The 72,089-nt window shown below is 38.4% G+C and overlaps 1 long non-coding RNA gene across 2 annotated transcripts; it reads left to right on the forward strand.

Annotated features, from left to right (window-relative positions):
* Positions 1 to 985: 985 nt before the first annotated feature.
* On the forward strand, positions 986 to 38,289 carry LOC134484057 (uncharacterized). 2 transcript variants are annotated; one of them, XR_010061382.1, is made up of 3 exons: positions 986 to 1,087; positions 37,121 to 37,294; positions 37,839 to 38,289. It is a non-coding gene; the product is annotated as an uncharacterized LOC134484057 (long non-coding RNA). The 2 variants fall into 2 exon arrangements; XR_010061383.1 differs by lacking the exons at positions 37,121 to 37,294; positions 37,839 to 38,289 and adding an exon at positions 25,866 to 29,218.
* The last annotated feature ends 33,800 nt before the right edge of the window (positions 38,290 to 72,089 follow it).

The raw sequence follows: 72,089 nt of genomic DNA on the forward strand, positions 1-72,089 counted from the left end.
ATCCCTTGAGGCTAAAAAAGTGGATGTCTCATATCAAGTAGGATGAATTACATAGTTCCTTTCAAAGGGCAGGGCCTGTAGGACTCTTGGAAATCTACTATTTTATGTATACTTTCAGAGGCTACAGAAAGAGCTGGAGCAGTCTCAGGTCTAAAACAGGATAGATGGAAAAGTATGAATGGGCATGGGAAGAAAAGAAAGAATCAAGCGGAAAAGTGCCCCTTATTCCTCTCCATCTAGTTCATGTCTCTGACTGGCTGAGAGTCACAGATTCTGACGAAGCTATTCAAACTACTGTCTAGACCACGTTGGTAGATTATACTTCATTTTATTTATTGGGATTACTAGTGAACCTTTCCTAGGCCCAAGGCAAGTGTATTGACCTCCTTCTATGGCCTATGTATAGGGAGAATTCCTTTGATTTTTCTAAATCTATTTTTTAATCATAAAGATTCTTTTTCCATATATAAGCCTCAATGTGTCCCTCAACTACCTTACAATTTCATTAACAAGAATAGTTTTATTAAAATTGTTTACTTTTCACTTTATTTGTACAGGTATGTTGTTGTCTTTACTGCTTGTTTGTCTGGTGCCTGTGGAGGTCAGAAGAGAGCATTGCATTTTCTGGAACTCGGGGTTGGGGACAAATTTTGAGCTGCCATATGGATGGTGGGAATTGAAACTGAATCGTTTGGAAGAACTGCCAGTGCTCTTAGCTGCTGAGCAATCTCTGCAGCCCCAAGAGTAACTTCTATTGATGAGAAACTAAGTGTGCCAATGTATTAAAAATAATCTTTAGCTTCAGATTAACCCATTGAACGAGAAAACCTCTAAAAGCCTCTAAACCACCTATTAAACTACTGCCAGAGCAGATAAAGCATACTCCTCTTACATCTGCACTTGATTCTCTGAGTGTGTGTACACCTTTTATTTAATAAAAGCAAACTTGGTTTCATACTGCCTTAACCATCTTTTATTCCCTTGCAGCGCAAGTGTCAATCACAGCAACACCTGAATAGAGACCTCTAGGAGGAATTTCTCAGGCTACACAACCAGCACCTTTGGGCTTTATATCCCGCTGACATAGGTAATGTTCTTCAGCAACAACACCAACCCAAAACTGTTCATACTCATGAAGCATTAACATTTGCACATGTCCTCACACATGTATGCATGATTTTCTCCTTCATTCGCTTTTTTTCTTTCATGGTGATTTAATTTTTTTTATTGGATACATTTCTTTATTTACATTTCAAATGTTATTCCCTTTCCTGGTTTCCTGTCCATAAGCCCCCTATCCCTTCCCCCTCCCCCATACACCCCCCACAACATTTCCCTACACTGGGGGAGTGGTTTAATTTTTATTTATCCAGTGACTAATGATGTGAATACCTTTTAGCTTGCAAATATTATCATTTGTTATCTTGTTTGGATAAATGTCTGTTAGTTCTTTGCTCCCATTCATTTTTGTATTATGAGCCATTTTGTTGTTAATATAACTTTTTGTAGCTTTTTCCTATGTACAATTTGTAAATGTTTCCCCCATTCTGGGAGTTAACTTTCTGCTCTTTTGACACGCTTTTGAAGAAAAATATTTATTTTTCATAGTGTTTACTTTTTGTCTTGGTTAGTAATATTTAATACTATTTTTACTCAGTTTTATAGGTTCATGTCTTATGTGTTTATGTTTGATAGATTTTGGATTGTATTTACATATATCATGAAGTAAGAGTTCAATTTAAATTTTTGCACTATGCCTATGTGATTGTTCCCATACCATTTGTTGAAGAGACTATTATCTCTTTCTGCTTGAATAGTTGTAGTATGTGAGTGGATTTTTTATTATTTCTACGAGAATTTCATATGAAGGATTTTGATCATATTCACCCACTGCCTCCCAGATGCATTCTTCTGTACCCTTATTTTTGCAGTAGATGATAATTAACACAGAGACCCATAACTCTCAACATGAAGAGAATAATAGATTTCAAAATGATCATCTCTAAATAAGATTCCTCTATCACACTCTTTCTATCCGACCCCGCACCCCCATCACACCCTTAAGACCCAGAAGTTACTAAGAGAACATTTTAAGAGCCAAGGTGGTAGATAACTGCAAGGAAACAATGTTCCTGGACACAACAGAGCAGTTGTTCCTATTTTTGTCACAGTGATTGTGACAGTGTGCACAAGACCTTCAGTAACTCAAGTATCTGTGGTTTTAAGTGGCTGATTTTCAAACCATATATCTTAAAGTATTAAAATACAATCAAATAAGTACTGTGTTTCTCTAAATAAGACTTTAATTAGTAATATAGAAGGAGCCATGTTTGGAAACTAGTAATTCACATGCTATGTGAACGTAATTATACCTAGGATTTTGTAAGCCTGAAATTACTTATCAATAATGAATTACATATACACAACTCATTCTATCTATAAGCAAACCATTTGTAATCAACATGGGCATTCCAATAGTTCATTTGCTGTTTCTTGATCTACATCCTGCTATAAAATGCTATTCTTCTGCCCCATGATGTTTGTCTCATGATGACTCTGTTGAGTATTGCAGCTGAATTGCCTACCCTGTCTTAAACGTTGCGTCTTTTGGTTTCAATGCCTTCTGCAAAGGAGCTTGTGGAGTTCTATGGGCATTTCTGCCTGCCCTTTTCTTCTAATTTCTCCTCCTTGTGTCCTCATTTTTCTTTTCTTTCTTTTTTAATTTATTCTGTGATAACTTTGTCTATGGGTATCATATATTGTGGGTCTGTTCATCTCCCACTTTTGTCCTCATCTCTCACCCCCGGTCTCCCTCCTCCAAAAAAGTTTCCCTCCCACTATCAGATTTTCTGTTTTGGTTTTTATTTTTGTGGCCCACTAAGTTTAACCAAGGCTGAGGAAGAGTTAACTACTGGAACATGAGCAATTCTCCAGGGCAACCCTTCTGAAGACAGTGATTCTCAACCTCACCCCAGGCATCAACTGCCAATATCTGCAGAGTCCAGGCCCCAATGTTGACTCTCAGTTCATAATGGAACGTTGACAGGTCCACAGTTATACAGGTCTTGCAGTAGGTTCATGAGTACAAAGGCTACACCAGGTTCATAGACTTCCACGGCTCCCTCCTCTCGTCCAGCTCTTGCATTCTGTTTGCATACTCTTCAGTGATTTTCCCCAAATCCAGAAGAGGTGGCACAGTGTATCATTTAATTCTGAGCACTCAATGGTCACTTGTTCTCAACACTTTCTTTTTCTTTTTTCAGCCATATGGCTCTACACTGACTTCTATTCACTGCAAAAAGAATCTTCTCTGAGCAAGGCTAAAGACAGTATTAAACATTGGGTATAAACATAAATATTCAGGAGGCATTTTGAAAACACGTTCGTTTAGCAGAACAGATGCAATAGATCGACTTCTGGGGCTTATGACCTCCCTACTCTGACTAGTATTTGACCAAGTCCACAGTACCCTCTGGCAGAGTGAGCGTCAGACACAATCAGAATGCAATTGGTTACTGCATAAAAGTCTTACCACCATTAAATCAATGGGAAGGTTGGCATTGTAGCGTCCAAGGTCAACATATTGTTAAGACAATTGATGAGTTTTTCTCCCAGATGCCTTCAGAGAAACTGCTGTCATTATGAAAGTTAGCCAACAGGAAGGAAGCTTATAGCTCAGATCCTACATAATTACTTTATGACCTCCATTCATATTTGTGGTATCTTCAGCTATAGAGTCTTACCATAAAGTTCTAGGGAACAACAAATAATCTATTTCAATGTCAGTATTCTATATTTTTCTAGAGTTTTGTGAGATTTTCCTAGGCAATGACTCATAAGGTGGTATCTGATACTGGTATTGATAGGTTCATTTAATAACCAATGGTTTCTGGGATCAGCATTGTCTTACCACACAGAATAATCTTGCTTAAACTTTTGTTAATTGCATGTTTGGGTTAGCTTACAGGGTAACAGGATTCCATGTGACTTCTTGATATATGCGTATTTTTGTTAAGTCTCCACCCACTCTCTCCTGTACTCCCACCCAATTTTCATTTAAATCTTCTTGCTCCAGCAATACCTCTCTACTTTATTATCTCATTCTCTTTTTCCCTGTCTTTCCTTTGTTGTTCTTTATGTATATTACTTATAATGAGCAAACTGATTCATTATTCCATACTTTGTACTATAGGTCATAAATACTTTTCTCAGGAAAATTGTGTACAGCATCTAGCGTTTTCTTTTTCTTGGGTATTCTGTCCTATTTGATTTCAGATGGCCTCAGCTGCAATAAATTCCCACCTTCCAGTTTATAAAAAACAACTAACTTAGAATGTAAGCACCAAGTTTGATGTGGGTACTTTTGTGGCCCTGAGATTGTGATCTTTTGTGTAAATACTTCTTAGATTTATTCCTAGTTATCTGTCTTATATGTGGATTATAATGACTGATTTATAATATTGGGATTTTGTGCCTAAATCATAGCCTTGATACTTTTCCTTATACTTTATAGTCTTCTGTCCACTCTTACTTGGAGCTCCCATCACTAAACTCCATGCCAATATTTATACCTTAGTTTCATTATGAGTAATTATATCTCCATTGCGTAAAGCATGTTTATCTGTAACTTTGCTCCACTTCCTCTTCTAATCAGTGGATGAAAAAGTGGTTCGGCTGAGGCAGACTGAGTATTATCTTCCCTGAAATTTGAAATTGGAAGGGATTAAGGCATCCAGTAGCCCTCTCAAACCTGATTTGGTTCTTGACCCATTCCTAAACACAATTTGTGACCTATCCTATGAGTTCTCACACAGAAGCAATACTTTCCTCCATTGATTTCACTGACCTAAATTTGGCATATTTGGTTCTACTGTTTATTATGAAATGACACCTACAGGCATATCCAGAAGTATCCAGAAGTAAGGTAAACCAGACTGGGACTTATGAGTCAGAAACTATATATCTAGAGTGGAAAAAGAATGTTCAATATAAGATTAGCAGTTTGGAATATCTATTTGAACTTAGTTCTTTGGTCTAGGAACAGAAACTTGAGAGCTTAAAATGCTATCTAAATTTCTCAGCCACAGATATCAAAACAGTTCTGTAGTACTTTAGACTACATATATATCAGACTACATCAATTTCCTCTTCTCTGTCTCGCTTTCTGTCTTTTTGTTTGTTCTTGTCATAATGACTCTTAAATCTCCTCCTCTTCCTCTTCTTCCTCCTCCTCCTCCTCCCCTATATTCCAGAAAACAAATTGATGTTTCAAAACTCTTGAGCATTTTTCCCTTCTAGAATGTATCAGGAGATAGTTATCATTTTTCTACTACTGAAATGAAGTGTTTTTTTTTTCCTTGAACAAAAGCAAGGAAAAAGAAAATGTTATTTAAGGTAAATGGGAAAAAAGTGTTCTAAATGAATAAGAAGAAAGAAGGGCGTGGGGGTGGAGCAACAGAGGAGAAACAAGGTGAAAATGGAAGGGTGTCAACAAAGAAAATAAAACAAAAGGATTAGAAAATAAGAGAAAATGGAAAAATGTTTTCTTTTTTTTATTAACTTGAATATTATTTATATACATTTCGAGTGTTATTCCCTTTCCCAGTTTCCAGGCAAACATCCCCCTCCCCCCTCCCCTTCCTTATGGGTGTTCCCCTCCCCACCCTCCCCTCATTGCTGCCCTCCCCGCAACAGTCTAGTTCACTGGGGTTCAGTCTTAGCAGGACCCAGGGCTTCCCCTTCCACTGGTGCTCTTACTAGGATATTCATTGCTACCTATGAGGTCAGAGTCCAGGGTCAGTCCATGTATAGTCTTTAGGTAGTGGCTTAGTCCCTGGAAGCTCTGGTTGCTTGGCATTGTTGTACATTTGGGGTCTCGAGCCCCTTCAAGCTCTTCCAGTTCTTTCTCTGATTCCTTCAATGGGGGTCCTATTCTAAGTTCAGTGGTTTGCTGCTGGCATTCGCCTCTGTATTTGCTGTATTCTGGCTGTGTCTCTCAGGAGCGATCTACATCCGGCTCCAGTCGGTCTGCACTTCTTTGCTTCATCCATCTTGTCTAATTGGGTGGCTGTATATGTATGGGCTACATGGGGGGAAGGCTCTGAATGGGTGTTCCTTCAGTCTCTGTTTTAATCTTTGCCTCTTTATTCCCTGCCAAGGGTATTCTTGTTCCCCTTTTAAAGAAGGAGTGAAGCATTCACATTTTGATCATCCGTCTTGAGTTTCATTTGTTCTAGGCATCTAGGGTAATTCAAGCATTTGGGCTAATAGCCACTTATCAATGAGTCTATACCATGTATGTCTTTCTGTGATTGGGTTAGCTCACTCAGGATGATATTTTCCAGTTCCAACCATTTGCCTACGAATTTCATAAAGTCGTTGTTTTTGATAGCTGAGTAATATTCCATTGTGTAGATGTACCACATTTTCTGTATCCATTCCTCTGTTGAAGGGCATCTGGGTTCTTTCCAGCTTCTGGCTATTATAAATAAGGCTGTGATGAACATAGTGGAGCACGTGTCTTTTTTATATGTTGGGGCATCTTTTGGGTATATGCCCAAGAGAGGTATAGCTGGATTCTCAGGCAGTTCAATGTCCAATTTTCTGAGGAACCTCCAGACTGATTTCCAGAATGGTTGTACCAGTCTGCAATCCCACCAACAATGGAGGAGTGTTCCTCTTTCTCCGCATCCTCGCCAGCATTTGCTGTCACCTGAGTTTTTGATCTTAGCCATTCTCACTGGTGTGAGGTGAAATCTCAGGGTTGTTTTGATTTGCATTTCCCTTATGACTAAAGATTTTGAACATTTCTTTAGGTGTTTCTCAGCCATTCGGCATTCCTCAGCTGTGAATTCTTTGTTTAGCTCTGAACCCCATTTTTAAATAGGGTTATTTGTCTCCCTGCGGTCTAACTTCTTGAGTTCTTTGTATATTTTGGATATAAGGCCTCTATCTGTTGTAGGATTGGTAAAGATCTTTTCCCAATCTGTTGGTTGCCGTTTTGTCCTAACCACAGTGTCCTTTGCCTTACAGAAGCTTTGCAGTTTTATGAGATCCCATTTGTTGATTCTTGATCTTAGAGCATAAGCCATTGGTGTTCTGTTCAGGAAATTTTTTCCAGTGCCCATGTGTTCCAAATGCTTCCCTAGTTTTTCTTCTATTAGTTTGAGTGTGTCTTGTTTGATGTGGAGGTCCTTGATCCACTTGGACTTAAGCTTTGTACAGGGTGATAAGCATGGATCGATCTGCATTCTTCTACATGTTGACCTCCAGTTGAACCAGCACCATTTGCTGAAAATGCTATCTTTTTTCCATTGGATGGTTTTGGCTCCTTTGTCAAAAATCAAGTGACCATAGGTGTGTGGGTTCATTTCTGGGTCTTCAATTCTATTCCATTGGTCTATCTGTCTGTCTCTGTACCAATACCATGCAGTTTTTATCACTATTGCTCTGTAATACTGCTTGAGTTCAGGGATAGTGATTCCTCCTGAAGTCCTTTTATTGTTGAGGATAGTTTTAGCTATCCTGGGTTTTTTGTTATTCCAGATGAATTTGCAAATTGTTCTGTCTAACTCTTTGAAGAATTGGATTGGTATTTTGATGGGGATTGCATTGAATCTGTAGATCGCTTTTGGTAAAATGGCCATTTTTACTATATTAATCCTGCCAATCCATGAGCATGGGAGATCTTTCCATCTTCTGAGGTCTTCTTCAATTTTTTTCTTCAGTGTCTTGAAGTTCTTATTGTACAAATCTTTTACTTGCTTGGTTAAAGTCACACCGAGGTACTTTATATTATTTGGGTCTATTATGAAGGGTGTCGTTTCCCTAATTTCTTTCTCGGCTTGTTTCTCTTTTGTGTAGAGGAAGGCTAGTAAAATGTTTTCTAATAATCAGAAATGTGCATTATTAGTTAATTTTCAAAGGAAAATAAAAATAAAACCCTAAAATATATTTTAAAAGAAAAAGTTAAAATACTACTAAGACTATATACTACAAAGAAAGGGGAGTGGCAAAAAAGAAGAAACAAAGTGTAAAGGAAAGGCCATCTAATAATATAATGTATAGGCAATGTTAATCAAACATATGAAGGTGTAGAAAAATAGAGCATCTTATTTTAAAGAAAAGTTATGATGATGTCAACATAATCTTAAATGTAGTAGGAAATCAATAAAAAGAACACTAGGGGTAAAAAGAATAATTAAAGATAAACCATGGGAGTGGCTTCTAGGTCCTTAAAATTCCTGTGTGTATGTGGATAGGGTAGTTGAACCTGTGGACTCTTTCACATTTTTTTGTTCATTGTGACCCTGTATTAGATAAGTGTCCCATAACCCATAGCTGTCTAGACTTTAATAATTTCCCTTCCTTGTATACCAGGGGCCCCTGCTGGCTGCTCTGATTTTTGCAGTTTATTGTCTTGGCAGGTTCTCTCATCTTCCTGAGACTCATATGCCCTGAGATAACTAATGCTGTAGCTGGAAGGTATCTCCCTAGAGTTTTGGTGGTTAAGGGAGCATCCTAAAGACTGAGGTCTGCGTTTATACTTTTAAAGCTGCTAAGCATTCATCACCCCACTAGAGGATTGTCCAGTCAACATGAACATCAGGTTTCTTTGAGTCTCCACGGTCAAATCTCACATCATGTAGGTGACTCTACAGAATGATCCACCCACAGATCTCAGGCTCAGAACATCGGAGTTCTATATTTTTTCAGTTGATGACATTATCTACTCCCTACCAACAAGGCATGGCTACATTCTCCTGTAATCTAAGGACTGATCTTGCCACCAGCACTATTTGGATTTTTCCCCATTAAGCTTTCCCTCTTTTTTTCTAAAACTGCCTCTAGGGCTGCTGTCTCATCCTGGAGTTGTGGTATGTTGAAATCTCCCCCTCTAAGTCCTCTCATTCCCTCTCAAATCCATGACCTCTTCGTCTATAATTATTGTTTTATACACACACACACACACACACACACACACACACACACACGGGGGTGGGGAGAGAGAGAGAGAGAGAGAGAGAGAGAGAGAGAGAGAGAGAGAGAGAGCCTATGCAGTCCATATTTTGGGGGGACAGGGTCTCTATATACCTCAAAGCCTGAAACTGGCTTTGCAGACCACACCAGGCATCCTCAGAGTCCATTTTAAACAATAGCTTCCTATTAAGATACTGTCTCATCACAGCCCTTCTGAGATGGGGAACTCCTTTTTACCACTGAGACCTCTTGTTGGAAAAGATACTCTTATCAACAAGACCCCCAATGCACTTGAGGTTTATGAATGCTGTGAGATTTTTTTTTTGTAAGTCAGACTAGAAGTCTTTTTATTAAAGCTTCCAGGCTAACCTTTTAATATGAAATGCGTCCTTTCCCCGCCATGGGAGGAAATGACTGAATGGAAAGTGTTCAGCTTGTCTGGCTTCTTGCTGATTCTCCTTTCTCGTTTCTGTTTCTTCAGGTTTTTTTTTTTTTATTCTGCCCTATTTTTTGTACATTTCTGAAGCTCCTCTTCTCCTCTTTGGAATAAAGTGTGTGTGTGTGTGTGTGTGTGTGTGTGTGTGTGTGTGTGTGTGTCTGTCTGTCTGTCTGTCTGTCTGTCTGTGTGTCTGTCTGTCTCTGTGTCTGTATGTGTGTATTTTCTTCTCACACTTCTCCAGCAGGTCACAGGTAACTTCTACTCTCCCAGCTTACCAAGAAGTTAACTGAAATGCATGAGATTTGGAGTTAAAAAAAACCTTTGTGCTAGACTTAAATTTTTATCTTGCAAGATATGAGAAGAAATTAATATATCATAATTGGAAGCCTGTATATATTTTAAACAGCTTTCCATTTTGTTTCTTATACATGGAAAAACATACAATAATATCTAGTCCTCATTTTTAAAAATTGACATTGGGAGTTAAACTCAGACCTTCCCCATGCCAAATAAGTACTCTTTCAATAGGCTATGTCCACAGCTTAGTCCTCTGTATCTTACATTCTAGTCCTTAATGTCTTATGAAATTTCTTTGGGCCTTCTGATATTTTTGTTTTATTCAGTGTGATAAGAAAAATACTTTCTGCTGGGCAGTGGGGGTGCATGCCTTTAATCCCAGTATTTGGAAGGCAGAGGTAGGTGGATCTGAGTTGGAGACCAGCCTGGTCTTAAGAGCAGGTCCCAGGAGAGCCAAAGCTATATAGAGAAACCCTGTCTTGACAAAAAAGAAAAAAATACTTTCTAAACTTTTTGATAGAGAAAGTCTCATTGCATTAGCTTTTGGAATTATCATAGAAATATGGTACCCTAGGGTAAGCTTATATATGTTTTGATTCAGATAATATATATTAGGTAATTTAATTATACTTTATTTTCATTTAAGGCAATGCATATAGACTCTATCTCAAAAGTAATCAACAAATAAATGAACATAGCTTTGTTTATATCAGTGGTTATCAACCTTCCTAGTGCAGCAGTCCTTTAATGCAGTTCTGCATGTTGTGGTGACCCCAACCATAAAACTATTTTGTATGCTAGTTCATAACTAATTTTGCTACTGTTATGAATCATAGTGTAGAATCTTTTAGAGATAGAGGTTTGCCACAGGGGTCACAACCCACAGATTGAAACCACAGATCTTTATATTCCTCTTAGAAATCTGACATTTGGAGAAAAATAATTGATATCTTATTTAGTTTAAACCATAAGCTTATTCACTTACAATTTATATATCTACAAAATTGTGTTAGTCATATATAATAAATACATAGTCTGTCTTCTTGTAATTATAAGTTAATAAAAGATGGTCTTGACTCAGGCCAGCAATATATCGTACCCCTATTTGTTATAGTCTAGAAAGTATAATCATCTGTATAGGTCAAGCTCTGACAGAGCCTCTTAGGGGACACCTATCCCAGGCTCCTGTCCACAAGTGCTTGTTGGCATTAGCAATAGTGTCTGGGTTTGGTGGCTGCAGATGAGATGAATCCCTAGGTTGGGCAGTATCTGGATGGCCTTTCCTTCAGAAACAACAATCCAAGAGTACACAAGGAGGGGCCCAATGGCTCCAGCTGCATATGTAGCAAAGGATGGCCTTATCTGGCATCACTGGGAGGGGAGCCCCTAGTTCCTGTGAAGGTATAAGGGAATGCTGAGAGAGGAGGTGGGAGTGTGTGGGTGGGTAGAGGAGCACCCTCAGAAGCAGGGGAAAGGGGGTGGGATACAGGGTTTTCAGAGGAGAAAACTGGAAGGGGGATGTAGCACTTGAAATGTAAATAAATAAAATAGCCAATAAAATAAAATTTAAAAATGAAAGGAAATCATGTTCCAATTTTTTTAAAACAAGGAAAGTGCAATCATTTATGTTATATCATATGATTATCACTGTAGGCAATTATCCAACTTTAGGCTCTTCATCTGACAACTGGAGAGAGACCTTTAAAAAAACATAGCCCCCTTGTTCACCTGCTTAAAAGTATTAAGGATACAATTCAAATTCTATACTATAATCCATCAGGAAACAAAAGCCATTTTCTGAATACCTAAAACATAATTTTCACCTTTTAAGTTTCATGTTTCGAGCAATAAAGTTTATAAAACAGGGACTTTACCTATTATTCATTTCAGATAAGGACTCAGTAAGTGCTTTAGAAATGAAGGAATAAATACCTGTAATCTAGGAGTATTAAAAACATATGACCACTTCTTCCATTTTTGACAAGAAACTTAGTTCTCTAAAGAAATTAGAGATTACTTAACTTTACTTTCCTTGTATAATCTTTTTTGAAAATGTATACTTACCAGATTAATAATGAATATGATTTTTGAGAAATCATTCTGTGCTGGAAACTGATTTATATGACTGACAGCATTTGATCCTCACAAAATGTTACAAGATGAAGCAAGCCAACATTTTATCAGGAATGGGGGCGGGCTCAAGAGATTCACAAGACAGTAGCTGAGAGCCTATTGACAATAGATCACTTCTGCAGGAAAGAACGTTCTTTTTCATTCCTAGTGACCACTAGGAGGTTGTTAATGCTCAGGTGGATTGCTCCACACTTGCACACATACAGATAATATCAACTGTACTTGGTGGGCTATTAAAAATGGAAGAAGACTTAAATGTACGAAAAGAGTGTGTTGGGATAAAAGGAGCTATGTTAGCGTGAGCATGTGGAGTAGGAGGGAGAAGTTGTGAGTGATATGATCAAGGTACATTGAATACACATGCATTTCTTTTTTTATTACTCATTCTATTCGTTTGCATCTCAAATGATATCCCCTTTCCAGGTTTCCCCTCCATAAACCGTCATCCCACATCCCTCTGCCCCCTCCCTTTGCCTGTATGAGGGTGCTCCTCCACCCACTCACCCACTCCTGCCTCACTGCCCTAGCATCCCCTTATACTGGGGCATCAACCCTCCACAGGACCAAAGGCCTCCCCTCCCATTGATGCCAGATAAGGCCATCCTCTGCTACACAAGTAGCTGGAACCATGTGTCTGTCCATGTGTACTCTTTGGATGGTGGTTTAGTCCCTGGGAGCTCTGGGAGTTCTGGTTGGTTGATATTGTTGTTCTTCCTATGTAGTTGCAAACCCCTTTGGTTCCTTCAGTTTTTCCCCTAGCTCTTCCATTGGGGTCCCAGGCTCAGTCCAATGGTTGGCTGTGAGTATCTGCATCTATATTAGTCAAGTGCTGATAGAACTTCTCAGGGAACAGCCATACCAGGCTCCTGTCAGCCAGAGCTTCTTGGCAGTCAGTAATAGTGTAGGGGATTGGTTTTTGCAGATGGAATAGATCCCTTTGTGGGGCGGTCTCTGGATGGCCTTTCCGTTAGCCTTTGTTCAATTTTTTTGTCCCTGTCTTTCCTTTGGATAGGAACAATTCTGGATTAAATATTTTGAAATGGGTGGGTGGCCCCATCCCTCAGCTGGGGACTATGTCTATCTACTGGAGGGGGTCTCTACAGGTTCTATCTCCTCTTTGTTGGGCATTTCTGCTAAAGTCATCCCCATTGGGTCCTTGGAGCCTCTCTCTTCCCTGATGTCTGGAACTTTCTAGAGGCTAAAGCCAGTACCCCCATCCTCCACTGCCATATATTTCTATTCGATTTCCTAACCCTCCTGTCCAAAAAATAGTCTTTAAAAAACCCCACTATGGATTGCAGACTGGTAAAACCATTCTGGAAATCAGTCTGGAGGTTCCTCAGAAAATTGGACATTGAACTGCCTGAGGATCCAGCTATACCTCTCTTGGGCATATACCCAAAAGATGCCTCAACATATAAAAGAGACACGTGCTCCACTATGTTCATCGCAGCCTTATTTATAATAGCCAGAAGCTGGAAAGAACCCAGATGCTCTTCAACAGAGGAATGGATACAGAAAATGTGGTACATCTACACAATGGAATATTACTCAGCTATCAAAAACAACGACTTTATGAAATTCGTAGGCAAATGGTTGGAACTGGAAAATATCATCCTGAGTGAGCTAACCCAATCACAGAAAGACATACATGGTATGCACTCATTGATAAGTGGCTATTAGCCCAAATGCTTGAATTACCCTAGATCCCTAGAACAAACGAAACTCAAGACGGATGATCAAAATGTGAATGCTTCACTCCTTCTTTAAATGAGGAAAAAGAATACCCTTGGCAGGGAAGGGAGAGGCAAAGATTAAAACAGAGACTGAAGGAACACCCATTCAGAGCCTGCCCCACATGTGGCCCATACATATACAGCCACCCAATTAGACAAGATGGATGAAGCAAAGAAGTGCAGACTGACAGGAGCCGGATGTAGATCGCTCCTGAGAGACACAGCCAGAATACAGCAAATACAGAGGCGAATGCCAGCAGCAAACCACTGAACTGAGAATAGGTCTCCTGTTGAAGGAATCAGAGATAGAACTGGAAGAGCTTGAAGGGGCTCGAGACCCCAAAAGTACAACAATGCCAAGCAACCAGAGCTTCCAGGGACTAAGCCACTACCTAAAGACTATATATACATGGACTGACCCTGGACTCTGACCCCATAGGTAGCAATGAATATCCTAGTAAGAGCACCAGTGGAAGGGGAAGCCCTGGGTCCTGCTAAGACTGAACCCCCAGTGAACTAATCTATGGGGGGAGGGCGGCAATGGGGGGAGGGTTGGGAGGGGAACACCCATAAGGAAGGGGAGGGGGGAGGGGGATGTTTGCCCGGAAACCGGGAAAGGGAATAACACTCGAAATGTATATAAGAAATACTCAAGTTAATAAAAAAAAAAAAAACCCACTATGGATGAAGCAAGATACTCTGACTCTAATCCTATTCTCATAATTACTCACTCCTGCCTCCAGTCGTGGATGTGATAATGGGTCCAAGTAGACCCAGCTTGAGATTTCAGGTATGGTACTTATCAGTGGCCTCAGGTAATCTGAATTCAACTTTGCAACTCAAATCTTTATATGGATAATAACATGTTTTGTAAGGTTGATTTGAAGATCGCATCTGTGAAATATCTGAATAAAAATAGTGAAAAAATAAAATCTTTTGCTTCCCACTAAATGAGGTAATCATTGATTATGTCTCTTGATTTGTGGAAAATTTATAGAGAAAAAAGCACGGTCCAGACTTGTCTGGCAAAGCACCTAAAAATGACTGAGACGTGTGACAGATAAGTGGCTTTGCTTCATATCTATTCCTAATGTTGCTCCTGGATGCATATGACTTTGTATTTGTTGCTTTCAAAGCTAAGAAAGATTTTGGTTAGACAAACGTCTTTTGGATATGGTATCAAAAATGCAAATGATAGAAGAAAAAAATTAGACATAACCAGAAATGAAATTTTTGTGATTCAAGGAGCACCACATAAATAATGAAAATAGCCCAGTGGACAGAAGAAAATATTTTAAGTTGTATATCTGCTAAGAGATTCGTATCTAAAATTAGTAAAAAATTACTATGACTCACCAATTTAAAGATATTAACCTAATTTAAAGCTGGCATATAATTTGGATGAACGCTTTTTTAAAGAATATATACAAATGGTTAAATAAATATATAAAAGTATTCATCATTACTAATTAGATGGTTAAATCCAAGTCTCAATGAAATATTTCTTCACACTTACTTGCACTGTTATAATTATTTTTCAGTGTTAAATAGAATTTCCATATAACATAATCCCATGTGTACATCTATACACAGAATACATATATACACTGTGTTAATGGAATTATTATTTTATTTTATTATTTTTTATATTTATTTTTCTTTTATGCATATGCCTAGCATATATCTTTTATCTTTTCTTCTTTTCTTATTTTTCATTGAATATTTTCTTTATTTACATTTCACATGTTATCCTCTTTCAAGTTGTCCCCTCTGAAAAACCCCTGTCCAATTCCCGCTACCACTAATTCTATGAGGGTGCTACCCCACCTCACCCACTCCTTCCTGCTTCCCTAGTATTCCCTTACACTGGAGCTTCCAGCCTTCACAAGACCAAGGGCCTCTCTACCCATTGATGTCTGACAAAGCCATCCTCTGCTACATATGTGGCTGGAGCCATGGGTCCCTCCATCATATTGTTTGGATGGTGGTTTAGTCCCTGATAGCTCTGGATGGTCCAGTTGATATTGTTCTTCCTATGGGGTTGCAATTTCCTTCAGTTCTTTCACTCCTTTCTCTAACTCCTCCATTGGGGACCCAGTACATACTCCAATGGCTGATCACTAACATCCTCCTTTATATCTGTCAGGCTTTGGCAGAGCCTATCAGGAGACAACTGTATCAGGCTCCTGTCAGCATGCACCTCTTGGCATTCGTAATAGTATCTGGGTTTGGTGACTATATATGGGATGGAATCCCTAGGTGGAGAAGACTCTGGGTGGCCTTTCCTACAGTCTCTACTCCATACTTTATCTCGATATTTCCTCCAGTGAATATTTTGTTACCCCTTCTAAGAAGGACTGAATTGTCCACACTCTGATCTTCCTTCTTCTTGAACCATATGTAGTCTGTAAATTGTATCTTGGATATAACGAGCTTTTGGGCTAATAACAATTTATCAGTGAGTGCATACCATATGTGTTCTTTTGTGATTGGGTTACCTCACTTAGGAAGATATTTTCTAGTTCTATCCATTTACCTATGAATTTCAGGAAGTCGTTGTTTTTGATAGCTGAGTAATATTCCATTGTGTAGATGTACCACATTTTCTGTATCCATTCTTCTGTTGAAGGGCATCTGGGTTCTTTCCAGCGTCTGGCTCTTATAAATAAGGCTGCTTTGAACATAGTAGAGCATGTGTCTTTGTTGTATGTTGGAGCATCTTTTGGGTATATGCCCAAGGACGTATAGCTGGGTCCTCAGGTAGTGCAATGACCAATTTTCTGAGGAACCTCCAGTCTGATTTCCAGAATGGTTATACCAGTTTGCAATCCCACCAACAATGGAGGAGTGTTCCTCTTTCTTCACATCCTTTCTCTCATCTACTGTCACCTGACTTTTTGAACTTAGCCATTCTGACTGGTGTGAGGTGGAATCTCAGGGTTGTTTTGATTTATTTTTCCCTGATGACTAAGGATGTTGAACATTTCTTTAGGTGCTTCACAGCCATTCAATATTACTCTGTTGAGAATTCTTTGTTTAGCTCTATACCACATTTTTAATAGTGTTATTTGATTCTCTGAAGTCTAATTTCTTATTTAAAAGATTTATTTATTTATTCAATATAAGTACACTATAGCTGTCTTCAGACTCACCAGAAGAGGGCATCAGATCTCATTACAGATCATTGTGAGCCACCATGTGGTTGTTGGATTGAACTCAAGTCAGTGCTCTTAACCACTGGAGTCTAACTTCTTGAGTTCTTTGTATATAATGAATATTAGCCCTGTATCAGATATAGGATTAGTAAAGATCTTTTCCCAATCTGTTGGTTGCCATTTTGTCCTATTGACAGTGTCCTTTGCCTTACAGAAGCTTTGCAATTTTATGAGTCACATTTGTCTATTGTTGATCTTAGACCATAAGCTATTGGTGTTTAGGAAATTTTCCCATATTCCCATGCATTTGAGGCTCTTCCCCACTTTTTCTTATATTAGTTTCAGTGTATCTGGTTTTATGTGGAGGTCCTTGATCCATGTGGACACGAGCTTTGTAGATGGAGATAAGAATGGATCAATTAGCATTAATAGGGCTGGGGAGATGGCTCAGCGGTTAAGAATACTGACTGCTCTTCCAGAGGTCCTGAGTTCAAATCCCAGCAACCACATGGTGGCTCACAACCTTCTGTAATGGGGTCCAATGCCCTCTCCTGGTGCATCTGGAAACAGCTACAGTGTACTTATATATAATAAATAAATAAATCTTAAAAAAAAATAGGGGTTGGGGATTTAGCTCAGTGGTAGAGCGCTTGCCTAGCAAGTGCAAGGCCCTAGGTTCGGTCCCCAGCTCCGAAAAAAAATTTGCATTAATATACATGGTGACCACCAGTTGAACCAGCACCATTTGTTGAAAATGCTGTCTTTTTTCCACTGGATGGTTAGCATTTGACAAAAGTCAACACAACTTCATGGTAAAAGTGTTGGAAATATCAGGCACTCAAGGCACATACCTAAACATAATAAATGCAATATGCAACAAATCAGTAGCCAACATCAAACTAAATGGAGGTAATCTTGAAGCAATCCCACTAAAATCAAGGACTAGACAAGGCTGCCAATTCTCTCCATATCTATTCAATATAGTCCTTGAAGTTCTAGCCAGAGCAATTAGACAACAAAATGAGATCAAAGGGATGCAGATTGATTGGGAGGGAGTAATTCAGGATATCAATATTTGTAGATGATATTATAGTATAAATAAAAGACCCCAAAAATTCTACTAGAGAACTTTTAAACCTGATAAACAACTTCAGCAAAGTGGCTGGATAGAAAATTAACTCAAACAAATCAGTAGCCTTCCTCTACTCAAAGGATAAACAGGGTGAGAAAGAAATTAGGGTGACACCCTTCACAATAGTAACAAATAATATAAAATATGTTAATGCGGCTCTAACCAAGCAAGTAAAATATCTGTTTGAGAGAAAATTTCAAGTCTCTGAAGAAAAAAAGAGAAGATCTCAGAAGATGGAAAGACTTCCCATGCTCATGGATTGGCAGGATTAATATTGTAAAAATGGCCATCTTTCCACAAGCAATCTACAAAATCAATGCAATCCCCATCAAAATTATAATCCAATTCTTCATAGAGTTAGAAAGAGCAATTTGCAAATTCATTTGGAATAATGAAAAACGCAGGGTAGCAAAAACCATACTCAACAACAAAAGAACTTCTGGGGGAATCACCATCCCTGACCTCAAGCAGTATTACAGAGCAACAGTCATAAAAACTGTATGGTATTGGTACAGAGACAGGCAGGTAGATCAGTGCAATAGGATTGAAGACCCAGAAATGAACCCACACACCTATGGTCACTTGATCTTTGACAAATCAAATTCTCACCTCTTAATATCACCCAATGGTTTCAATAGGAATTTGTAGGGGTTCACGGTCAAACTAGAGTGTAGCCTTTAGAAAAATAGTTCAGTTGATACAGTGGAGAGCCCTGCCCTTTTCTGAAGGGAAATAGAGTAGACATGGATCTGGGAGAAAGGGGAGGTTTGGGGATGGCAGAGGAACTTGGAAGAGTGGAAGAATGGGAAAAGTGATCAAGATGTATTAAAAAAAATAAACTGCTTCCTAAAAAAGAGTCAAAGAGAAAAAGAGATACCGAAACAAATTTCTATGTTTTTTTAACTTATGGGTATACAAAGGCAATGGGTAAGATTTATTCCTAATTTGAGTAAGTATGGAAATTATCAGAGAAAGACATTGGTATCAGTTCTAAAAGGTGATTAATAATAAATGAATATTAGAAATAATATTGATGAGTAAGGCAAATATGCAGCATGAGATTGTGTAATCAAAAAAAGGGAGTACTGCCATGTAATTTTGGAAAACTATTAAAAAAGGCTTTGGTAATCTCAACTAAAACAAGAAAACTGACTGTTAATGCTATATGTAATTAAGGGTTAGGTATATATCTTATATTTTATTGAGATTCTGTGAACTGTGAAAATGTTACCCATCTGTCTCATTTCTTTAATTTATTTGTATTGTTTTTATATTACTTTTATGTTTTTACAGTCTAGTCATTACCCCCTCCCAGACCACCCTCTCACAGTTCCTCATTACATTTCCTCCTACCCCCTGTCTCCAAGAGGATGTCCTTCCTTTCCCCCTCAGGCTTCCTCATTCCCTCTGGCCTTAGGTCTCTTCAGGGTTCTGCTGTATATGTGTCGAGGCCTCACAGCAGCTCCAGTATGCTGCCTGGTTGGTGGCTCAGTGTCTGAGAGATCTCAGGGGTCTGGGTTAGTTGAGACTTCTGGTCTTCCTATGGGGTTGCTCTCTGCCTCAGCTTCTTCCAGTATTTCCCTAATTTATTTGTAGAGACAGGGTCTCCCATTGTAGCACTGCCTGTCCTGGAATTTGCTATGTAGACCAGTCTGGCCTTAAATTCGTAGAGATATGCTTCAGATGCTGGAATTAAAGGCAGGAATCGCCACACATGGCTTTAAAAAAGTTTTATTTTTATTTATTTATGTCCATTATTTTACGTAATTTTTGAGATTTAAATGAAATTCCATTTGAATACAGAAAACCTGAGGACATTTGCACACACACACACACACACACACACACACACATACACACACACACTGGAATTTTTATATATATATAATATGTATGTATATATAATTATATATATGTATATATATATATATATATATATATATATATATAACTGAGATAGTTTAGCCACAGTATGAAGTAGAAGTACTTCTGCAATTCCATCATTCAAAAAGAAAGTTTGTGATTGTATTAGTTTTAAAAGGTAAAGTATGTATTTGGCAACATGAAATTTGTGACATTTTAACTAATTGGAACATAAAAGGTAACTTGCTCATAAGAATGAATTACTTTATGAAAAGTTTTGCCACTCATATTCAGTGGCCAATTTTCCTCTAGGAAAATGACTGAATCATTTGGCATTTAGCCTTAAATTCAGATTCCAAAGGTAGTCCAATATGGAAAGCACTGGCTGACCAGAGATTTAGAGCATATTTGGCTCCATTTCAGTTCATGAAGAATGTTTTTTTTTTCTTAACTGTTTGCACAAGGCCTTTAAAGCAAAGTACAGCCATTCAGCATCATGTAACAGTGACAAATATCCAAAGTTAAAAATTATTTTCTCGTAAGTCATAAATAAAAACTGACATAAGTTACCAAAATGGAGGAGATAGCACAGAAATGTAGCTCCACTCTTATGAGAGTCCTTTCAGCCATTTACTTAATTTATCAGTTAAGCAGGAGAGATGGCTCAGCAGTTAAGAGCGTTGCTGCTCTTGTAGAAGACCTGAGTTTGATTTCCAGTACCCACATGGCAGCTCACAACCATCTATGACTGTTTGCAGAAGACATTCTCTTCTGGATTCAGGGGGTACCAGACGTGCACTTTGTGAACAGACATACATACAGGCAAAGCAATTATATACATGGATACAATTTTTAAATATTTTGACTAGGATTATTGTCTTGATTTATTTTTCTGATAGGTTGTTATAGATACACTATTAATTTTGCATGTAGATTTTTTTTATCCTTTGAGTTCCTTGAATTTGTTTTTGGCTTCTCCAATGTTTTGTTTCCTTGTAGTCTCATGCCATCTGAGAACAATTTGACTTCTTTCTGTATAATTTTTGATGGACTTTTGGTTTGGTTTTGTATTTGAGGTTTTTTTTCCTATTTCCTTTATACTGATTTCTCTGGGGATCACTTAATTTGGTTGTCCAAAAGTGGTAAAAGTTGCCATCCTGTCTTATTCTAAATCTTAGTGGAAGAAAATTGTTAAACTTTTCCCCATCATCATGAGTTTGACTGTTGGTTTATCACATATGACATTTATTGAGTTGAGATATATTACTTCTCTACCTAATTTTTGAGGTTGTGTTGGTTTCAAACATCTGTTCAGGAACTGTTGAAGGTAGGAATGTTTTTACATTGTGTTTATTCGTTGGTATAAGTTTAATCAATTTTACATCCCTTTGATGAAACCAAATTGGCCATAATGTATACTATCTTTTGACATACTGTTCAACTCAGTTTCCTAATATTTTATTGAAGAATTTTTCATCTGTTGACTTACAGATTTCTTTTCCTTTCTTTCATTTTTTAATAAAAATAATACAATATTTCTTTCATCATTTTTTGTTGTGTCCTTGTCTGCATTTGTTCTGAGATAATGCTGACCTTCTAGATTAAGTCTGGAAAGATTCCCTGTCCTTCAAATTTTTGGAACAGTTTGAAAAAAATTGTATTACTTCCTCTTCATATTTTTCATTGAATTCATTAATTAACCCCTTCAATATAGTATGTTTAGTAATAAACTCTATTTCTCATTAATTTTACTGGTGTTGTCCTGGTCAAATTTTTTATGTCTTTAGAATTCAATATTCATAGGTTATATGTGTTCAGGAATGTATGCATTTTCAATGTTTTCTAATCTGATTGCATATAATTATCTAAATCACCTTTAATAGCCAGATCTTTGTAGTGTGAGCTCTAATGTATCCTTTATTCATCTCTGATTTTATTGGTTTAGTTCTTCAGTCTTTTTCTTCACTTAGTTTCACTCAATTTATTAAATTTATTTATATTTTCAAAATTATTACTTTTATTTTGTTTGATGTGTATTTTAGTCATACTTTTATTTATTTCTGCTTTTCTTATCCCTTCCTACTATTTTCGTGTATAGTTTCTTAATGATCATCTAATTCAGTGGTGCTCAACTTGTGGGACAATGTTCCTTTGGGCTATAACAATCCTTTCTCAGGGGTTGCCTAAGACCATTGGAAAGCACAGATATTTACATTACAGTCTATAACAGTAGCAAAATTATGTTATGAAATAGCAATGGAAATAATTTTATGTGTAGGGGTTCTCTACAATAAGATAAATTGTATTTAAGGGTTTCATCATTAGGAATGTTGAACCTTTATATCTAATTCCTTTATATCATTAGGTTTTTTTAAATGTGAAGTTGTCTACTTTTTATAGTAGGCATTTAATGTTAGAAATTTTCTTCTTAGACTTTTTTTTACTGTTATTTATATTTTGACATCTTTTTTATCCCATTTTTATTTTTCAAGAAATGTTTTAATTTCAACATTAACCCTATTGTGATTTGCATCTTAATTAGTCCCAGATTTCCTATGGTAGAGCATTGGTTAGCAGCCTTTTGTACTTTTGGGAGATGGTGATATTTTCTTTTTTTTACTCAAATCTCTTTTCACATACAGTTACTTAGTTTCTTCTGGTTTCCATTTGCACGGAATATGTTTTTCTATGCCCTTATTTTTTTTTTCATTCTATGTACTTAAAGATGAGGTGAGTCTCCTCTAGCTGGCATGTTTAGCTTTGATTTTTATAGTCTCTGTCTATTGCTGTGATAAGACAACATGCCAAAGACAACTCATAGGGGAAAAAAGTTTACTTGGGCCTTACAATTCAGAAGGTAAATGCATGACCACCATTTCTGAGAGCAATGTGTATGTATTTTAAGAAGCTTCTACAGTAGTAGTTTTCTATATAGCTTTTTCTTTTTTATTTTTTTTTGAAATTTTATTTTTTGTTAGATATATTTCTTTATTTACAATTCAAATATTATTCCTTTTCCCGGTTTCCTGTCCATAAGCCCCCCATCTCCTCCCCCTCCCCGATACGGGTGTTCCTCCATACACCCCCTTCAATGCCCCCCAACATTCCCCTGCACTGGGGGTCCAACCTTGGCAGGACCAAAGGCTTCCCCTTCCACTGATGCCTAACAAGGACATCCTCTGCTACATAAGCAGTTGGAGCCCTGGGTCAGTCCATATATAGTCTTTCAGTAGTGGTTTAGTCCCTGGAAGCTCTGGTTCATTGGTGTTATTGTTCTTAGGGGGTTGCAAGCCCCTTCAGCTCTTTTAATCCTTCCTCTAATTCCCCCCAAGGGGTCCTGTTCTCAGTTCAGTTGTTTGCTGCCAGCATTGACCTCTGTATTGGACAAGCTCTGGATGTGTCTCTCAGGGGAGATCTATATCCGGTCCCTTTCAGCATGCACTTTTTAGCTTCATCAATCTTATCAGGTTTTGATACACACACACACACACACACACACACACACACACACACACACACACACACATATGGACCACATATGGGGCAGGCTCTGAATGGTCATTCCTTCAGTCACTGCTCTAAACTTTGCTTCCATATCCCCTCCTTTGGATATTTTTTCCCCTTTTAAGAAGGAGTGGGAGCATCCACTCTTTGGTCATCCTTCTTGAGCTTCCTGTGGTATGTGGATTGCAGCATGGGTAATTTGAGCTTTTGGGCTAATATCCACTTATGATAGCTTTTTCAAAAAGGCTTTTAGTGATACTTATCTCACCACATATTCTCTCTTGTACCATGACTTCCCAGCTGTCACTCAATTTAATATATCATGTTCCATTTTCCCCAGTTATTCTTCATATTGCTATATTATTTTTCTCTATATTCAAAGGAGCTAAACTTTTTCATGGCCCTTACCTAACCTTTGTAAATATTCCAAATAAAACACATACCCAAAAGATTAAAAGCTTACTCCACATATGAGATAAAACATGAAATGTTTGACTTTCTGGGTATGGTTTACTTCACCCAGGATGATTATTTTCTATTCCATCCATTTATCTGCAAACTTCATAATTCATCTTCCTTCCTTCTTTTTTGAAGTCTCCTGCTGAAGGAAGGTAAGTCTGGATAGAGACAAAAGTCAAAGTAACATTTGGGCCAACTCATATAATTTCCTGGGCTACCAATAATATATAAATAACACTGCATTTGATATCATGAAATAATACTTGTTGAAAACTATATAATTCATTATTCTTAACAAGTAGATAACATTCCATTTTATAAATGTACCATACTTTAATTAATAAGGTGATAGACATCTACTGATTTCCATTTCTTGACTATTGTGAATAGAGCAACAATGAAACATAAATGAACAGATATCTTTGTAATAAGATACAGAGACTTCTAGATATATACCTAAGAGCAGTATAGTAGTATCTTGTGGTAGATATATTTTCAACTTTTTTAAGGGCTTCCACACTGATTTTTCACAGTGACTATACACGATTTTGCTCTTATTAGCAATAGATTATTGTTCCCTGTTCCCCATATCCTCTCTTGTATCTGCTGTTATTTGTTTATGAGCTTTGGCCATTTTGACTGAGGTATGACAAAATTTCAAAGTGGTTTTAATTTGCACTTCCTTAATGGCTAAAGATGTAGAATATTTTAAAGTGTTTCTTAGACAGTTATATGTCATCTTTTAAGAACTCTGTGTTTAGTTCCACGGCACATTTTTAGTTGGGTTATTTGTATTCTTGATGTTTAATTTGAAGAGTGGTTATTAGCATGGCCTATATATTAACGCCCAGAACCACTACCATGAGCCGCCCCAGTGAGCTGCTCTACACACCATTCTAAACTGGGACCAAGGAGAGATCTACCTGAAACCCATGGGTGACCCCAGACTGAAAACCAAGCATCACTCAGCTAGTCCCCACATGAGGAGCAAAGATTGCAAGAACCCACCAACAAATCAAGTTGACATAAGAGACAGGAGGGAGAGAGACGGGGAGAAGCCATGGCAGGACAATGGAGGCTGATGTAAAGATCTCGCTCTGTGTATTTACAGGTTGTTATCAATGTTCCTAAGGGATGGTTGGTAGCGGGCTTTGTATGTTTAAGTGGGCAATTATAGCTTATCAATTGGATCTAAAAAAAATCAAGTTGACATAGCCATACCAAGAAGCACCACAAACGCCCTTATTTGAGAGGCCTAGATTCCATTGCAAAAAAAAAAAAAAAATACAATCCTCATGAAGACCTAAGACAATTTGTCTCTTTCAGGAAACTAGAATGACACTATAGTAGCTACTTAGAAAAACAACCTAGTTAATGCACAAGACATAGATTTGTGTGTGTGTGTGTGTGTGTGTGCGTGCGTGTGTGTGTGTGTGTGTGTGTATTTATATATGTTCAAGGAGCTCAATTATATGAATAAAGTCTTGAATGAATACCAGAAAAACACAAAACAGTTGAGTGACATAATGAAAACAACTAAAAATCGGAATATAGAATTTAATAAAGGAATAGTATCTCTGAAGAAAAGCCAAACTGCAATAGAGTGCAAAATAAAAAACTTCAGAGGAGAGCCTCACCAACAGATCAGAAGGTGTAGTACTCAGAGCATAACCATATTTTGTACAAGCCAAGAAGTAATATCACAAAAGTGTGGGTCTGTGATTCCAATAAGAAGACGGTTGTGTGTTGTTTCCTTTGTTATTTTCTTCAAATTCATTAGAAATCAACTTACTTAGCCATCGGAAGTATTGCTGTAATCCTCTTCTGGAGACAAATAAAAGAGGGGTCTGTATAATTTTTCCATTCTTACACAATTCCAAAGGCAGCCTCAAAAAATGGCTTCTTTTTCAGCTTCTTTTTCAAAACCACCTCTTCATTCTATGATCAAGAGAAAGCTCTCTTCTGTCTAGTTTCTTTGTTCAAAGGATGCTGGATATGGGATCAAGTATAAGACAAAATGGTTTAAAAATGTTGGACTGATAATGTGTGGTCAAAATCACTTATAGAGATAATGAATTGAGTCTTAAATACTAGGACTTCTACAAGGAGACTTAGTTTGAGTGTGTTTAAAATGCCTATATAAAGATACTGTATCTTGATCCTCACAGGCAACCATTGGCCTGAGCCCAAGGATCCAATGGAAGAGTTAGGGGAAGGACTGAAGAAGCCGAAGGAGTTTGCAACCTGATAGAAAGAACATTATCAACTAAGCAAACCCACCAGAGCTCCTAGGGACTAAACCACCAACCAAAGAGTGTATACATGGAGGGACCCATGGCTCCAGCTGCATATGTCGCAGAGGGTTGCCTTATCTGGCATCAGTGGGAGGGGAGGCCCTTGGTCCTGTAGGAGATTGATGCTTCAGTGTAAGAGGATGCTAGAGAGATGAGATGGGAGTGGGTGAGTGTGTGGGGAACACTTTCTTAGAGGCAAAGGGGAGGGAGGGAGGATTGGATGAGGTTTTCACAGAGGGGAGACCAGGAAGGGAGAAAACATTTGAAATGTAAATAAATAAAATAACTAGTAAAAATTACTGCATCTTTATTTATTGTTAGATAGTAAAGAAAGTTTCCATATTTCTTATGTCATTATTATTATTATTATCATTATTATTATTATTATTTCCAAGATTTCTATTTGTTTCTACTGATCTAGTATGTTTGTTTCTGTTCTGATTTGAATATAAAATAACCTGAACAGATCATTTATTAGTGGGTTTTGTTCCCAGCTCTTGGCACTATTGATATGCAATTGAAATATGAAGTACTAGCCTCATCGATAGGTCAAGCAGTTCATGGTTGAGTGGACTGTCTAGGCTGTCAGAATGAAAGAAAATTTTCTCAATCATACTGTGTCCAATAATGTCCTGACTTATTTTGTAATTGTGCCATGGAATGAAACCTCTGAAACTGTGAGCCACAACACATTTCTCTTTCCTTCAGTAATTCATTCCCTCAATTTTTCACAGGAGTAGAACATGGAGGTATAGTCTACCCAATCTGTATTGTCATGTGTTATGACCATATATTAATTTCTTAAAATCATGTGATTTGCTCTCAAATTTTTTCAAAATTATAACTAATCTACTGTCCTTGTATTTCTGAAAACTCTGGGAATCAGTTTGTTACATATGTATACTTCTTTCTTGGATTTTTATGGAATTCATGTTAAACTTGTGCCTTGATCTGAAGTGAAACTGACTCTTCCTTTCTATGAGTACTGTACACATGTTTATTTATTAAGGGTCCATGCTTACTTACGTTATCAGTTCTTGATGCTTAGTACATGCTTTATTTTTACTGCTTATTAGATTAATATGTAACTGTTTAAGTGTTATAAATAACATTTCATGCTGAAATTGAGTTCCAGTTTTTCACTGCTACCTCATAGAGGGCATGTAGACAGGAAAAAGTCCATGAGGACACAATGCTAACAGAAAGAACTACAGACAACTAAGGAATAATGAGAGAGAGAGAGAGAGAGAGAGAGAGAGAGAGAGAGAGAGAGAGAGAGAAATAATCTTCACCAAGAAAGAACACACCAATTGGTTATCCAGTACCAAATAGATAACCCTGAAAACACATATAAGTAATATACAGACTGAGCAGGTTATATTTAGAAATGTATATTTGTAAACATATACAAGTGTAATAAGAATGACTGAAAAACAAATAAATTGAGAGAAGTCAAGGAGGTATACAGAAAGGTGTATAGGGAGAAAATGGAAAAGACAATGTAGCAATTATACTAATATCTCAAAAATAAAAGAAAATTATATCCAGGCATTTTACTTCTTGGATTCTGCCATCAAGAGTTTCTTGGGCAGATGGAGAAATGACTGACTGTCTAAGAGCAGTTGCTACTCAGTTATGAGGAGTAAAATTTTAAACCCAGTACCCACATGAGACGGTTTACAACCACCTGTACATGCAGCTTTAAGGTATCCCCGGGCTTCTTCTGGTCTCTACTCAACACACACACACACACACACACACACACACACACACACACACACACACACACATACATATATATACATGTATATATATATACACACATACATACACACAAAGAGGTGCTTACAGTCATATAGATATATAACATACATGCAGATGTACTTATACATACACATAAATAAAATTAAAATTAAATAAACACACTGTTTCTTAGCTGGATGTGATGGCACTTGCCTTTAATTCCAACATTTGGGAGGCAGAGACAGTCAATCTTTGTGATTCCAAGGCTAGCCTGGGTTATACAGTGATACCTTTTCAAGAAAGAAGAGGTTTTTTAAAATAAGGTCTTATCTGATTGGGGGGATGTGTCACATAAAATAATTGGCTTTATTACAATTTTACTAAACTTGATACTAATTTTAGCAGTAGACTATAGATATTTAGATTCTTACATATGCAGTTATATTGTCTGCAAATAATGAGCCTATTTTCTCATTTTGAATAGTTTTATTTGTTGTTTTTGCTCCTTTGACTTAGTCCACTGATTTTTCTGCACTATGTTGACTTTTGTACATGTTACCAGAAAATGAATAGGACTAGAAAGCAAAAATCGGAGATGGACATTACTTATCTGAAGTATGTCTTAATCTAAGAGCTTGGATATTTTCTACATACTTGTGTGAAAACACTGTAACAGGTAGTGACATCAGCTGTGGCCCACTTGTTCTCCAAATTCCACTTTCTCAAGTGTCATTACCACCATGAGTATTTGCTAATGCTTTTCCATCATGTTAAAGGTAATGCTCTAAAATAAACCCAAAAATATTTAGGTCTGATCATTATAAAATTGAATCAAATTGTTGTGTCCTTTATTTTAATTCTATAAACTTATGTTAGTACACCTTACAATAAATAGCATTAGTTTTTTGCTAAGCATACAATCTATTGAAACAGTCTTTTCTGTAATGAACTCTAGATAGTGGCATATGTATTTCAGTCTTTTTAAAAGTTCTTACCATATTTCAATTTATTTTAGAAACAGCTGAAATATATTAAACAAAGAGTAAACTCAAACACAACCTGTCACTTGAAACAACTATACAAATGTGTAGAATGATTCTGATAAAGAGTGATTGGGTGGTCAAAAACTATACATGACTACCTGTACAACAATATTTGTGCAATATTCTGACTCCTCATTTGGGTGATTAAAGTAAAACTGTTTATGTCACAGTGACATATTCCTGCTGTTTTTTTCTATTTTATTTTTTAGTTCAAGTCAGAAAAGTTAGTAATTTGTCATTCTAAAATAAAAGATTAGAATATTTAATCAAAATGATTTGGCTGACAATTCACATGATGAAATACATTTAAATTATACCAGTAATTTTTAATCTTTTTGAAGTTTATCGATTTGAAATATGAGGTGACTGTATGCTGTCAATGATTTATATTTAGTTATTAAATTATAATGCACTAATTTTAAATAAAGAATTCTAACATAACATGACATTTTTTATCTTTCTATGTAAAAATGTTGATTAGTTTTACAGACACAATAAAAATAATATCAACAGCAATTTAGATTGGCAAGCTATGACAGTTAATTTATATGCATTATTTCATTAAAATTTTATTGTATATTTTTATGTGACGAAAATCTTTTCTTAAAATATCTTATTTCAGTAAGTGAAGATGAAATAGGGGGTGCCAGGGATAGATTTTGCTTGATTTAAAAATAATTGAATTTGGCTGTGTGAAATGGAAGTCAGTATAGGAAGGGCTAGGCAGGAATGCATTCTGTTCCTACTCTATTTTGTGATTTACAAGTATGAAAGAAAATTCTTAATTGGAAATAACTCAATTATTGCCAAAATATAATCAAGATTTATAATAACTTCTGGAGACTTGCTGAATTCTAGGTACTTTGTTAAAGGTGAAAATATGAATGTGCAATTAAGAGAGCTCTTCCAATGTCTTATTACATCTTAGATGTAAATTATGTCATCTGGAAAACATGGACTATTACATGTACTCCACTAAAAAGTCATAATGAACCCAACACACCCACCATCCAAATGCATAAATGAGATTCAGTGTTAAGTTACTTGCAAAATTTTGCTTTTTTTCTCTTTAAACCATCACAATTAATTACACAGAGAAATACTCATGCATGATTCCTATCTGTCCTCTATTTTCTAAAGGTAGTACAGGAAAAAAAGAAGCGAAAACCATACAATGGAAAAAAAAGAAGGCATCTTCAAGAAATAGTGCCCATCTAACTGGCAGTATGTATTTAGAAGAATGCAGATAGACCTATATTTATCACCCTGCACAAAACTCAAGTCCAAGATGATCAAGGACCTCAACATAAAGTCAGATTAACTATGGGATGGAGAGATGGCTCAGAGGTTAGGAGTACTGGCTGCTCATTCCAAGGTCCTGAGTTCAAATCCTGGCAACCATATGGTGGCTCATAGTCATCTATAGTGAAATTTGGTTCCCTCTTCTGGTATGTAGGCATACATTCAGGCAGAATTCTGTTTATATAATAAATACATCTTTTTAAAAAATTCACAATGGAATACTACTCAGCTATTAACAACAAGAACATCCTGAGTTTTGCAGGCAAATGGATGGAATTAGAAAATATTCTGAGTGACCTAACTCGACACAAAATGACATGCATGTTATGTACTCACTAATAAGTGAATATTAGCCAAATAAAGTACCGAATACCCAAGATCAGTCCACAGAACTTACAAAGGCTCGCAAGCTGAAGGGTCTAAGTGAGGATGCCTCAGTCCCACTTGGAAGAGAGAAGAAAGCAACACAGGAGGAAAGAGGGAGGTAGGAACCTGGGTGAGAAAGGGGGCAGGGAGGGGAAAAGGGGAACATGATCAGGTATTGGTGTGGGGGAACAGGATTGAAACCCTGAGGGCCAGCAGAAAGAATACAAACAGGCAACCTTGAGAGGTAGGAGATGGGGGAGACCCTCCAGAATGTACCAGAGACCTGAGAGGTGAGAGGTTAGATGAAATGCCCTACAGTGGGGAGAGGGAACTTGTCGAACCCACTTCCAATAGAAAAGAAAGGGCATCAAGTGAGGGAGGGGGTTGTCATCCCACAGTCAAGATCTCTGACTCAGAATTGAGAAAAGCCTTCAAGAAAGACATGAACACACTTAGGGAAACACAGGAAAACATTAATAAACAAGTAGAAGCCTACAGAGAGGAATCGCAAAAATCCCTGAAAGAATTCCAGGAAAACACAATCAAACAGTTGAAGGAATTAAAAATGGAAATAGAAGCAATCAAGAAAGAACACATGGAAACAACCCTGGATATAGAAAACCAAAAGAAGAGACAAGGAGCTGTAGATACAAGCTTCACCAACAGAATACAAGAGATGGAAGAGAGAATCTCGGGAGCAGAAGATTCCATAGAAATCATTGACTCAACTGTCAAAGATAATGTAAAGCGGAAAAAGCTACTGGTCCAAAACATACAGGAAATCCAGTACTCAATGAGAAGATCAAACCTAAGGATAATAGGTATAGAAGAGAGTGAAGACTCCCAGCTCAAAGGACCAGTAAATATCTTCAACAAAATCATAGAAGAAAACTTCCCTAACCTAAAAAAAGAGATACCCATAGGCATACAAGAAGCCTACAGAACTCCAAATAGATTGGACCAGAAAAGAAACACCTCCCGTCACATAATAGTCAAAACACCAAACGCACAAAATAAAGAAAGAATATTAAAAGCAGTAAGGGAAAAAGGTCAAGTAACATATAAAGGCAGACCTATCAGAATCACACCAGGCTTCTCGCCAGAAACTATGAAGGCCAGAAGATCCTGGACTGATGTCATACAGACCCTAAAAGAACACAAATGGCAGCCCAGGTTACTGTATCCAGCAAAACTCTCAATTAACATTGATGGAGAAACCAAGATATTCCATGACAAAACCAAATTTACACAATATCTTTCTACAAATCCAGCACTACAAAGGATAATAAATGGTAAAGCCCAACATAAGGAGGCAAGCTATACCCTAGAAGAAGCAAGAAACTAATCGTCTTGGCAACAAAACAAAGAGAATGAAAGCACACAAACATAACCTCACATCCAAATATGAATATAACGGGAAGCAATAATCACTATTCCTTAATATCTCTCAACATCAATGGCCTCAACTCCCCAATAAAAAGACATAGATTAATAAACTGGATACGCAACGAGGACCCTGCATTCTGCTGCCTACAGGAAACTCACCTCAGAGACAAAGACAGACACTACCTCAGAGTGAAAGGCTGGAAAACAACTTTCCAAGCAAATGGTCAGAAGAAGCAAGCTGAAGTAGCCATTCTAATATCAAATAAAATCAATTTTCAACTAAAAGTCATCAAAAAAGATAAGGAAGGACACTTCATATTCATCAAAGGAAAAATCCACCAAGATGAAGTCTCAATCCTAAATATCTATGCCCCAAATACAAGGGCACCTACATACGTAAAAGAAACCTTACTAAAGCTCAAAACACACATTGCACCTCACACAATAATAGTAGGAGATTTCAACACCCCACTCTCATCAATGGACAGATCATGGAAACAGAAATTAAACAGAGACGTAGACAGACTAAGAGAAGTCATGAGCCAAATGGACTTAACGGATATTTATAGAACATTCTATCCTAAAGCAAAAGGATAAACCTTCTTCTCAGCTCCTCATGGTACTTTCTCCAAAATTGACCATATAATTGGTCAAAAAACGGGCCTCAACAGGTACAGAAAGATAGAAATAATCCCATGCGTGCTATCGGACCACCACGGCCTAAAACTGGTCTTCAATAACAATAAGGGAAGAATGCCCACATATACGTGGAAATTGAACAATGCTCTACTCAATGATAACCTGGTCAAGGAAGAAATAAAGAAAGAAATTAAAAAGTTTTTAGAATTTAATGAAAATGAAGGTACAACATACCCAAACTTATGGGACACAATGAAAGCTGTGCTAAGAGGAAAACTCATAGCGCTGAGTGCCTGCAGAAAGAAACAGGAAAGAGCATATGTCAGCAGCTTGACAGCACACCTAAAAGCTCTAGAACAAAAAGAAGCAAATACACCGAGGAGGAGTAGAAGGCAGGAAATAATCAAACTCAGAGCTGAAATCAACCAAGTAGAAACAAAAAGGACCATAGAAAGAATCAACAGAACCAAAAGTTGGTTCTTTGAGAAAATCAACAAGATAGATAAACCCTTAGCCAGACTAACGAGAGGACACAGAGAGTGCGTCCAAATTAACAAAATCAGAAATGAAAAGGGAGACATAACTACAGATTCAGAGGAAATTCAAAAAATCATCAGATCTTACTATAAAAACCTATATTCAACAAAACTTGAAAATCTGCAGGAAATGGAAAATTTCCTAGAGAGATACCAGGTACCGAAGTTAAATCAGGAACAGATAAACCAGTTAAACAACCCCATAACTCCTAAGGAAATAGAAGCAGTCATTAAAGGTCTCCCAACCAAAAAGAGCCCAGGTCCAGACGGGTTTAGTGCAGAATTCTATCAAACCTTCATAGAAGACCTCGTACCAATATTATCCAAACTATTCCACAAAATTGAAACAGATGGATCACTACCGAATACCTTCTACGAAGCCACAATTACTCTTATACCTAAACCACACAATGACACAACAAAGAAAGAGAACTTCAGACCAATTTCCCTTATGAATATCGACGCAAAAATACTCAATAAAATTCTGGCAAACCGAATTCAAGAGCACATCAAAACAATCATCCACCATGATCAAGTAGGCTTCATCCCAGGCATGCAGGGATGGTTTAATATACGGAAAACCATCAATGTGATCCATTATATAAACAAACTGAAAGAACAGAACCACATGATCATTTCATTAGATGCTGAGAAAGCATTTGACAAAATTCAACACCCCTTCATGATAAAAGTCCTGGAAAGAATAGGAATTCAAGGCCCATACCTAAACATAGTAAAAGCCATATACAGCAAACCAGTTGCTAACATTAAAGTAAATGGAGAGGAACTTGAAGCAATCCCACTAAAATCAGGGACTAGACAAGGTTGCCCACTCTCTCCCTACTTATTCAATATAGTTCTTGAAGTTCTAGCCAGAGCAATCAGACAACAAAAGGAGGTCAAGGGAATACAGATCGGAAAAGAAGTCAAAATATCACTATTTGCAGATGATATGATAGTATATTTAAGTGATCCCAAAAGTTCCACCAGAGAACTACTAAAGCTGATAAACAACTTCAGCAAAGTGGCTGGGTATAAAAATAACTCAAATATATCAGTGGCCTTCCTCTACACAAAAGCGAAACAAGCTGAGAAAGAAATTAGGGAAACGACACCCTTCATAATAGACCCAAATACTGTAAAGTACCTCGGTGTGACTTTAACCAAGCAAGTAAAAGATCTGTACAATAAGAACTTCAAGACACTGAAGAAAGAAATTGAAGAAGACCTCAGAAGATGGAAAGATCTCCCATGCTCATGGATTGGCAGGATTAATATAGTAAAAATGGCCATTTTACCAAAAGCGATCTACAGATTCAATGTAATCCCCATCAAAATACCAATCCGATTCTTCAAAGAGTTAGACAGAACAATTTGCAAATTCATCTGGAATGATAAAAAACCCAGGATAGCTAAAACTATCCTCAACAATAAAAGGACTTCAGGGGGAATCACTGTCCCTGAACTCAAGCAGTATTACAGAGCAATAGTGATAAAAACTGCATGGTATTGGTACAGAGACAGACAGATAGACCAATGGAATATAATTGAAGACCCAGAAATGAACCCACACACCTATGGTCACTTGATTTTTGACAAAGGAGCCAAAACCATCCAATGGAAAAAAGATAGCATTTTCAGCAAATGGTGCTGGTTCAACTGGAGGTCAACATGTAGAAGAATGCAGATCGATCCATGCTTATCACCCTGTACAAAGCTTAAGTCCAAGTGGATCAAGGACCTCCACATCAAACCACAAACACTCAAACTAATAGAAGAAAAACTAGGGAAGCATCTGGAACACATGGGCACTGGAAAAATTTCCTGAACAAAACACCAATGGCTTATGCTCTAAGATCAAGAATCGACAAATGGGATCTCATAAAACTGCAAAGCTTCTGTAAGGCAAAGGACACTGTGGTTAGGACAAAACAGCAACCAACAGATTGGGAAAAGATCTTTACCAATCCTACAACAGATAGAGGCCTTACATCCAAAATATACAAAGAACTCAAGAAGTTAGACCACAGGGAGACAAATAACCCTATTAAAAAATGGGGTTCAGTGCTAAACAAACAATTCACAGCTGAGGAATGCCGAATGGCTGAGAAACACCTAAAGAAATGTTCAACATCTTTAGTCATAAGGGAAATGCAAATCAAAACAACCCTGAGATTTCACCTTATACCAGTGAGAATGGCTAAGATCAAAAACTCAGGTGACAGCAGATGCTGGCGAGGATGTGGAGAAAGAGGAACACTCCTCCATTGTTGGTGGGATTGCAGACTGGTAAAACCATTCTGGAAATCAGTCTGGAGGTTCCTCAGAAAATTGGACATTGAACTGCCTGAGGATCCAGCTATACCTCTCTTGGGCATATACCCAAAAGATGCCTCAACATATAAAAGAGACACGTGCTCCACTATGTTCATCGCAGCCTTATTTATAATAGCCAGAAAATGGAAAGAACCCAGATGCCCGTCAACAGAGGAATGGATACAGAAAATGTGGTACATCTACACAATGGAATATTACTCAGCTATCAAAAACAACGACTTTATGAAATTCGTAGGCAAATGGTTGGAACTGGAAAATATCATCCTGAGTGAGGTAACCCAATCACAGAAAAACACACATGGTATGCACTCATTGATAAGTGGCTATTAGCCCAAATGCTTGAATTACCCTAGATCCCTAGAACAAACGAAACTCAAGACGGATGATCAAAATGTGAATGCTTCACTCCTTCTTTAAATGAGGAAAAAGAATACCCTTGGCAGGGAAGGGAGCAGCAAAGATTAAAAGAGACTGAAGGAACACCCATTCAGTGCCTGCCCCACATTTAGCCCATACATATACAGCCACCCAATTAGACAAGATGGATGAAGCAAAGAAGTGCAGACTGACAGGAGCCAGATGTAGATCGCTCCTGAGAGACACAGCCAGAATACAGCAAATACAGAGGCGAATGCCAGCAGCAAACCACTGAACTTAGAATAGGACCCCCGTTGAAGGAATCAGAGAAAGAACTGGAAGAGCTTGAATTGGCTCAAGACCCCATATGTACAACAATGCCAAGCAACCAGAGCTTCCAGGGACTAAGCCACTACCTAAAGACTATACATGGTCTGACCCTGGACTCTGACCTCATAGGTAGCAATGAATATCCTAGTAAGAGCACCAGTGGAAGGGGAAGCCCTGGGTCCTGCTAAGACTGAACCCCCAGTGAACTAGACTGTGGGGGGGGAGGGCGGCAATGGGGGGAGGGTTGGGAGGGGAACACCCATAAGGAAGGGGAGGGGGGAGGGGGATGTTTGCCCGGAAACCGGGAAAGGGAATAACACTCGAAATGTATATAAGAAATACTCAAGTTAATAAAAAAAAAAACTAAAAAAAAAAAGAATTGATAAATGGAACCTCATGAAACTGGAAAGCATCTGAAAGGCATGGATATAGTCAACCTACAGATTGGAAAAATATAATCTTCACTAAACCCACATCTGATAGAGGGCTAATATCCAAAATATATAAAGAACTCAGGAAGCTAACTACCAAAAACCCAAACAATCCAATCAAAAATGGGGTCTAGAACTAAGCCTAGAATTCACAACAGGGGAATTGTGAATGGCTGAGAAGCACTTAAAGAAATGTTCAAAACAACCTTGAGATTCCACCTTATCCTATCAGAATGGCTAAGCTCTAAACCTCAGGTGACAGCACATGTTGGCGAGGATGTGGAGAAAGAGGAACACTCCTTCATTGCTGGTGGGATTGTGAACAGGTACAACCACTCTAGAAATCAATTTGGAGGTTCCTCAGAAAATTGGAAATAGATCTACCTAAAGACCCAGCAATACCACTCTTAGGAATATACCCAAAAAAATGCTCCACTATGCCACAGGGGCACATGTTTCACTATGTTCTTGGCAGCCTTATTTTTTTTATGCTGCAATAAACATTTTATTGAAAGTTACAATCCATAGAATATAACTTGGCAAGATATTTTAGAAGATCCCTAAGGCCACAGCCTTCCTGTGAACATATGCAAGTACCTGTCTGAAGGGAGCATGGATCAGGTAATTTTCAATAATCCTTTTGCTTTTCTTTCATTTAGCAGCCTTATTTTTATAACTAGAAGCTGGAAATATCCCAGATGTCCCACAACAGAAGAATGGATACAGAAAATATGGTTCATTTCACAATGGAATACTAGTCAGCTGTTAAGAATGAGGACATTCTGAGTTTTGCATGAAAATGGACGGCACTAGAAAATATCATCCTGAGTGAGGTAACTCAGACCGAAAAAAAAATGCATGGTATATACTTGCTAATAAGTGGACATCATCCAAAAGAAAAAAAAGTACAGAATACCCAAGATACAGTCCACAAAACTCAAAAAGGTCAATAAACTGAAGGGCCCAAATGAGAACTCCTCAGTCCCACTTGGGAGGGAGAAGAAAGTAACCACAATGGGGAGGGAGGGAGGAACCTTGGATAGAAAGAGGGTAGGGATTGGGGAGAGGGAAACATGATCTGCTGTTGGATTGGGGAAAAGGACTGAAGCCCTAAGGGCCAGCAGAAAGAAAGGAAACAGATAATCTTGGGAACTGGGAGGTTGGGAGGACCCTCCAGAATGAGCCAGAGACCTGGGAGGTAAAAGACTCTCAGGACTCAAAAGAGGGGGTGGGGGTGGGGCGCTAGGTAAAATGACCTACATCGAGGAGAGGAAACTTGTAGAACCCACCTCCACTAGAAAGACAGGATATCAAGTGAGGGATGGAGTTGCTATCCCACAGTCAAAACTCTGACCCATAATTGTCCCTGTCTGAAAGAACTGCAGTGATGGAAATGGAGAAGAACCCGAGGAAAAGAAGTCCAGTGCCTGGCTCAAACTGGGATCCAGCTCACAGGGAGGCCCCAAGACCTGATAGCATTACTAAAGGTATGGTGTGCTCAAAAAAAGGGACCTATCATGACTGCCCTCAAAAAAGTCCAACAAGCAGCTGAAAGAGTCAGATGCAGATATTTGCACCCAACCAATGAACAGAAGCTGCTGACCCCTCTGGTTGAATTAGGGAAAAGCTGGAGGAAGCTGATGAGGAGGGCAACCCTGTAGGAGGACCAGCAGTCTCAGTTAACCTGGACCCCTGAGATCTCTCAGACACTTTATCACCAACTGATACACCAGCTGATATGAGTTCCCCAACACATAGACAGCAGAGGACTACCAGGTCTGGGTTCAGTCAGAGAAGATGCACTTAATAAGAGACTGGAGGCCCCAGAGAGTTTAGAAGTCTGGTGGCATGGGGTAGTGGATGAGTGTGGGGACATCCTAGTGGAGACAGGGGAGTGCGGGGTGGGGGTGGGTATGGAATGTGGAACAGTTGGAGGGTGGACTTGGAGGTGAATCTGGAGTGTAAAAACAAACAAACAAACAAACATTTTACAAAAACTTTCCAGAACTTAAAATCCTGAATAGAGTAAAATTATACATACTTAAGATAGAAAATTCACTACTGTTAAGATGTCAACTCTTCATTGTTTTTTTTTTACAGAAACACCACCCAATCACTATTTTAAAAAGGTCTATCACAATTCTTTTTTCTATCTTGTAATTTATTTTTATTTTAATTAGTTATTTTATTTATTTCCATTTCAAATGGTATCCAAACCCCCTATACCATCTCCCCTCCTCCCTGATTATATGAGGGTGCTCTCCTACCCACCCACCCACTTCTGCCTCACCGCCCCAGCATTCCCCTATGCTGGGGCATAGAGTCTCCATAGAATCAAGGGCCTCCTCTCCCATGGACGCCAGATAAGTCCATCCTCTGCTACATATGCAGCTGGAGCCATAGGTACCTCCATGTGTACTCTTGGGTTGGTGGTTTAGTCCCTGGGAGGTGTGGAGGGTCTGGTTGGTTGATAATGTTCTTCCTATGGGGTTGCAAACCCTTTCTGCTTTTTCATTCCTTGCCCTAACTCCTCCATTGCAGTCCTCACTAGCACAATTCTTTAGCACATTAAAAATAGATTGCAAATGGTTCCACAGGACATAGGTTTCTTCTATATGCATATGTCCTTTTTTCTGTACAAGTCTTTCCTGTTTAATTATTCTGTCTCATGCTGTTAAAATAAAGGCTGGTGATTTCATAGAGTGAGATGATGTTAGAGATACCGGCCCCTTTCCCGTCTCTAAAAATAAAAATAGAATCAATTGATGCATTTTTTAATAAGAACTGTGTGATGGTTTGTATATGCTTTGCCCAGGGAGTGGCACTATTAGAAGGTGTGGCTTTGTTGGAGGAAATGTGTCAGTGTGGGTGCTTAAGACTCTTACCCTAGCTGCCTGGAAGTCAGTATTCTGCTAGCAGCCTTCCAATGCAGATGTAGAACTCTCAGCTCCTCTTGTACCATGCCTGCCTGGATGCTGCCATGTTCCCACCTTCATGATACTAAGCTGAACGTCTAATCTTGTAAGCCAGCCCCAATTAAATGTTGTTGCTATAAGAGTTGCCTTGGTCATAGTGTCTGTTCACAGCAGTAAAACCCTAACTAAGACAGAAATTAGAGTTGCTTACAAAGTTAAAGGACAACAGTAAACAGACTAAATTCTGAAATACTGACATGTTAGACTTACAAAGAAACCAAAGTATTTGAACACAAAATACCAAGCAAATTAATAAGGAAAGCATTGAAAAAAAATAAATCTTCAAGTCCACTGGCTGACATTTTGCCAAAATAGTTTTAGATGGAAGTCCTGAGCAGTACTCAATAGAGAAACACTATTTTGCTTTAGCTTGCTAACCAGTTCAGCAGAGGGAAACTATTCTGGGAGAGAGTATACAAATAAGCCTTTCAGCTAGAATCATCAAAGGCTCTCACATTTTTATATATACAACTTGAAATTTTGTCATCCACGATGGATTAAATGAGCACCACTTGAAGACCTGTATAGTCCTATGGGACAGAAAAGACTGTAAACAATTATATTTCAGTGGAGAATGTGACCCACAAAGAAGAGTTAAGCCAGAAGTAAATTATCTATACCAGAGCTCCAGAAGTTCATTAAGATGATAAAGTCAGTACCAAAGAGGGAATTTTTAGGCCCTAAGACACAGTGGAAACCATAGCCAGAGCCAGAGTCAGAGCCTGTTTTACAGCTGCAATCATTTTTGCTCAGCAGTCAGGGAACAATGGAATTTAACCCACCATGAGCTCCCAATGTAAACAGCCCATTCGAGTCTAACATGTTTGAATTCCAGTCAAATAAGTGGCTTCTATTCCATCCACAGTATAAGCTGTAAACGATAAGACATCCAGGTGGTTAAAAAAACCCTACACACTTATCATATGAGTACTAGAGTTGACTAGTTCGTTATTTTTCAATTTTTAAATAATCTTTAATTTTACCAAATGGTTTTGTTCTTTTGGGAGGTAAGCTGTTCTACTGATTTAATTTTATTCTTCCCTGTTATCATCTCTTCTGCCTTCTTCCCATGCACTTTTCTTCCCATTACTTTTCTTTATTCTATCTCATTTTCTTTACCCAATTCTCTTTCTATTTTGAGTAAAACATGTGATGATAGATGTATACTTTAAAATAATTGAAATAAATGGGATAGTAGCAGTTTAAATGTATGAATGAACCAGAATACATGTGAATGAGTAACTTTATAAATTCTGCCAGTTACTATTAGTTATGAAAATTGAGCAGTGCTTAAATTATGCCAGGATCAGTTTTATGTGCAAAGTGGAGCTCTTAGTACTTTGCTAGTATTATGGGAGAGATAATGTACATTAGCTCATGTATATTCAACATGATATATATATATATATATATATATATTTATATATATACACACATGTGTGTGCATGTGTGTGTATTCAAAAAAGCCAAAATATATAGTTTTCTATCACCCAGGTGTAGAATCCATGAAGTAGGACTAAATATGTAAAGAAGGATAAAATGAAGTACACTGTATTTGCTAAATGAAGAATTGAGCTATTGCCCTCTAAATAGTATTATAAGCAAAATCAATGAGAACGTATCAGGGAGCAAGATTCTTGGTGCCACAAAGTAGAAATAAGAAAGAGCCAATGGAGTTTAAAGGTAATTTATATAGCAGAATATACATTAAAGAAGGGACTCTAGATTTGTACAAGGATTTATCCTAGAAAGAAGGAGGATGGCAGTGCCATACACAGATCTTAAATTTGAAAGGAGAAAAGAGAGGAGCTTTTTTAAGTGAAATAATAAAGACAATGTTGTGATAATTTAATGCAAAAATAACAAATACCACAAAACCCAGTTCCCTGAGAAGATACTGGAAGGAGTGCAGTGACAGCTTATTTTCTTGGAGCTGTCTAAATGCTACCATAACAGATAAGTACAAAAAAAAACAAACAAAAACCCCATAGATAATACCTACAAGTAGGTGACAAGATAGTTCTAAGAATAACAAACTGCCAGCAGTAGAAAATAACTCACCATCACTTCTAGGGCTTGAATAGAATCACTCTTGGTATATTGTGGGAAAGAGAAATTAAGCTTCAGGACATCTGGAAGACAAGAAACAGGAAAATACCAAAATGACTCATGGGTGTTTGTGGGAAAAGCCAAACTAAGAGCAACTGCTGAAAGGCATGATTTCCCCATCCCACGGCAAACAAGTGCAAAAAGTCTGGAGTGCTATCTAAATGAGTTGCATCGTTAAGGTTCCTGTGAATTCTGAACGCTGAATAACTAGGAGTTCCTTCTGGCATAGGCCTGCACATCAAAGAAAAACTGGTAAGAATGGAACCAAATTATAACTGGATAAAATAGAGAAAAGATAAATTCCAGATAAAAATAACTAAGGGGAAAAAAGCTACAAAAATCTCAAAAAGAAAATGAATATAACTTTGAACAATACAAAAAAAAAAAAACCTCTCCAAAGCAAAAATGAAAACTGGGAAATTAGAAAATATACCTTGAAACATATATGCCATACATTTTTAGAAAAAAAATTCACAGAAAAATATCATTCTCAATATTTTTACAAAAACATCACTGTAAAAGTAGAGAGTTGAGGAGGATATGGGAGAATTGTGGGAATGGAAAATATGATCAAATGTATTGCATGAAAACCATAAATAAAATATACATTTATTAAAATGAGCCCATGAAATAAAGAATATCCAAGAATCATCATTACAGAATATGAAATTAAGAGTCACAGAACAAATCAAAACAATAATCATCTATTTAACAAGCAAAATGATACTGAGAAAGTGATATAAATCACAGAAAGTAATAATATGCTATAAGTCAGAAGTAAAAAAACTGAGACATTAAGTGACCAAAACTAGAAAAATTTAAATATTAAAAAATTTTTTATAACATATAGTAAAACTAGAAGAAATTCAGTATTTAATAAAAATAATAGATTTTGCTTTGAGAGGCAAGATGTAGGAGAAAAGGAAAACATTAAAGAGCAATGTAAGTGAAAATAGATAAGTATTTTTAGTGTAATAAAAGCGAAAGATCATTAAAGAGGAACTAACATTCAGAAACTATGAAACCAGGGAGTAAGGCATTAAGAAGCTAAGCAACAGGAGAAAAAAAATCTTAAAAGCTGTAATTCAAGAAAACAACAGAAATGAAAAGGGTTATAAACTTCAACATTAACATTAAATAATATTATATGGCTGAAAGTATAAGCGAAGATTGAGAAATACCAAGGCATATTCTTGTAGATTTATTGAATTATTAAAAAACAAAAGAATATTCTTCAGGCTACACTACAGAGAGTAGTGGCTCTTCTTTAAAGACTGTGTGTGTGTGTGTGTGTGTGTGTGTGTGTGTGTGTGTGTGTGTGTGTGTGTGTAGGTGTGCTTAGTGCACTTTCTCTTGGAGGCATGAAGAGGGTGTGGTGTCAGAACCCCCAGGGCTGTAGTAACAGAACCTTAGGAGTAACCAAAGTAGGAGCTGGGAACCAAACTTAGATCCTCTGCAAGAACAGTAAATGCTCTTAACTGCTTAGCCAGCCCTCCAGCCCTCCAGCTCCCTAGACCACAGATTCTTAACAAATGTTAGTTTTCCCAAAAGGAACATTTGTCATTGTCTAGAGGCATTTCTGGTTGTCTCAAATAACTTGCACAGGCTATAAATCTTATTAAATGTTCTTAATAGTACAGGATAGACATCCCACATGCAAGATTCCTATTCAGCCAAAAAATACCAATACTGTTGGTATTTAAATTCCCTATCCTGAACTTGGTCTATTGGTACATGTCTGGAATATCAACTACTTCAAGAGACAAAGGTGGAGGGATCACTGCAACTTGAGTGTTTAAGATCAGCCACGGGAAAATTATTGAAATGTGATATAAAACAATCTGGACAAAATCAGCAAATGATTCATGAATAAAATTAAATGACCATTATCTATTTAACAGAAACACTTAAGCCAGAAAAAAAGAAGGAAATTTCACAGCTAAAGCAATGTAGCTATAACAGCCCATTTTTGTTCTATTTGTTTATTTTGTATTAAAGTGTATTAGAAAGAACCATCATCAAGGATGTAGGAGATAGATGTACGTCAGATATCATTAGATAGACAAGCCTTGGGAGAAGTATAGAATCTCATTAGGAGCTTTCCTGTCTTCCTTTGTTGTTACCACCAGAAACTCCAGAGCCTTCTCATATAGGTGCCATCTTTTATACACCATTTCAGATGAGATCATGTAGGTTCAGTGTGGTGCGGTGATAGAACTTATACGCCATTTTAAAAGGCTTTGTTGATGACTCCTGAAGGGAGGATGCTATCTGCCTGATACTGTCTTCTGTTTTGCTCTCTGATCAAAACAGAAATTCTTTCATTTTGGATCTGTTGCATGTATAGGCAGGCAGTTGTTCTTGAATTCTTCTGCACCATGAATGAGTCATCTTGTCATTTTAACTCTTTCGACTCCATCCTGCTTTTGCCACTCTTCTTCAGCATACTTCTCTGCATTTCACCATGTATTCTCAATTTATGTGCTTAACCATTCTGGAAGATGGGAATAAGTTATTTTGTTCATGTCTCATATCCTTATTTTTGGCAGAAACATCTATAAACTCATAAGTACCCATAGCAAATGTAACTTCAGTGTAAGAGATTCCATGAAGAGATGAATGGATCTCATCAAATAAACTACACAAAGTTCATAGATACCAGTCTCAGTCCCACTCGCCCTCCATTTTAATCTCTATTTGAGTCTGTACAGCAGCCACAGTAAAAACACTTGTCTTTTATGGTTTAGAATAATGGCATTCCTGTTTACTAAGATTAGTAAATAAACTTCTCGAAGTTTTAAAACCTCATGAAATGAAAGTAAAGTTTTACTGGTTAATCACCTTTCTGTATGGCAGCTTCGATGTCTATACACTCTTCAGGTTAGACAGCTTTACTTGACAGTTGATCAAAATTGTCCTGACTAATTTGCTAAATCTATACAACTCATGCTGCCTTCTTCATCTTGTAAAACTTTTATTAGTCATACGCTTCTGATTAGATCAGCAATGGTTCTTTCAAACTGAGCCTGGCCAGTGTCATATTTAAGTGGGTGCTACAAGAAACTTCTACTATAAGATAAAGCAAGTGGTTTGAACAGATGAGGCACTTTTACATTTAACGATCTCAGAAATGTCCTGAACCCTTTAAAATACAATGGTTTTAATGAAGGAAATCCATCTTTTTGACTTCCTGCATATGTTATAATTAGGACTGGTCAAAGTTTTTACTGTACAAGAAACTCTCCCTATTAATAGGTTTCACTTCAAGTATTTCTGTCCATTTCTAGAATGAGAAATATTCAAAATATCTGTCATTTAAATTATAGTCAACAATGATTTTCTCTTATTTTTATAAACACATTTGCATGTAATTGGGGTACATTTACATAGGTCTCAATCCTAGTATTGCAAGACATCTATCAACTGAGACATTACTGTAGCCACTGATAAAAATGATTTTATATATATATATACATATATATATATACATATATACATACACACATTTATTTATACAAATAGCATGAACAGAGAAAGGTGACTACATAGGGGAAAGATCAATAAGAAGGGAATGGAGATGATGAGAGCTGATGGTCACAAGTATGAGCAAAGTACAATTCTATTTATGTATGAGAATGTCATAAAGAAAACCATATACTGAGATATTGTTTCAGTATTTGGCCCGGGCTTGCCTGGAGCTTTGTATTTAGTCCAGAATGCCATCAAAATTCACCAAGATCCATCTACTTCTTCCTCTCAAAATACTTCACTTTACATTTTCAATGAGGTAATAAATCTAATAATAGGTTTCAGCACTACAAACATCACAAAAAGAGAAACAAATATTGTGCATCCTAGTTAGAGAATGCAATTCTGGAGCTGGATTGCTCAGTGATTAAATATACTTGCTGCTTTTCCAGATGCTGTCAGTTCAGATCAGACCACGTACTTAAGACCCAGCCCACTGTAACTCCAATTCCTGGATTGGATAGCTCTAGGCTCACAGGCACTTATGTCCATGTGCTCATACCCATATGTAGATACTTGGACCTATATATAACTAATTTTTTAATTATTTTAAAAATGCAAAAAAAGTTTATGAAAGGGAACCTGTATAAGGTGAATAAAATTTAGATTCAGCTATAGATTGTAAGAAATATAAAGAATGTCATTTTTAAAACTGAAATGCATTTTGTATTAAGATCAGAAATGTCACATCTATAAACAATATGAAATAATATACAATGTGTTCATGTGATCTCATACAAAGCATCATTACAATGGTGTACTGACCTCTTCTTTACTGATTTGTTCATCAATATTTTTCAATCTATGTAGAAATGTAAGAACATAATACTTAATGGGAAGGCAATAATGTAGCATGAGGAAAACATTTTTAAACTGACTGGGAAAATATATGAGTAAAGTAGTTCAAGTTATTAGCAGACAAAATGTAAGAAGAAAAGGCTGGACTGGGCTTAAAAGATGCAACATTTAACTGGCAAAACTAAATTAGAGTTTACATTACCTATTCATAGATACTAGCTGGGTACAATAGCATTCCCTTCAGCAAAAATAATTTAACATCAAATCTCACTAATGACAAATTTTCTCTCATTCATTTAGCCAATATAATGTGATATTTTTCCCAAATTCATCTTGAAATGATTTGTTCCTTTTAAAAATGTTATGTGTTTAATTACAAGGCAAAGAAACACTTTAAAACAATAAAACTTTATAATAAAATATTAAGGAAAATTTTACCTCAATTCTATTAGATAATTTTCCTGTGAAAATACATTTTTGCATGATGGATAGAAGTTTGCAAGATATAACCATTAAGAATCAATATTAATTTCTTGAGATTTATTTGGTACTATTTTTAATTTTACAATATGACAGCTTTGTGGGTGGAATTAGTAAAAGTTTTTAACATTTGAACTGCATTTTATCTTTGTATACGATCAGCTAATTATTCGAAATGCATTTTGTATTAATATCAGAAATGTCACATCTATAAACAATATGAAATAATATACAATGTGTTCATGTGATCTCATACAAATCATCATTACAATGGTGTGCTGACCTCTTCTTTACTGATTTGTTCATTAATATTTTTCAATCTATGTAGAAATGTAAGAACATAATACTTAATGGGAGGGCAATAATGTAGCATGAGGAAAACAGTTACTTAACTATTGTTTTCTTCTGTCATCACTGTTTCATTGAAACATTCCATTGAGAAGCAAAACCCAAAAGTTAAACAGATTTGCAGAGAATCTCTTTTTTTTCCACAAAGACACAGAGAAAATGTATTTGTTGGAATACTGAATTTAATAAATCCACAAAATAACCTTAAGGCAACCAGCCACCAAGAATCTTTTTATGTTCTGAAACTGATAACAGGTAGAACATAGATATATGATGGTAAATTTGATGACTGTAAAATGTGCTGCAGAAAGATCCTTATAAATGTCTTTTATGTTATCACTAGTTTTGAATTAATGAAAGAAAATATTTGAGATATGATTTTTCAGAGTTGTTAACATAATGTGTTATTTATCTGGGGAGTTATTAAATAGAAACTCATATAACCTAGGCTAACCTCGAAAATCATTAATGTAGCAAAAATAACTTTTACTTTGTTTTTTAAGTTTTATTTATTTTGTGTTATTGGTGCTTTGCCTGGATGTATGTATTTGCTTCACGTGCATGCCTGGTGCCCATAGAGGTCAAAAGAAAATACCAGCTCCCCAGGAACTGGAGTTTCAGATGTTTCTGAGCCACCATGTGGGCGATAGAAATTGAACCTGATTTTTCTGCAAGAGCATTAGGGCTCTGAAGCACTGAACCACCTCTCTAGACCCAAATGTAAGCTATCTTTAATCTCCTAATCATCTTTCCTCCACGTCCCAAATGCTTGGGTTAAACAAATATGTCACCATGCCCATTGTGATATTTTCTGCAAAACCAAACCAAACCAAAATTTAAAAAAACAAACAAACAAAACAACAATCCTGGTAGGCTTGGGCATTTCAGCACATGGTCAAGTTGAAAATAAAATATAAACATATCTGAAACATCATACAGATTATTAGTATGATGGTGAAAAGGATGTAGTTTGGAGGAGAAAGACCCATAGGAAATAATTCAATAATGTCAAGAATAATTTATTAATACTTGATAATTTAAAAATTGGTGTCAGCTGTGGTGGTAAACATCCATTATTTTACAATTAGGAAGATGAAGCAATTATGGGTTAAAGGCCAGTTTGAGCTACATAGTAACTTCTACTCCCTTTCATAAAACCTTTGACCCAAATTTTTTCCTGCCCACAAGGAATGCAGAAATAAAGATGGATCAGAGATTGAGAGAATGGCTCAAGTTGAGATACATCTCATGGGAGAGAGTCAACCCCTGACATTCTGCTATGATATTCTGCTATGCTTGCAGGCAGGAGCCTAGCATAACTGTCCTCTGAGAAGCTACACCCAGAAGTTGATGGAAACAGATGCAGAGACCTGTAGCCAAACAATAGGCAGAGCTTGGGGAATCCTGTGGAAGAGTAAGGGGAAGGATTGAGGGAGTGTGAATGGTCGTCAAGAATAACACAAGAAGACAGAAAGACAGCTAACCTGGACCCATGGGAGCTCACAAAGATTTAACCACCAACCAAAGTGTATGCATGGGCTGGACCTAGGCCTCTTACATACATGTGGCAGATGTGCAGCTTGATCATGTGGAGAGGGTGTGCCTCTGTCTCGGTTTTGAGCCTTTGAATCCCTTTCCTGTAGCTATGCTGCCTTCTCTGGCCTCAGTAGGAAAGGTTGAGCTTAGTCCTACTGTGACTTGAGGTGCCAGGGTGTGCAGGTACCTATTGGGGGGGAGGGGGGCTCCACTTCTCTGAGAAGGAGAGGTGGGAACCGGGAGAGGAGGTGTAAGAGTGAGACTGGGAGGAAAGAATGGATGGGGCAGGGCGGGCAGGGAGGGCTACGATCAGGCTGTAAAGTGAAACAATGGAGAAAAAAAGAAGTCATTAAAGTTAGCAGACAAAGTTTTTATATACCAGTATGGAATATTATTGAAATAATCATTTGAATGTTTTGGTTCCATGCTCAAAATATCTTATGGTGAATAGCCTCCTAGGCAAAAAGAATCCCTCAACCTGGGGCCATGCCTAACCTTTGAATATGGTCTTTACAGGTTCTCTCTCACCTTTGTTGGGTATTTCAGCTACTGGCATCCCTGGTTGAGGGATGGGGCCACTGACCCATCTCAAAAATATTAACACAGAATTGTTCCTATCTAAAGGAAATACAGGGACAAAGAGTGGAGCAGAGATGGAAAGAAAGGCCTTCCAGAGGCTGCCCCACCTGGGGATTCATCCTGTCTGCAGACATTAAACCCAGACACTATTGCTCATGTCAAGAAGCAATTGCTGACAGGAAGCTGGTATGGCTGTCCCCTGAGAGTCTCTGCCAGAGCTCTACCAATACAGATGCGGATGCTCACAGTCAACATCAGACTGAGCATGTGGACCCCAATGGAGGAGTTAGGGGAAGGACTGGAGGAGCTGAAGGGGTTTGCAACTCCATAGGAAGAACAACAATATCAACAAACTAGATCCCTCAGGGACTAAACCAACCAAAGAGTACACATGGGGGGACCCATGGCTCCAGCCGCATATGTAGCAGAAGATGGCATTGTCTGGCATCAGTAGGAAGAGAAGCCCTTGGTCCAGTGAAGGTTCATTTCCCCAGTGTAGGGGAATGCTAGGACAGTGAAACAAGTGTGGGTTGGCGGGTGCAGGGGCAACCTCATAGAAGCAGAGAGGAGTGGGGATGTGATAGGGGGTTGGTGGAAGGGAAACTAGGAAGGGGGATAACATTGGAAATGTAAACAAATAAAATAACCAATAAAAAACGTCTGGTCCCCAGTCTTTTTTTTTTTTTTTAAAGATTTATTTATTTATTATATATATAAGTACACTGTAGCTGTCTTCAGATACACCAGAAGAGGGCATCGGATCTCTTTACAGATGGTTGTGAGCCACCATGTGGTTGCTGGGAATTGAACTCATGACCTCTGGAAGAGCAGTCGGGTGCTCCTAACCGCTGAGCCATCTCTCCAGCCCTGGTCCCCAGTCTTATGCCCATCTCAGTAGCAGAAATCTTGCTGGAGCCGCCCTCCTCCCAACCCCCATCTCCAGTAGATCACACAGACCTAACTCCTCCCAACTTCCCTCCCTAACTCCTCCCAACTTCCCTCCCTCCATTCATTGCATTATCTCAGGCCCAAGCTCCAGGCCCTCCTTGGGAAGCCCCAGAACACTCCTGCTAGGGAAGTAGATAAACTAACTTCATATCTTAATCTCCCCCCTGTTCCTGCAAGTCTAATCCACCAGTCTCCTCCCCAGCTCTGTAACCTATTGTGACATTCCATTCCTATCTGCCCTCTTCTCCATTGTTTCAGGCAAATCATCCCCTCCTAACTTTCTTACTCTCAGCCCCTATCATTTGAACAAAACAGCAGCCTACATAATGAGAAAAGAATTTTACTAACTACACATCTGGTAGACAGCTAATATCCAAAATATGTCAAGAACTCAAGAAACTATGAGTATTACTCATGCATTTAAAAATGAAATTATCAGGTAAATGGTTGGAATTAGACAAAAATCATCCTAAGTGAGGTAACCTATAACAGAAATACAAATATGATATGTATCCTCTTATATATGAATATCAGCTATTAAGCCAATGATAACCAAGACACAATCACTAGAACCATAACTAGGTATTGAAATGGGGGCTGCCGATGGGGTGCATATAGCTTCGTCTAGGAAGGGGAAACATGATTATGGATGATAGGGGGACAGAAAGAACAAGTAGAGTAGGGAGATATGAAAGCAGGATTATGGGAAGAGACATAAATATCAAACCAGCTACAAACTTCTGATCTACAATGGTGTCCTACCTGCAAGATATGCTAGGGCAATGTTGACACAAACTTGTGGGCATGATCAACAAATGTCTGATTTGACTTAAGACCCACTCCACAAGATGGAACCCATAACTGACACTGCTTCATTTACCAAGAAAGTGAGACTAGATAGTTCAGGGACCCAGGGTGAAATAAACAGTACTATTCTAAAACATACAAAACCGAACAAAACAGAAACAAAACCCAATAGCACTAATATGATGCCGAATGACATTTTACTATACTCAACTGAAGTTGTTAAGGGACGAAATAAAAGCATGATACCCAGAATTAATCATGGAAGTACTTTTATAAATTTAGTTTAGGTTGGGTGGCAGTGACGGTGGTGGATGACTTTAATCCCAGCATTCAGAAAACAGAGGCAGGAGGATCCGTAGTCAGCCTAGTCTAAAGAGAAAAGAAGGCTACAGGGCTCCAAAGAGAAACCTTCTCTCAAAAACCAAAAGCAACAAATGAGGGAAAGAGAGAGAGAGAAGTTTAAAAATAGCAGTGTAGAGTTACGTCATTTGCCTGATCATTACTTAAAAGGTAAAGAAAATGGGGCTAGAGAGATAGCTCCATGATTAAGAGCATTCGCTGCACTAGACCTGGAATGTGATTGCAAGCACCTCCGCTGGGTGACTCAGCACTCACTATTTGTCACTCTAGCTTCCAGAGAGTCTGCACCCCTTTTTGGCTTCTGTGTGCACTGTATTCACAGGCACATACCTACATGGATACACACACACACACACACACACACACACACACACACACACACACACACACACACACAGAGGTAATTAAAAATAAATCTTAAAAGAAGGGGAGAAGAAAAGATGTTCTCTTTCTGAGAGGGCTATTTCTGAGATCCTATTGTTTTCCTTAAGCATACAAGTAAAGCACAAAAATATTTTTGAGGAGGCAATTAAAGTACTTGCTAATAATAGGTTATTGGTAATAGGGAAAATGGAAGGTTCACTAAAGACCTTAGCTGTTCCCTTATTTTTAGTAGCTGTGGCCATAAACAATGCACTGTTTACAGTCTGACAATAGTATAGAAATCCAAACACATGATAGGTTAGTATCAAGGGCTATAATGATGTTGCATGAATGGAACAAATGTTTCAATTTAGTTTCATGCTTCTCAGAGAAGACAGGAATGTGCTGGGTTAGAGAGCAAAGGCTGCAAACATTAAGTTTTCAGTGAAAGATTTCTCACAATTCCCATGAGTTTCTTTTATTTTGAATTTCTTTCAAACAGATACAATGAAAATTTTTGTTGCAGCCAATCTTTTTCAAGGATTCTTATATAGCAAACAGCTTTAGAAGATACAATGCCTCCTTGTGGAGCAAAAGGAAGATATTTGAATGGGCCATAATAAAGATAGTATCCTCTTCAAGGACAAATGTTAGGTAGGTTTGCCCACAGTTCCTTTGAAAGACTAATAATGCTGAGCTATCAAGATGACTCAATGGGTAAGGGCACTTGCCTTCAAGCCTAAAGAAGTGAGATAGATACCCATTACCCACATAATGGAAGGAGAGAATCAATTCCCGTGTTATTCTTTGACTTCTACACACATAGCATGATATGTATTATGTTCTCAGGATCCTCTAGCTGTGATGAAAACACTTAGGAAAGCAAGCACCTACCTGGACATCTATATGTCTATGTCTTCATGATAACCAGAGTTTGCTTCTGTTTGGATTGCTATAACAGAATGCCATAGAATTAGCAAACTCTGATATTTGTTTCTAGCAGTTCTGCATTCTGTATGGTCTAAGGTCTAAATACCAGAAAAATCCCAAATGTCTGATGAAGGCCTTCTTCCTGGTTTAGTTAGCCACCCTCCCATATCCTCACATCTCAGATCTTCCTAAAGAGGAAGGGGACAGGGTTGAGATCAAGACAAATTGTATCCTGTCACTTCTTACAAGGTTACTCATTTTTGTCATGACATGTCAAACACTATCAGGTAGTTTACCTCTCCAAAGGCCAACAACCTTAGGTTAACCTCATATTGGGAGTTTAGACACACATTTTTTAGTTTGCAATAGGGACAAAAGGGGAACAAATACAATCAGGAATCTCATGCTGTCAACATACCACGAATAACAAAATCTGTTTCTTGTCTTCTCCAAGTATTATGAAATTAATGTCAGTCTAACATGATAAAACTGAATATAGGGTTAAATCTCAGACCATAATTCTTTTCAAAAATGTATTAGCATATATTACTTGTACCTTGTGATGTGTTACAGTATGTTATTCTATTCACACATGAAGCATGAACTTTTCAAATATAATTCCTATTTCCCACTTCCTTTGTGTATCATTCTTAGTCTCTAAAAAACACTGTCTTAATTTCAAGTTGATTTTTTTAACCATCAAAATATTAGAAGCAACATGCAATATTTGCCTTACTCACTATGTCTGATTTTATTTTTACACTTAAAGTCTTCCACTGCCATCTGTGTTGTTGCAAATGGCAGGATTTCATTCTTCCCAGTGGTCAAATAATAGTGCATACTGCACGATATTTATAAGTAGAATTCCACATTCTGTTCATTCATTCATCTACTATTGATAACCTACATGATTCCATATCTTAGCTGTAATGAATGTTGCTATAAGTATAGGTCTATAGATATTTCTTTAGCTGGGTATCTAGAATGGTCTAATGAGTTTTTTTAAGAAGATGTAAATTTGGATAGATCTGGGGTGAGTTGAAGGAAGAGTTGAAAATGATAAAATAGATTAAAATAGATTGTATGAAATTCTCAAAACACTAATACCATGCTCTCCTTAAAGTTTTAGTGTAAAAAACCTACTCAATGAAATAATAGCAGAAAACCTTTCTATTTGTGGAAAAGATTGATTCTTCTTCATGTGCATGATTCTTATAGTCATACTATAAAAGATCTTTACCATACAATGTTATAGTTAAGTCATCAAAGCTATGAGATAAAGAAATCCTCTGAAATATGCAAGAGAAATTGACAATCCACATTAAAAAATCATTAAGTCAAATTTGTGTTCTCCAAATTCTTACGTGTGTGTGACTAAATTCTAGAATGGGACTAACCTATCATGGGTCATTGCCATAGGAAAAGCTGACTCTCCTTCTCCCAACACTTATCACTTGCCATATGTCCTCACCTCACTGAGAATTTGTGTTCATCTACCTCCTTGCCCATGCATTATGTATGCTGTCACAACCACTGTGACTTCATATATGCAACTGCCCTATTGTGTCCAGAAAATACCATTTCCTTAAATCCATCCATGACCTCTGCCACTTACAATATTTCCAACCCTTCTTCTGCAATAATCCCTAAACCATAGAGGGACAGGTGCAATATTGATGTTCCATTTAGGACTGTACACTCTGTCATCACTTACTCTCTACATGTGGACCAGTTGTGGGTCTCTGTGTTTAACTACCATCATCTGCAAGAAGACACTTCCCTGATGAAGGCCAAGAAATGTAATAATTTATGTGTTTATAAGCACATCACTAGTAATCAATTTAGTGCTTTGGTTCTGAGCTCCAAGCTTCATCACTACTGGCTAGTGCTCATAGTGCTGAAAAATGTTGTGCATAGGACAAGAGAAGAAATGTAATCATCAGTCTTATCCGGCTGTGAGCCTCACTAGTGATGGGCCTGCTAAGCTATGCTCACTGGCTCAATAATGGCACAAATGTTATGCAAGTGGCCAACCACCCACCACTTTCTAATTGGACAGAGTTTCTCTCTGTAACCCATGCTGTCCGAAACTCTCTCTCTCTCTCTCTCTCTCTCTCTCTCTCTCTCTCTCTCTCTCTCTCTCTCTCTCTCTCTCTCTTGGTTTTATTTAATTTTATTTTTTACACCCCAGAAGTCATCGCCCTCCTGGTCCACATTCTGATTGTTCCCCATCCCATACCTCCTCCCCTACCCCATCCCTGTCTCCTGGAGGATGTCCCCACCCCTAACCCTCAACCCACCAGACCTTCCTACTCCCTGGGGCCTCCAGTCTCTTGAGGGTTAGGTGCATCTTCTCTGACTGAACCCAGACCTTGCAGTCCTCTGCTGTCTATGTGTTGGGGGCATCATCTCAGCTGGTGTATGCTGCCTGGTTGGTGGTTTGGTGTCTGAGAGATCTCTGGGGTCCAGGTTAATTGACACCGTTGGTCCTTCTATAGGGTCACCCTCCTTCTCAGCTTCTTCCAGCTTTTCTCTAATTTAACCACAGGGATCACCGGCTTCTGTCCATTGGTTGGGTGCACATATCTGCATCTGACTCTTTCAGCTGCTTGTTGGGTCTTTCAGGGGGCAGTCATGATAGCCCACTTTTATGAACATTTCATAGCCTCAATATTAGTGTCAGGCCTTGGGATCACCCCTTGAGCTGGATCCCACTTTTGTCCTGGTTCTATGCCTCCTTTTCTTCAGGCTCTTCTCCATTTTTTCCCCTGAAGTTCTTTCAGACAGGAACAATTACAGGTCACAAATTTTGACTGTGGGATAGCAACCCCATCCCTCACTTGATGCCCTGACTTCCTGCTGGAGTTAGGCTCTACTAGTTCCCTTTCCCTACTATAGGATATTTCATATATGATCCTTACCTTTGAGTCTCTAGAGTATCTCACCTCCTAGGTCTCTGGTATATTCTGGAGGATCCTCCCAACCTCCTACTTCCTGAGGTTGCCTGTTTCCATTCTTTCTGTTGGCCCTCAGAGCTTCAGTCCTTTTCCCCAACCCAATACCTGATCATGTTCCCCTCTTCCCCTCCCTCTCTCCGCCCCACCCCAATGTGATTGCTTTCTTCTCCCTCCCAAGTAGGACTGAGGCATCCTCACTTGGGCCCTTCAGCTTGCTAAACTTGTTGAGTTCTGTGGACTATATCCTGGGTATTCTGTAGGTTTTTGGTTTTTTGTTTGTTTGTTTTTTGGCTAATATCCACTTATTAGTGAGTACATAGCATGCATATCCTTTTGGGTCTGAGTCACCTCACTGAGAATGATATTTTCTTTATCTCTAATATGCTCTGGAGACAATATGACTTCAAGAGCCATAAGACCCTTTCATGTAACTACAGGTCAGATTCTAAGCTGCAGCTTAGATTCATGGTGCTTTCTCACTTCCTTGTTGGTTTCATGAGCCTGAGAATAGCAGAGGGAGGAAGACTCCTGAGTCTGGAATCAGTCAATATATGGCTGATCATGCCCTTGATTTGGGGACTGGGGGACAAATACCCTTACATCCTTATTATACCTTATGACTACATTTGTTTCCCTCCACATAACAACATGTATACCCTCTAATGCAAGACACCCAGCTAGCTTAGGTTACAGTCAGTCTCCTAAGCTGAAATTTCAAGGCACCCACCTGCTAAGCCAATACTGTGGAATATCTATGATGTTGCAGAGATGGGAAAATTCGGGGTTTTCTTTCTACCATTGCAAAGCTAGGCAATAGATAACATCACAGGATGACTCCAGGCTCCAGAATCTTGGGGAGTTGTCTGGAGAGGATGTGATATGCTTTTCCAAAGGGGGACTGCCATGCAGATAACCAGGTTGCTTATCTAAGTGTGCTGTAAACTCATAAGGATTGTGAAACCTTGCAGTAATTACAGTTGACAGGATTTGTGCTTATACAGTTTGCTAGGACTCTGTATTCTACCCTTGGTGCTTTCAAAAGGGAGACACACTTTTTATAGCTATGCAGTCATGGTGTCAAATGGTGGGACACTGTGTGTCTTTTTGTTGTTGTTGTTGTTGTTGTTGTTGTTGTTGTTGTTGTTGTTGTTTGTTGTTGTCCTTGGTTTCTGAATCGTAAAAGTTTTCTTGGTTCAACCAGAGGGGTCAGCAGTTTCTGTTCATTGGTTGGGTGCACATACCTGCATCTGACTCTCTAAGCTGCTTGTTGGATCTTTTGGAAAGCAGTCATGATAGTTTTCTTTTTGTGAACAAACCCACAGCCTCAGTAATGGTGTCAGGTCTTAGGACCTCCGCTTGAGCTGGGTCCCACTTTGGGCCTGTCACTGGACCTGCTTTTCCTCAGGCTCTTCTCCATTTCCATCCCTGCAGTTCTTTCAGACAGGAAAAAGTATGGGTCAGAGTTTTTACTGTGGGATGGCAACCCCATCCCTCACTTGATGCCCTGTCTTTCTATAGGATATGGTCTCAACAAGTTCCCTCCTCCACTGTAGGGACATTTCATCTAGGCCCCCACCTCCTTGAGTCCTGATGATCTCTCAATTCCCAGGTCTCTGGTATATTCTAGAGCGTCCTCCCAACCCCCTTCCTACTGTGGTCACCTGTTTTCATTCTTTCTGCTGGCCCTTGGGACGTCAGGTCTTTCCACCCATCCACTACCTGATCTTGCTCCCCTCTTCCCCTCCCTGTCTCCTTTCACACCCAAGTTCCTTCCTCCCTCTGCCCCCCCCCCAATGTGATTGACTTCTTCTCCCTCCCAAGTAGGACTGAGGCATCCTCACTTGGGCCTTTCAGCTTGTTGGCCTCTTTGAGTCCTGTGGACTGTATCTTGGGTATCCTGTACATTTTTTGGCTAACATCTTCTTATTAGTGAGAATATACTCTATATGTCCTTTTGGATCTGAGTTACCTCCCTTAGGATAATATTTTCTGTTTTTTTTATTATTATTAACTTGAGTATTTCTTATATAAATTTCGAGTGTTATTCCGTTTCCCGGTTTGCGGGCAAACAGCCCCCTCTCCCCTCCCCTTCTTTATGGGTGTTCACCTCCCCATCCTCCCCCCATTGCCGCCCTCCCTCCAACAATCTAGTTCACTGGGGGTTCAGTCTTAGCAGGACCCAGGGCTTCCCCTTCCACTGGTGCTCTTACTAGGATATTCATTGCTACCTATGAGGTCAGAGTCCAGGGTCAGTCCATGTATAGTCTTTAGGTAGTGGCTTAGTCCCTGGAAGCTCTGGTTGCTTGGCATTGTTGTACATATGGGGTCTCGAGCCCCTTCAAGCTCTTCCAGTTCTTTCTCTGATTCCTTCAACGGGGGTCCTATTCTCAATTCAGTGGTTTGCTGCTGGCATACACCTCTGTGTTTGCTGTATTCTGGCTGTGTCTCTCGGGAGAGATCTACATCCGGCTCCTATCGACCTGCACTTCTTTGCTTCATCCATCTTGTCTAATTAGATGACTGTGGTTTAGGTATAAGAGTAATCGTGGCTTCATACAAGGAATTCGGTAGTGCTCCATCTGTTTCAATTTTGTGGAATAGTCTGGATAATATTGGTACGAGGTCTTCTATGAAGGTTTGATAGAATTCTGCACTAAACCCGTCTGGACCTGGGCTCTTTTTGGTTGGGAGACCTTTAATGACTGCTTCTATTTCCTTAGGAGTTATGGGGTTGTTTAACTGGTTTATCTGTTCCTGATTTAACTTCGGTACCTGGTATCTCTCTAGGAAATTGTCCATTTCCTGCAGATTTTCAAGTTTTGTTGAATATAGGCTTTTATAGTAAGATCTGATGATTTTTTGAATTTCCTCTGAATCTGTAGTTATGTCTCCCTTTTTATTTCTGATTTTGTTAATTTGGATACACTCTCTGTGTCCTCTCATTAGTCTGGCTAAGGGTTTATCTATCTTGTTGATTTTCTCAAAGAACCAACTTTTGGTTCTGTTGATTCTTTCTATGGTCCTTTTTGTTTCTACTTGGTTGATTTCAGCTCTGAGTTTGATTATTTCCTGCCTTCTACTCCTCCTGGGTGTATTTGCTTCTTTTTGTTCTAGAGCTTTTAGGTGTGCTGTCAAGCTGCTGACATATGCTCTTTCCTGTTTCTTTCTGCAGGCACTCAGCGCTATGAGTTTTCCTCTTAGCACAGCTTTCATTGTGTCCCATAAGTTTGGGTATGTTGTACCTTCATTTTCATTAAATTCTAAAAAGTCTTTAATTTCTTTCCTTATTTCTTCCTTGACCAGGTTATCATTGAGTAGAGCATTGTTCAATTTCCACGTATATGTGGGCATTCTTCCCTTATTGTTATTGAAGACCAGTTTTAGGCCGTGGTGGTCCGATAGCACGCATGGGATTATTTCTATCTTTCTGTACCTGTTGAGGCCCGTTTTTTGACCAATTATATGGTCAATTTTGGAGAAAGTACCATGAGGAGCTGAGAAGAAGGTATATCCTTTTGCTTTAGGGTAGAATGTTCTGTAAATATCTGTTAAGTCCATTTGGCTCATGACTTCTCTTAGTCTGTCTACGTCTCTGTTTAATTTCTGTTTCCATGATCTGTCCATTGATGAGAGTGGGGTGTTGAAGTCTCCTACTATTATTGTGTGAGGTGCAATGTGTGTTTTGAGCTTTAGTAAGGTTTCTTTTACGTATGTCGGTGCCCTTGTATTTGGGGCATAGATATTTAGGACTGAGAGTTCATCTTGGTGGATTTTTCCTTTGATGAATATGAAGTGTCCTTCCTTATCTTTTTTGATGACTTTTAGTTGAAAATTGATTTTATTTGATATTAGAATGGCTACTCCAGCTTGCTTCTTCTGACCATTTGCTTGGAAAGTTGTTTTCCAGCCTTTCACTCTGAGGTAGTGTCTGTCCTTGTCACTGAGGTGTGTTTCCTGTAGGCAGCAGAATGCAGGGTCCTCATTGCGTATCCAGTTTGTTAATCTATGTCTTTTTATTGGGGAGTTGAGGCCATTGAGATTGAGAGATATTAAGGAATAGTGATTATTGCTTCCTGTTATATTCATATTTAGATGTGAGGTTATGTTTGTGTGCTTTCATTCTCTTTGTTTTGTTGCCAAGACGATTAGTTTCTTGCTTCTTCTAGAGTATAGCTTGCCTCCTTATGTTGGGCTTTACCATTTATTATCCTTTGTAGTGCTGGATTTGTAGAAAGATATTGTGTAAATTTGGTTTTGTCATGGAATATCTTGGTTTCTCCATCTATGTTAATTGAGAGTTTTGCAGGATACAGTAACCTGGGCTGGCATTTGTGTTCTCTTAGGGTCTGTATGACATCTGTCCAGGATCATCTGGCTTTCATAGTTTCTGGCGAAAAGTCTGGTGTAATTCTTATAGGTCTGCCTTTATATGTTACCTGACCTTTTTCCCTTACTGCTTTTAATATTCTTTCTTTATTTTGTGCGTTTGGTGTTTTGACAATTATGTGACAGGAGGTGTTTCTTTTCTGGTCCAATCTATTTGGAGTTCTGTAGGCTTCTTGTATGCCTATGGGTATTTCTTTTTTAAGCTTAGGGAAGTTTTCTTCTATGATTTTGTTGAAGATATTTACTGGTCCTTTGAGCTGGGAGTCTTCACTCTCTTCTATACCAATTATCCTTAGGTTTGATCTTCTCATTGAGTCCTGGATTTCCTGTATGTTTTGGACCAGTAGCTTTTTCCACTTTACATTATCTATGACAGTTGAGTCAATGATTTCTATGGAATCTTCTGCTCCTGAGATTCTCTCTTCTATCTCTTGTATTCTGTTGGTGAAGCTCCTATCCACAGCTCCTTGTCTCTTCTTTTGGTTTTCTATATCCAGGGTTGTTTCCATGTGTTCTTTCTTGATTGCTTCTATTTCCATTTTTAATTCCTTCAACTGTTTGATTGTGTTTTCCTGGAATTCTTTCAGGGATTTTTGTGACTCCTCTCTATGGGCTTCTACTTGTTTATTTATGATTTCCTGGAATTCTTTCAGGGATTTTTGTGCCTCCTCTCTATGGGCTTCTACTTGTTTTTTTATGATTTCCTGGAATTCTTTCAGGGATTTTTGCGATTCCTCTCTGTTGGCTTCTACTTGTTCTCTAAGGGAGTTCTTCATGTCTTTCTTGAAGTCCTCCAGCATCCTGATCAAATATGATTTTGAAACTAGATCTTGCTTTTCTGGTTTGTTTGGATATTCCGTGTTTGCTTTGGTGGGAGAATTGGGCTCTGATAATGCCATGTAGTCTTGGTTTCTGTTGCTTGGGTTCCTGCGCTTGCCTCTCGCCATCAGATTATCTCTAGTGTTACTTTGTTCTGCTATTTCTGACAGTGGCTAGACTGTCCTATAAGCCTGTGTGTCAGGAGTGCTGTAGACCTGTTTTCCTGTTTTCTTTCAGCCAGTTATGGGGACAGAGTGTTCTGCTTTCGGGCATGTAATTTTTCCTATCTACAGGCCTTCAGCTGTTCCTGTGGGCCTGTGTCTGGTGTTCACAAGGCAGGTCACTTGCAGCAGAAAAGTTGGTCTTACCTGTGGTCCCGAGGCTCAAGTTTGCTCGTGGGGTGCTGCCTACGAGCTCTCCACGGTGGCAGCAACCAGGAAGATCTGCGCCACCCTTCCTGGGAGCCTCCGTTCACCAGGGTTCCAGATGGAATTTGGTGTTTTCCTCTGGCGTCAGAGATGTGTGCAGAGTGCAGTCTCTTCTGGTTTCCCAGGCGTGTCTGCCTCTCTGTAGGTTTAGCTCTCCCTCCCACGGGATTTGGGTGCAGAGAAGTGTAGGATAATATTTTCTAGTTCCATCCATTTGCCTGCAAAACTCAGGATGTCCTCATTTTTTTTTTTGGTTCTTTTTTTCGGAGCTGGGGACCGAACCCAGGGCCTTGCGCTTCCTAGGTAAGCGCTCTACCACTGAGCTAAATCCCCAGCCCCAGGATGTCCTCATTTTTAATAACTGAGTAGTATTCCATTGTGTAATAGCTGGAAGAAGCTGAGGAGGGGGGCAACCCTGTAGGGGGACCAACAGTCTTAATTAACCTGGACCCCCAAGATCTCCCAAACACTGCTTCACCAACCAGGCAGGTGAGATGAGGCCTCCAACACATATACAGCAGAGGACTCCTGGGTCTGGGTTCAGTCAGAGAAGATACACCTAACCCTCAAGAGACTGGAGGCCACAGGGAGTTTAGAGGTCTGGTGGGGGTGGGTGGGGTAGAGACATCCTAGTGGAGAGAGAAAGGGGGTGTGGAGGAGGTATGGGATGTGGAACAGTTGGAGAGTACACTAGGAGGGTAATAAAATCTGGAGTGTAAAATTTAAAAAAAATTAAAAGCTTTCTTGGTGATGTTAAATACTTCCCCATGGTTATTCACATCAATATGTAGTTATGTCACTGCTTGCTTTCTTTATGGAAAAAGTGAAAGCATCTTCCCTCTGCTATTGTGGATAATGTGTATTCACAATTCGTGACTGATTTCTGAACCATTCTGGATGACTATCACCTGTCTCAGAAAAATTCAGTCCCATGTTCACTCAGCCTCTGGGATCCTCCTCTAACCTCTAACCTCTCTCATGAAACTTTGGTTGCTTTTGCCTATGATGACAGATAAAAGATTCAAAGTAAAGAGGAAGCAGTTAGAAAAGTAGGTTTAAGGGAGAGACTGATAATAGATAATCTTTACATTTTTGTTTAGATGATTCACACAAGCCCACCAAAGTAAAAAAGGAAGCTATAATGTAAACACAACAGTGCTCATTTGGCTGCCATTTCTTCTGTAAGTTTGGAAGCCTAGGTACAATGAATAGACATACTAATCTCAGAAAGTCTAGAACTTTGCATTTCATTGCTTTCTACATTTTACTGTGAGTGTTTTCAAATATCCCAAAATAGAACTAATTGCAGGGAAAAGCCATATAATCATCACTTAGAGTCTAGAAATTAGCATTTTAATATCTGTGCTTTATTAAATACGTGCCTATTATTCTTTTATACATTCACCTATTCAAATTGTTTTGATGAATTTCAAAGGTTCAAATATCACTATACTATTTTCAAGCATTCCAGTATACATAACTATAGTACAAATTTTCTTTATTGTTTTTTTCCCTTTTGTCTGGTATTAGAATTCTGTTGTCTACAAATAATACCAGCTCAGATATTATGAGGAACACTCATTTACTACATCATACCTGTAAGTCAAAAGCTCAGCACAACATAGCTAGATTCTCTCCTCAAATTAGTAACAGGCTCAAAGCAAGAGACCAAGTAGACTGAATTTTCATCCAGAAATTTTGGGGGAAGAATTTACTGGTCTGTTCATGGTATAAACTGGATTTAGTTCCTTGTATCTATTGGCATAAGGTATCTGATTTCTTAGTACCTGTAAATCAAGGACTATTCTCAGCTCTTAAAGACCACTCATATTCTTACCATGTGTCTCTATTCACACCTGAGGCTCACAAATTAGTAATGAAGAATCTGTCTTGTCCTGGATCTCTTGTGCTTTGAATTGTTTGATTTCTTCTTCTCTGATATTTACACCCAGGTTTAAAGGAATCAAGAATACAGACTCGGGTTGGGGATTTAGCTCAGTGGTAGAGCACTTGCCTAGCAAGCGCAAGGCCCTGGGTTCGGTTCCTAGCTCCGGAAAAAAAGAAAAGAAAAGAAAAGAAAAAGAAAACAAAACAAAACAAAACAAAAGAATACAGACTCACCCATATTATCAGTCTTTCTTAGAGGCATCTTCATATAACATTACCTATTCAAAGGAGGTTTCTACTTCATTTTCCTTGGGATTATATCAGTCACATAACCTGGACTTCAAATTTATCCTGTGATTTGAAAGATAAATATGATGGGTGCTACATTCCATAAGTTTCAACAAACTCACTTACCCCACAAAGCTGCAGAGTAATAGAAAAAACAATATATTTAATTTTGTAAGAAAACTGTCAAGATGTTTCTAAAAATGGTTGTGCCTCTTTATACTTCCACCAAGAAACAGGGTTTTTGTAGCGTCAAGTCATCACTAATACTTTATGTGGTCACGTTTAATGTCAGCCATTCTAGCAAATTGTAATCATCTGTTACCGTGTCTTTGTTTCTTATTTCTTTTCTGACTTTTTTGTAAATAGTTTCACATGCTTAGTGGTCATTTGTATGTCTTCCTTTGTGAAATGTCTGTTCAAATATTTTACACATTTTAATATGGGTATTTTATGATTGAGTTTAAGGACTTATTTACATTTTGTGCATTCCAGTCTTGATTCAATTACATGTCTTTGCAAATATTTCTTCTAGTATGTGGTTTGATTAGTAATTTTCTTAATGATGTGTTTTGATGAGCTGCTTTAAAATTAGATGAAGTCTAATTGACTTTTAAGCACAATGTCACTGGGGGTCATGAGGGTAAAGATGTCCATCAAAAAACCTAACATGTTACCCACTGGGAAAGGAAGTAACTTCACGGATGAGGCCTCTTAGTGCCAATTTGTGATGTATTACTGCTTAAAATTACCAGTTAAAATATTTTTTCATAAATACAAAAATAACAGGGTACATGTTGTATTGGAGGAGGAATTGTTATGGAGACTCACATCTTTTAATAGTCATAAAGAGGAACTTATTAATAACTGTAGTCTTTTTGTGTGTACACATGTATGCTGTATGTATGTGTTTGTGTGAGTGTGGCCATGTAGGTATGCATGCAAGTGCATGTGTGTGGAGGCCAGAAGTCAATGTCAGATATCTTCCTCTATCAGTGTTAACCTTATTTTTAAATATTTTATTGGTATATAATATTTATTAATATATTAGTTTTCTAAGAATTTAATATAAAATATTGCTTTAACAGTTTATATATGATAAAAGACTTCATTTATAGATTTTAGACATTTACATAACATTTGGCTGCCATGCTCTACAGATGCCTGCTAAGTCCATTCGACCTATGACATCATTTAAGTATTTTCTGTTAGGATGACCTGCCTATTGATAAGCATGAGGTATTAAAGATACCTACTGTTATTGTGTGAGGTTAACGTGGCACTCTCTGTCTAGTACTAGTTGTTTCATAAAGCCAGATGCATATCACATTCATGTTTAGAACTGTTGTGTCGTTTTGACAGATTGCTCCATTAATGAGTAAGATGTGATCTTCTTTCTGTCTTCTGATGAGTTTTAGTTGAAGTCTGTTTCCTTAGCTAATAGAATAGTGATGCCCTCTTGAGTCCTACTTCCATGTGTTCACACAAAATAATGCCTGTTACGTCAGGTACTCTTTGATGCTGAGCTGTGCTTCTTGGAGACAGCAGACAGATCTCTTTTATTTTTGTCAATCCACTTTTGTCTTTTTTACCTGTATATGTGTGGGTTTGGTGTACACACATGCGGGCATGCATGTGCACATGAATATACTCATCTGTACATGCATGTGTGGAGGCCAGAGGTTGGCATTAAGTATCTTCCTCTACTGTTCCCCACTATGGTTTTTTGACAGAGTATCTTTGTCTTAGGGTTTTTATTCTTGAGATAAAATATGAGGACCAGAAGCAACTTGGGGGAGGAAGAGGCTTATTTTGTTTTACAGATTATAGTCCCTCATGGAAAGAAGTCAAAGGGGGACCTGAATGCAGGAACTGATGCAGAGGTAGCGGAGTGTTGCTTACTGGCTTGCTCTTTATGACCTACTTAGCCTGCCTTCTTAGCCTGCCAAGACCCACATGGCCAGGGGTAGCACAACCCACAGTGAGTTGGGAGACATCAATCAAGAAAATTCACCAAGCCAGGTGTGGTGGTGCACCTTTGATCCCAGCAATCGAGAGGCAGTCAGATCTCTGAGTTCTAACCCAGCCTGGTCTACAAAAGGAGTTTCAAGACAACCATGGCTACACAGAGAAACCTGGGCTCAAAAAATCAATGAATCAAACAAAAACAAAAGCACCAGCTGCTTGCCATGGGCCAATGCTGTGGGGAGATTTTATTTTCAGTTGAGGTTACCTCTTGCAAAAGCACTCTAGCTTGTGTCAAGTTGACAAGAGCCTAGCCAGCACAATCTTTCATCAAATATGGGGCTTGCCACTTCAGTTACACTTGCTGGTGAATGGGACCCTTGTAGATCTGTATGTGCAACTACCTAGCTGAGGCATTACACGTGCTAGCCAACATGCTGAGCTTTTATATGAATGCTAGTGTTACCAACCCAGGTTGCAACATTTTGCCCATTGATCTATTTACCCAGGTCTTGGTTTTTCTTTTTTCTTTTTCTTTTCTTTTATTGGATATATACTTTATTTGCATTTCAAATGTTATCCCGTTTCCTGGTTTCACCTCCTGAAACCATCTATCCCATTCCCCTCCCCCTGCTTCTATGAGGGTGCTTGCTCACCAACTCACACACTCCCTCCTGCCTCCCCACTCTAGGATTCCCATACACTGGGGCATCAGGTCATCACAGGACTAAGGGCTTCTCCTCCCATTGATGCCCTACAAGACCATCCTCTGCTACATATGCACCTGGAGCCGTGGGCCCCTCCAAGTGTATTCTTAGGATGGTTGTTTAGTCCCTGGGAGCTCTAGGGTATCTGGTTGGTTGATATTGTTGTTCTTCCTATGGGGTTACAAACCCCTTCAGTTACCTCAGTCCTTTCTCTAACTCCTCCACTAGGGACCCAGTTCTCAGTCCACTGGTTGTCTGTGAGCATATGCCTCAATATTTGTCATGCTCTGGCAGAACCTCTCAGGAAACAGCTATATCAGGCTCCTGACAACATGCACCTCTTAGTATCCCCAATAGTGACTGGGTTTGGTGATTGTATGTGGGATGGAACCCTATGTGTGATAGTCTCTGGATGGCCTTTCCCTCAGTCTCTGCTCCACACTTTGACTCTATATTTCCTCCTGTGAGTATTTTGTTCCCCCTTCTAAGAAGAACTGAAGGATCCACTTTTTTCTTTCTCCTTCTTGTGCTTCATGTGGTCTATAAATTGTACCTTGGATATTCCAAGATTTTGGAATATTATCTACTTATCAGTGAGTACATATCACAAGCGTTCTTTTGTGATTGGGTTACTTCACTCAGGATTATAGGTTCCAGTTCCATCCATTTGCCTAAGAATTTCATTAAGTCATTGTTTGTAATAGCTGAGTAGAGTAATATGACATTGTGTAAATGTACCATATTTTCTGTATCCATTCCTCTGTTGAAGGACATCTGGGTTTGTTTTAGCATCTGGCTAGAGTAAATAAGGCTGCTATGAACATAGTGGAGCATGTGTCCTTGTTATAGGTTGGAGCATGTTTGTGTATATGCCCAGAAGTGGTATAGCTGGGTCCTCAGGTAGTACTATGTTCAATTTTCTGAGGAAACTACAGACTGATTTCCAGGGTCGCCATACCAGCTTGCAATCCTAACAACAATGGAGGAGTGTTGCTTTTTCTCCACATCCTTGCCAGCATCTTCTGTCACCTGAGTTTTTGATCTTAGCCATTCTGACTGGTGTGAGGTGTAATCTTAGGAATATTTTGATTTGCATTTCCCTGATGACTAAGGATGTTGAACATCTCTTTAGGTACCTCTCAGCCATTAGATATTCTTCAGTAGAAAATTCTTTCTTTAGCTCTGTACCCCATTTTTAATAGGGTTACTTGATTCTCTGGAGTCTAACTTCTTGAGTTCTTTGTATATACTGGATATTAGCCCTCTATCAGACGTAGGACTGGTAAAGATCTTTTCCCAATCCGTTGGTTGCCATTTTGTCCTAATGACAGTGTCCTTTGCCTTACAGAAGCTTTGCAGTTTTATGAGGTCCCATATATCAGTTCTTCATCTTAGAGCATAGACCATTTGTGTTCTGTTCAGGAAGATTTCCCAAGTGCCCAAGTGTTTGAGGCTCTTCCATAATTTTTCTTCTATTAGTTTGAATGTATCTGATTTTATATGGAGCTCCTTGATCCACTTGTACTTGAGCTTTGTACAAGGTGAGAGGAATGGATCAATTTGCATTCTTCTACATGCTGACCTCCAGTTGAACCAGCACCATTTGTTGAAAATGTTGCCTTTTTCCGCTGGATTGTTTTAGCTCCTTTGTCAAAGATCTAATGACCATAGATGTGTGGGTTCATTTCTGGGTCTTCAATTCTATTCCATTGATCTACCTGCCTATCTCTGTACCAATACCATACATTTTTTAAATCACTATTGCTCTGTAATACTGATGGAGGTAAGAGATGGTAATTTCCCCAGAGGGTTTTTTTTTTTTAATGTTGAGAATGGTTTTTGCTACCCTGGGTTTTTGTTATTCCAAATTAATTTCCAAATTGGTCTTTTTAAGTTGATGAAGAATTGAGTTGGAATTTTGATTGGGCTTTCACTGAATCTATAAATTCTTTTGGCAAGATGGTCATTTTTAGTATATTAATGCTGCCAATCCATGAGCATAGGAGATCTTTTCATTTCCTGAGATAATCTTCAATTTCTTTTTTAGAGACTAGAAGTTTTGTCATACAGATATTTCACTTGCTTGGTTAGAGTCACAGCAAGGTATTTTATTTAAGAAGGGTGTCATTTCCCTAATTTCTTTCTCAGCTTGTTTATCCTTTGCGTAGAGGAAGGCTAATCATTTGTTTGAGTTAATTTTATATACAGCCACTTTTCTGAAGTTGTTTATCAGGCTTAGTTGTTCTCTGGTTGAGTTTTTGGTGTCACTTAATTATACTATCATATCATCTGCAAATACTGACATTTTGACCTCTTCCTTCCACATTTGTATCCCTTTGACATCCTTCTGTTGTCTAATTACTCTGGCTAGAACTTCAATTACTATATTGAATAGGTAGGGAAATAGTGGGCAGCCTTGTCTAGTCCCTGATTTTAGTGGTATTGCTTCAACTTTCTCTCCATTTAGTGTGATGTTGGCTACTGGTTTGCTCTATATTGATTTTACCATATTTATGTATGGACCTTGACTTCCTGATCCTTCCAAGGCTTTTATCATGAAGGAGTGTTGAGTTTTGTCAAATGCTTTCTCAGGATCTAATGAGATGATCATATAGTTTTTTAAAATTGAGTTTGTTTCTATAGTGGATTACATTGATGGATTTCAGTATATTGAACCATCCCTGCATCCCTTGGATAAAGTCTACTTGATCATGATGAATAATTGTTTTGATGTGTTCTTGGATTAAGTTTTGCAGAACGTTATTGAATAGTTTTGCATTGATATAAGGGAAATTGGAGTGAAGTTCTCTTTCTTTGTTGGGTCACTGTGTGATTTAGTTATATCCATAATTGTGACATCATAGAACAAAGTGGGTAGTGTTCCCTATGTTTCTATTTTGTGGAATAGTTTAAAGATTATTGGTATTAGGTCTTCTGTGAAGGTCAGATAGAATTCTGCACTAAACCCATCTGGATGTGAGCTTCTTTTTGGTTGGGAGACATTTAATTACTGCTTCTATTTCTTTCGGGGTTATGGAGCTGTTTGGATGGTTTATTTGATTGTGATTTAACTTTGGTGCCAGATATCCATCTAGAAAATTGTTTGTTTATTCCAGATTTTCCACTTTTGTTGAGTGTAGGTTTTTGTAGGAGGATTTGATAATTTTTTGAATTTCCTCAGTTTCTATTGTTATGTTTCCTCTTTCATTTCAGATTTTGTTGATTTGGATAATGTCTCTGTGCCCTCTCATTAGTCTGGCTAAGGGTTTATCTATCTCGTTGATTTTCTCAAAGAACCAGCTCTTGGTTTTCTTGATTCTTTGTATAGTTCTTTTTGTTTCTACATAGTTGCTTTCAGCTCTGAGTTTGATTATTTCCTGCTGTCAAAGTCTCTTGGGTCTATTTTCTTCTTCTTGTTCTATACACCTTTCAGGTGTGCTGTCAGGCTGCTAGTGTATGCTTTCTCCAGCTGATTTTTGGAGGCACTCAGAGCTATGAGTGTTCCTCTTGGTACTGCTTTCATTGTGTCCCATAAGTATGGCTATGTTGTGCCTTCATTTTTACTAAATTTTTAAAAGTAATTTTTTTTATTTCTTCCTTGACCAAGTTATCATTGAGTAGAGTGTTGCTCAACTTCCATGTGTATGTGGGCTTTCTGTCCTTTTTGTTTTATTGATGACCTATTAGTCAGTGGTGATCTGATAAGATGCAAGGGATTTTTTCAACCTTGTTGTATCTTTTGAGAGCTGTTCTGTGACAAATTATACGGTCAAATTTGGAGAAGATACCATGATATCTGTCAAATGTGTTTGTTTCAAAACTTCTGATAGTTTCTCTATGTCTCTGTTTAGTTTCTGTTTCCATGATCTGTATGTCGATGACAGTGGGGTGTTGAAGTCTCCCACTGTTATTGTTTGTGTTGCAATGTGTGCTTTGAGCTTTTGTAAGGTTTCTTTTATGAATGTAGGTGCCCTTGCATTTGGAGCATAGATGTTAAGAATTGAGATTTCATCCTGGCAGGTTTTCCTTTGACGAGTATGAAGTATCCTTCCTTCTCTATTTTGATAACTTTTGGTTAAAAGTCAATTTTATCTGATATTAGAATGGTTACTCCAGCTTGTTTCATGGGACCATTTGTTTGGAAATTTTTTTCAGTCTTTTACTCTGAGGTAGTGTCTGTCTTTGTCACTGAGGTGCATTTCCTGTATGAAGCAAAATGCTGGGTCCTGTTTATGTATCCAGTCTGTTAGTCTATGTCTTTTTATGGGAAATTGTGTCCATTGATGTTAAGAGATATTAAGGAATAGTGATTTTTGCTTCCTGTTATTTATGTTTTTAGATGTGGAATTATGTCTGTGTGAGTATCTTCTTTTGGGTTTGTTGCAAGAAGATTACTTTCTTGCTTCTTCCATCCTTGTCTTGAAATTTTCCATCTATTATCCTTTGTAGGACTGGATTTGTGGAAAGATATTTTGTAAATTTGGTTTTGTCATAGAATATCTTTGCTTCTCCATCTATGTTAATTGAAAATTTTGCTGGATATAGTAGCCTAGGCTGGCATTTGTGTTCTCTTAGTGTCAGTGTAACATCTGCCCAGGATCTTCTGTCTTTTAGAATCTCTGGTGGGAAGTCAGGTGTAATTCTTATGGTCTGCCTTTTTCCCTTACTGCTTTTAATATTCTTTGTTTTGTGAATTTGATGTTTTGATTATTATGTGACAGTGTTTCTTTTCTGACCCAGTCTATTTGGAGTTCTATAGGCTTCTTGTATGTTCATGGGCATCTCTTTTTTTAGGTTAGGGAAGTTTCCTTCTATTATTTTGTTGAAGGTATTCACTGGCCCATTTAGTTTGAAATCTTCACTCTCTTCTATTCCTATTATTCTTAGGTTTGGTCTTCTCATTGTCCCCAGCATTTCCTGGATATTTTGGGTTAGGAGCATTTTGCATTTTGCATTTTCCTTTACTGCTGTGTCAATGTTTTCTATGGTATCTTCTGTTCCTGAGATTGTCTCTTCTATTCTGTTGGTGATACTAGAATCTATGAATCCTGATCTCTTTCCTAGGATTTTGATCACAAGTGTTATCTCCCTTTGTGTTCTCTTTATTGTTTCTATTTCCATGTTTAGATCTTGGATGGTTTTGTTCAATTCCTTCACCTATTTGCTTGTGTTTTCCTTGTGTTTCCTCTTTCAGGGCTCCTACCTGTTTACCTGTGTTCTCCTGTATTTCTTTAAAGGAGTTATTTATGTTGACCTTAAGGTTCTCTATCTTTATCATTAAATGTGATTTTAAACCAAAATCTTTATTTTCCAATGTGATGGGTTATCCAGGACTTGCTGTAGTGGGAGAACTTGCTTCTGATGATGGCAAGTAGCCTTGGTTTCTGTTGTGTATGTTCTTGTGCTTGCCTCTCTCTATCTGTTTCTCTCTAGTGCTAACTGTCCTTGCTGTCTCTGAGTGGACCCTCTCTCTCCTATGATTCTGTTTGTGTCAGAACTCCTCAGAGTCCAACTGTTTCTGTGATCCTTTTATTCGGGGATCTTGGTATCCTGAGATCCTGGGTGTATCAGAGCTTCTAGGAATCAAGCTGCCTCTGGGATGCTGAAATCTTGGTGTGAGCAAGATCCTGAGAACCTGTCGTGTCAAAGCTCCTGGTAGTCAATCTTTCTCTGGGTTTTACAGGAGTGGGTGGTGAGCCAGAGCCATGGGTTTGCTCTGGGCACAGGTGCAAGCTAGAAGGAACCCATGCCTCTCCTTGAGCAGGGGTTTGTGTTCCTGTGGTTCCTGTGAGTGTCCCAGATATGCTGGGTTTGGGGAAAGTTGTTGTGGCTTCAATTGTGATCTTGAGTGTGTCAGAGCTCCAGTCCTCTTGGGTGTGTATGATCTCCTGGGACCTCTGTGATCCTGTGACACTGTGATCCTGGGCCTTTCAAAGCACCTGGGAGTCGATCTCCCCCTATTCAGTCTAAGAGTGGATGCATGCAGATCCAGCCTCCCAGGTCTGTTCTGGGTGCAGGTTCAGATCAGAACAATCTGCCACTGGCTGGGCCAGGGTTCCTGTGTTCCTGGTTCCTGGGGGGATACAATTACTCTGGGTGTTGTGGCAGATGTTGTGGCCTCTCCTGTGATCCTGGGTGTTTCAGAGTATTTGAGAGTTGGGCTCCCTCTGGATGTTGTAGGAGGGGTGCAGAGCCTGTGCTCAAGTTCTGCCCTGGGTGCAGGTTTAAACTGGATGGGACCCATGCCACTGTCTGGGCAGGGGTTCCTGAATGCCTGGATCCTGGGGTCCCAGTTACTTTGGGTGTTGGGGCAGTTGTTGTGGCCTCCTCACCTGTGATCCTGGGCATGTTAGAACACCTGGGAGTTGCGCTTCCTCTGGGTGTTGTGGAAATAGGTGCAGAGCCAGTGCCCAAGGTCTTTTCAGGGCACAGG

Source organism: Rattus norvegicus, chromosome X (assembly GCF_036323735.1).
Source record: "Rattus norvegicus strain BN/NHsdMcwi chromosome X, GRCr8, whole genome shotgun sequence".
NCBI lineage: Eukaryota > Metazoa > Chordata > Mammalia > Rodentia > Muridae > Rattus > Rattus norvegicus.